Source organism: Rosa rugosa, chromosome 7 (genome assembly GCF_958449725.1).
Source record: "Rosa rugosa chromosome 7, drRosRugo1.1, whole genome shotgun sequence".
Lineage (NCBI taxonomy): Eukaryota > Viridiplantae > Streptophyta > Magnoliopsida > Rosales > Rosaceae > Rosa > Rosa rugosa.
The window spans coordinates 39,772,625-39,844,713 of NC_084826.1; the positions used below are offsets into that span (position 1 = coordinate 39,772,625).

At 41.3% G+C, this 72,089-nt stretch overlaps 2 protein-coding genes and 3 long non-coding RNA genes across 7 annotated transcripts; 4 read left to right on the forward strand and 1 right to left on the reverse strand.

Moving 5' to 3' along the window:
* The first annotated feature begins 2,929 nt into the window (after positions 1–2,929).
* LOC133719761 (uncharacterized) lies at positions 2,930–3,809 on the forward strand. The gene is made up of 3 exons (XR_009851452.1): positions 2,930–3,383; positions 3,505–3,590; positions 3,689–3,809. It is a non-coding gene; the product is annotated as an uncharacterized LOC133719761 (long non-coding RNA).
* A 3,634-nt stretch (positions 3,810–7,443) lies between these two features.
* LOC133723425 (uncharacterized) lies at positions 7,444–8,305 on the reverse strand. Its single transcript, XR_009853000.1, has 2 exons — positions 7,715–8,305; positions 7,444–7,637 (listed from the first exon to the last, which is right to left on the reverse strand). It is a non-coding gene; the product is annotated as an uncharacterized LOC133723425 (long non-coding RNA).
* Positions 8,306–28,860: 20,555 nt separating this feature from the next.
* On the forward strand, positions 28,861–30,790 carry LOC133723293 (uncharacterized). Its single transcript, XM_062150106.1, has 2 exons — positions 28,861–29,647; positions 29,808–30,790. Exons 1-2 carry the CDS (start codon positions 28,861–28,863, stop codon positions 30,788–30,790), a joined length of 1,770 nt encoding a protein of 589 aa, XP_062006090.1.
* Positions 30,791–36,814: 6,024 nt separating this feature from the next.
* Positions 36,815–41,692, forward strand: LOC133723496 (adenylyl-sulfate kinase 3). 3 transcript variants are annotated; one of them, XM_062150342.1, is made up of 7 exons: positions 36,815–36,949; positions 37,151–37,275; positions 38,952–39,101; positions 39,995–40,125; positions 40,234–40,318; positions 41,030–41,076; positions 41,210–41,692. In XM_062150342.1, exons 2-7 carry the CDS (start codon positions 37,152–37,154, stop codon positions 41,309–41,311), a joined length of 639 nt encoding a protein of 212 aa, XP_062006326.1. In that variant the 5' UTR covers positions 36,815–36,949; position 37,151; the 3' UTR covers positions 41,312–41,692. The 3 variants fall into 3 exon arrangements, with proteins under 3 accessions (XP_062006326.1, XP_062006327.1, XP_062006328.1); XM_062150343.1 differs by having other exon boundaries at positions 36,821–36,949; positions 37,130–37,275; XM_062150344.1 differs by lacking the exon at positions 36,815–36,949 and having other exon boundaries at positions 37,130–37,275; positions 40,007–40,125.
* Positions 41,693–42,590: 898 nt separating this feature from the next.
* On the forward strand, positions 42,591–44,269 carry LOC133719754 (uncharacterized). Its single transcript, XR_009851450.1, has 3 exons — positions 42,591–42,963; positions 43,697–43,776; positions 43,951–44,269. It is a non-coding gene; the product is annotated as an uncharacterized LOC133719754 (long non-coding RNA).
* Positions 44,270–72,089: the final 27,820 nt, after the last annotated feature.

Genomic DNA, 72,089 nt, shown 5'->3' on the forward strand with positions numbered 1-72,089 from the left:
CCTTCAACCGTAGGATCACTACACGTGTCCCACGTGTCCCTCCACGCCTCTAGACCGTCAGCCGATGGGACGAGAATTTATTGCACAACCACTCTTTAAGCCCCACGTGGCTGACATGCACGAACAACCCTACCGGGTACCAGAGGCCCAAGGCTACAAAAACCCCATCGGGTACGAGACACCAAGCTCTCAATCCCACTGGGATGCAAGGCTCACTCACCTCATCAGGTACATGAGGCCCCGAGCCTATCTACTCCACTAGGTATACGAGATTCAGCCCAACCCTACCGGGTACCTGAGGCCCAAGGCCACAAAAACCCTATCGGGCACGAGATTCAAGTTCTCTTCCCTACTTTCTGAACAACCCGCTCAAGACATCTCTTGCACGCACACTTGGGGGACTCCCTACAGGCACACTAGTGCCAAACCTTGTGCCAAAACCTATCAAGTCCCCACCCAAGAAATATCTTGAACGGAAACTTGGGGGACTTGTACATACTAGAGAATACTTCACTAGGTTTGGCACTATCAACTGGGCCCGTAGGGATACCCAGATACCATGCCATGGGCCGGGTTCACAACCCACCATGATGGGGCCCATGAGGGATGTCACCCCGGACACCCGAGGCCCGGGACCTAGCCAGCACAACCCATCTAATTACACGACAGAAGGCTGATATAACTAGAGGGACAACCTGCGTCCCACATCGAGAGGAGGGGAACTCCTTCCCAAGCTTGGGTATAAAAGGATCAGCACAACAACCTTTTGAGAATAATAACTCCTTTATCTACTATTATGTGGTGACCCGAGAGGGGGGTCCCACAGCGCCGCGACTCCGAGCCAATGAGAAATCGACATGTCACGAATGACATCCCGATAACTCATCAACCCGAAATCACAAGGCCTTTTGGGTTTGGACTGTTGGTTCACAAAACACTTTCTTGGACAAATCATTCTAGCAACCTAACAACATATTTTCAAAAGCGGAATTTTAAAGTGGGCTAAAGGATTTGGGCTTACAATAGGAGCCCAATTTGGAAAATAACAAATCACCAAGTAAATACAAGTATGAGAGACGCGCTTCAGGGTTACGGGTCTCTCGAAATTTTGGTAAACGATTAGGAAATAGATAAAAACTAAATAAACAAGCTACTTCAAAATCCGATTAAGGACCAAAACCTTCTTTTGATAAAACTAAAGAGAAATGCGCCAAGCCGTGCCATGTGCCTCCCCTGTACGCTTCCCGACCACATGCTCGAAACCTGCACACTATAGTAAGGGTGAGCTTTCGTCCTCGCATGCCCAATAGAGGCCGACCCAACCATGCTAGGTTTGAAAGATAATATACTTGAAAGTATTTACTACATAATATTGTGCACATTTATCGAAAAATACTTTAAGAAAAGTGGCAACCACAAACATTTGTTTTCTTTCATAAAACATATGCAGTATGCTTCACACACTTGGAGCTCCGAGATACTTACATGCCGGCTAATATAAATCAAATCGGTGACCGACCTGGTTCGTCCTGAATTCGAGAACCGGCCAACTACTCTGTAGTACTTCCGACTACAAGTAGCGAAAGTGTCCATTTCCTGGCCCTGAGTCTCCTATGACTGGTTCACTGTCTGTACTCACACTTCCTCGACAAACATAGGAGCACAACCCCCTCCGGAGGTTCACGGTTATCGACACCGTGGGATCCCTAGGAATCAACGCGTCTAGGTCCCATTCACTTTCAGGTCACAAGTACACACATACAAGGGTACAGTATCTCAACATGCAAGTCTAGCCTCGGTTTTCGCAATTAGCAATTATCAGTTCTGAAAACACATGTATCACGAGGCATCGACTAATGAACAACCAAAAACGTTCTTTCAGGCAACATACTATCTTAGTATAGCATTCCACATATACTGAAAAGCCTCTAACAAGGAAGGGACAGCTCACCCTACCTGGATATGGCGTACTCGCCCAAACTTAGCTTTGTTTCCGACTTTCGATACTTCATCCAATTCCAAATGCACACGCACGAGTCCTTTATAATAAAATTAAATCAATGAGTTCATTGACGTCATTATAACTCAACTAACCGAGCAACCAAAACATTTACTTAATTTCCTTATAGTCCATCGGATTATCCTTTAATCGAACAATCACTACACCAAAAACTGCATCACACAACGGTGATCACACAACGGAGAACAAATCCTCTGTTGTCTGTTGACGAGAATTGAATCATACAACACCTTTAATGAATCTTCGTTGTATAAAGATGCTCAAATTATAAAACTTCTAGTTAGGAGGTGATGGCACAACAGAAAGAGAGATTATCTGTTGTCTGAATGAAAGAAAAAGATCGGCATATTTCCCTCCTACCATTGAGTCAAATTTGGCTCCAAATTGTACCCTAGATGCTATTAAATTGGACAACAGTTTAGTTACTTCCGTTGTAGGAGTATACCTGGAAATCATCATACAATGGTTTTTAATGTCCTGTTGTGCAAGTGAGTACCAAAATTTAGAGATGGCTCCAAAATGACATTCATTCCCCCCAAAACGAGAAAATTTGGCTTCAATCGTTTGTTATGCTTGCAAGTTCCAACAACAGAATGAACTATTTCTGTTGTGTGAATGAGCAATGACTAGCCTAAGCGCGAAACCTAACATTTTGATTGCAGAGGCGGGAAATTTCCATCTTTTATTCCCTCAGCTATGTAACAAATCAGACAACGTAAACATATCTATACGTTGTCTGTCTGACTTAAAAAAAAAAAAAAAAAAAAGTTAATGCCTATTGCCTCAGCCAACTCGATCGAGGGCACACTTAAACAAACTTAATGCCTTGGCCATTTTTCATGTCTGAGAGAGAAACCCTGAGTTTTTCTTCACTTCGAGCAAAATCTGAAGCTTTTCTTCACTATCTTCTCAAAACACTTAGCCATCACAAATCACCATCCTTCAAATTCTGGATTTAGGTTCTATTCGATTGGGGTTCGATTTGGGTTCTACTCGATTAGGGTTCGATTAAGGGGTTTTTCATTCTGCTAATGGGGGATTTGGGTTCTGACCAATCGAGTTGGGTTCTCCCCCGAAACCTATCCCTCTACTCCCTCCCCTCCCGCTCGCGCGCTCTCTCTAGGAGGTGCAGAGATTTCTTTGTGGCTCATCTCGGAGGTGCATCCTGGCGTTGACTCGTCGGAGGAAGGCGAAGAAGATGGTGGCTACGGTGAGTCCACCCCGGTGGTCAGAGATCGGTGACGGAGGAGAGAGATTCCTCCAGATCCACTTTTTCTCTCCTCCCACTCTCTCTCGTCTGTGCTTCTCTCTTCAACTAGTCCCTCAACCTTTAATTCTGATCAAAATCAAATCTTTACAACTGGTTAGTGCTTGTCTTCTTCTAAAAGCTATCAGCTTCTTCTGGGTTCTTCAAAATTTTGAGTCTTTTTTATGTTCTTGTTGGTTCTTGGTTTCTGATCCTTCGAGTGTTAATGATTCTGTAGAGCTGTGACGAGAGAGGAAGAGGAGAGAGATGGCGGAAGAGAAGCCTGAAGTGCTTGACGCGGTGCTGAAGGAAACAGTTGATTTGGTATATAGATCTGAGAAAATTTCAAAGCTTTTTGCTTGGTTTTTGGTTTGCTGTGTGGTTTTGGTTTAAATGGGTGTTTATGAACTTTGTGGTTGTAGGAAAACATACCCATTGAGGAGGTGCTTGAGAATCTGAGATGTAGCAAAGAGGGTCTCAGCAGTGAGGCTGCTGAGGAAAGATTAGCCATTTTTGGGCATAACAAGCTTGAGGAAAAGCAGGTTACTCTCCTCATATTCACAGCCCCTTTCTTTGTTCTTCACAAACTGTGTTTTCTTCTTCATGTTCTCACAATTGTGTTGCTATTTTTTTACACTGCTTGCATTTTATGAATATTGTTTTTGAGCACAAGGTTCTTAGAATTGCAATTAGTAAATGCATTGTCATTTATGCAACTCATTTGGAGTTCGACTTTAATTTAAATAGAGTAAGGATCTTTGTCATTCAATTTGAGGACAGTTGTAACTTGTATTATTAGTTTCTTATTTCCCCAATTTTCTTGTTTCTTCTCGTGCAACTTGTAAGTTGGGACTTTGGTCCTTGTAGTCTTTTGTTGATGGTTGGTTAGTCCATTTTAGATGCATGTTAATGCTTAATATTAATTAATTTTTTTGTGTTGGCATGTGATTTTGATATAGATCAGCTATTGCTTCCAATGATGAAGTGAAATCATAGGAAAGGTACTTAAGTTCACTATTATTCAATTTTTCTTTTCTTTTCTAGTTCTGTTTGAGAGTGTTTACTTATGCTTGATTAAGTAATTAGTTGTTATCAGTTGATCACTATATATCTATCTCTATGTGGATCCCAAGTTTTTCACCTCATGAACTCTTTATTGCTATACTTCTTGTTCAGCGCTGATGGAATGATGTTTGGAGCACTTAGTACTTGCCCACTCTGTTCCAGTCATCTTCACTATTCTGGAGCCATGTACAGGTGCCATGGGTTCCTGACTGCATGGAGCAAGTGTTCTTACTCTACTCATGAACCTGAACGTCGTAAAGGGAAGTGGAAAATCCCAGAAGATACAGATAATCAATTTCTGCAAAAGGTATTTAGCTACTACTTGTGTCATGTAGCTTATTTAGGGATAATCAATTTCTGCAGTATTCGTATTTACCTACACGAATACTGCCGCCGCCATCATCTAACAATCCTGGAGGTCAAGCTTTCAATGGCCAATCTCAGTCTGGTGCAAGCTTGGCGGATTTGAAAGTTTCTTTTCGTGGATTACCAAAAGAATCCATGGCATGATCTTCTTCCCTTTCTTTATGTCTATTTATTTCTTAGTACCTGTGGGAGTTATCATTTAACTGCAGTTTCAGTTTTCTGTATTTATTTCCTCAGTTAGCAGAGTTGATGAAGATGCTCTTCAACGTTGAAACATACAGGTAATTGAATTTTGTTTAAACTGTTTGCTATCCCCTCCCTCCTTCCCCCTCCAATCGTTTATATACATGTTATATATACATCTGTGTGTGTATGTGTGTGTGAATATGAGACTAAGCCTTAAGTTTTGCAGAGCTGCCATGATGGAATTTGAGATAAATATGTCAGAGATGCCACTTGGAAAACTGAGTAAAAGCAATATCCAAAAGGGTAAGCACTAAAAACATAACCTTTAATTTGCTGCACAGCTCAATATATTAAACTGTCTGTTTCAGATTTAATCTGCATAATAAATCTTTACAGCTTTCTTCCGGTATTCTATTTTCTCTATTCAGGGTTTGAACGGAAATACAGAATCTCTTAAAGAGTGATGGTGCCTCTTCCATAAAAGATAGCTTGATTGTAGATGCAAGCAATCGATTTTTCACAGTGATCCCTTCCATACATCCACATATTATTAGGGATGAGGATGACTTTAAGTCAAAGGTACATGAGCTCTGTGTGCTTACCACTTTTCATGTTTTCTCATATTCTCAAGCCAGTGGCCTTGATGCCTTTACTTAAATTGTATGAGTATTAGTTTTGCTGTACTTTATTGAGGTTTTGCTGTTGGTTGATGTCTCCCCCGATAAGCACTTAGGTTTCAACTGATTTCCAAAAGTTTGCATAATTACATGCAAGGCATAAGAGGTTAATACGGCTTACGTTTTATAGTTGGTGATTACTTATAGATATCTATGCACAAACTTTGTAATTGCTATTTTTGATGGAGATTCTCATAGTCCTGGTGATAATGGTTATTTAGACATGATTAGTCTGGATTAAAGCGATGGTGCTTCAACTATGTACAGTCATGTATAGGTAGAAGTGGCCAATTGCAAACTTTTTTGTTATTTCAGCTCTAATAAGTGTCTGAGGAAGAATTTCCCAGGTAAATGTGTCTTTGGATTTAAGCAAGTAATGCAAGTCGCATGCTCCATCTTATTGGAGCTTTCAGCACCCTACTTCCTACTTGCAGAATATGATAAATCATTAGTAGAGTATTGGCACTTCTGATAAGCATCATACTTTTTTCTTTGTTGCAAGTGATTGCGCTCTTGCATTTAATTTATACCTATGGCATCATACTTTTAATTACTGCTAGAACGTCACTCTCTGTTTCTTTCTTGCTTGTATATTATAAATTGTTTAATTCTAAAATGCTTGTATATTATGTACATAGTAAGGCATTATCCCTTTTGTTTTCATTGCATTTGTTAATTGTGCCAGGAACTAAATGGTGGAATGTTGCATAAAGAGTCTTTCCGAGATCGAGCGTGGAGTACAAAGCAATGCAGCAAGCCATATTTTCTTTCATCATGTAAAACTTAACCAGGAAACTTAAATCCTTTTTAGTCTATGAGATGTATGAATGCTTTAGCAATGTTCCTTAAATTCAATATTTGATGAATTGATGTATCACAATGATTTTGGTACAAATGTTGATCATTTGATGGTTTGCATTCAATTTGTATTCCAATTGTTCACTATTAATTTATATCCATTCAAAATTTGGGTATGCACACAACGCAATTATATATATCACACAATGGATTTCAATAAGTTACGTCGTCTAGTTTTAAGCTCATACAACAGAAAATACTAGAACACAGTTGTCTTACTTTAAATCACACAACAGCTAAACTACAAAACCGTTGTATGAAAATCTCAACCCACAACGGCAAAAAAGCAAATTCTGTTGTGTGAATTGCTGCGCATGGATGAGTCCGACATCTGTCGAGTTCTGGGACAACGGTGTTAAGGAATATACGTCGACTGACTTTATATTGTACAACGGTGAATTCACCGTCGTCTGATTTTTCATCAGACAACATCGAGATAGACGACGGTGAGTCTTCAAATCAGACGACGTTTTTTCACCGTCGTGTGATGCAATTTTTGGTGTAGTGAATGATCTAGAACTTGTGTTTGTAGAGATCTTCCTTTAATAGATAAATTCTATTACCCATTCCCAAATAATCCAAATGACTAATATAGCATTTGAATCATTCGAGATATGGCGATTATACTTGGCACTTTCACCTTCATTTCTTTACCCTTTTCACTTTAAGAAAACGAATGGCAATTTCCATTCCCGAACATTCTACTAAATAAATTTCTCTAAACTTTCGGGACATGGAGAAATTGACAAAGCTATGATCGAAATTAAATTTTGGTCAACTCATTAGACCTTTCTATTTTCTTGGTATACCTTAGCTTCCTTAATTTCCATTTTTATCGTCAAACTCTTTACTAAACGAATTTCTTATTAAGTTCGGCCCAATGATCATTAGCCAATATAACTTCATTTCGGATACCAATTTCTTATGAACTTGAGCAATTTACATTTTCCTTAACAATAACCAACTCACTTCTTTTCTTACAACCGTGGTATCCGGAATGATAGTTAACAAACTACTCTTAATCATCATAAATTCAACAACATATCAATATCCCCATTTTAACACTTTTCCATTCACGAGACTACAAACAACATTCTGCTGATTTTTAACAACCTCACCAAGTAACAAATCCAAGTATCCAAACCTTACCATTCTTCTTTACCAGATTTGGAAGTTAATTCCAATCACTGCAATTCACCATCAACAGTCATGTAAACACCTAACAAATATCAGATCATTAGTAACCAACCCTTAATCACTTTCGTATTCCAAACAGAACCTGTGCATAGTCCTTACCTCTTCCCGTTTCAATTGAAACTGACCCAACATTCTTCTCCTTCCCCAAAACTTCCAGGAACGCAGAAATCCATAACCTCACACAATCCGGAATTCAAACGATAGAGTTAGGGTTCTCTGTCCAAATCAAACTAGAGGTTTCAATTATGGAGAGGTGTGACGAAATCTAGCTCACCAGATGGAAGAGTAAGCCGGTGACGCTCACAGCGTGTCTGGGTAGCTCACGTGCCAGCGGCGGCGCGTGAGGCGCGTGTGGAGGCTCTGGCCGAAACCGGAGGTCCTGAGTTTGGGGTTTTGGGAGGTCGTGAAGCGATGATTGTATCCATTCCGGTATTGTAGCTCGATTCGAAATGGAAATTAGAGATCGGAGACAGGCAGTGGCGGGGGCTTTGACGTGAGGCGTGTTCGGTGGTCTTCCGGCGTCAGACAATGCAAAAGCTTCGGGGCTTTGAGTGAGTGGCTTGTTCCGAATCGATTTGTGATGGCAGTGAGGGGAGAAAGTGGTTGGAAGTTGCATTTCCGACTAGGCATGGCTGTGGGAACGGTGGTGGTTGCATGCGGTGGCTGGAGGCGGTGCATGCCGATGATTCCAACTGGGTTTTGGTCAGGTTTAGGTGCAGCGTCGATTAGTGGTGGCGATGTGGTGAGAGGGTGGCCGGAGCTGGAGTCTTTGGGGGCAGCAGAGGGAAGAAGGAGAGAGAGGGAACGCAGCTGAGAAGAGAGGGAGAGTGAGTTCTAGGGTTTTCCAATGCCAATTGTTCTATTTATAGTTATGTCCGTGAAATGACAAATCTACCCCTGCGACGAATTCGACCAATAATCGAGTCAGATTTTGAGCTCGCTTCTTTATTCGTTTAGTCGACTTCGTCGTATGCCCAAAAATCGAATTACTAAAAACTCAATTTTCTTAAGACTCAATATTCAGAACTTTGTTACAACCCAACTCGTCTCCTTCTCAAATTTGCTTCGACAATCTCTATCTCCATAAGCTCTGGTAATCCTCTAGGCCCAAATGGAAGAACATTGGCCCAAACGAAAATTATAGAGCCCAAATTGTGATCACGACACCGAAATAATTTCCGAAATCAATTCCTTCACTTAAATCACCTTACGAAAACCTTATTGGCAAAATATTACCTTAAAAAATTAAACAAAAATTTTCGGGGGCTCACATATTACTCAATTAACTTATATATATTAATATCTTACTCAGGCATCGGAGAGGTGTAAACCGTCCGGTACGATTTATCCCTCTAACGCTGTGTTCTTGATACAGGATTTAGGAGTTGGATCAGTACCCCAGGTGGTATAGCATTTTGTGTGAGGTACCCGGAGAAAGCCACCAGAAACATCTCCTTAATCTAAACTCCTTCAATCCTCCACAGTATCCATCCAAACTTCACCAAACTCCATAAATATGCACTACAACAATTTTCGAATTTAATAAGCTAAGAAAACGAAGTCAGACGCAGCCCTACGCGCCTCCACGCGTCATCAACAGTGGCGGCGCGTGGGGTTCACGCGCCACCTGCCACCACCTCCGATAGCCACCAAATTTTGGCAGCAACACCTACTCATCAAGCCCAACACTTATCTCAACTACAACAAAGTCCAATTTTACCTTGAAGTGCTCGAAATCGGCCGATGAAAATTTTCCAGAAAATTCAAAACCCTAGAATCGGGTTTTTGATTGATTCTCCCTCTACACTGCAAATTGATGCATGAAACTTGAGGGGAAATACAATTGGCCTGAAGCGCTCCTAATGGACTTGGTTTGGTGGCCGGAGATGGCCGGAATCGGAAGAATCGCCGGAAAATCTCCAACTGCTACTGTGGGGGTTTTTGCTTCGATTTGGGGTTTTCTGGCCAAATTGCCGCAACCCACGATCACTAGCGTGTAGAGGAGGAAGAGGCGCTCCTAGGATGGCCGGTTGCACACCGGTTGGTGGCTGGACGACGGCGAATCGAACGGAAAAAGATGAAGACCGAAAGGGAAAGGGAGAGAGCTCGGGGGAGAGGAGAGAGAAAGGTGGGTTTCCGGATTTGGAAACCTACCACAGTAAAAATTCAATATTTATACCCAATTTACCATAAGCAGTAACTTCCTCATTTCACTCATAACGTTCGTATACGAACTCCGATTTTTACGTACCACATATGCACGCGCTCGGTTTAACGTCCTCTACAACTTTCATGAAGAACATTTTCTCAAATCTTGACCCGAACAAAAAATCAACTTTTACGGCCACTAAAAGTATCGAAACAAAGTAAAAAGTGATAGTAGTTGTCGTTTACCGTCCAGATGACTAGTAAACAGGTAAATTAAGATATGGGACGTTACACTAGATTACATTCATTCACACATAGGTATGTGTCATTGAACATAGCTGTCAATACTCCCTTTGACGCTACCATGAGCTAGCTGCCATATGTATGTGTAAAACATACCCTACCTGACTACAACGTCGTCGGCCATTATCATTGCAATTTAAATCATGCATAAGACAATTCTGAGGGCATGCTTGATGCTTCTTAAACTTATTTGCTATTTATGTTTTTGCTATACACAACTAAGCCATATACACATTACAAACATGTAATTATCTAAGTATGTGTGCCCAAATAACTTGTTAGCATGACATCGATTAATTGCTTGCAAATGTTGTTTTGATCAATACCACTACTAAACTCTACTTTATTGTGAGTTTTGGTCATTGATAAGAATCTGAGAAGGCATGATTACGTAACTTGTGACCAATTTCATTATCTGCTAGCATTCCAGTAACAGGGTATTCACTGATGCTTTGACGCAAATGCATGTCATGTATACTAGCATCTGATGCTTATCAAAATTCAAGCCTTTATACTTACACATGCTTATAATGTCTGTGTGTGCATGTCACCTAATACCATGCATATATGTGAAGCAAAAATATCACAATAATCACCACCATGACATTCTCAAATATGTGTACATTAAATCTTCATTGCACATATTTAATCAATTTAATTATATGGACAAAAGTGCTAATCATTTACCTTATCTTATGTTGACGAGACACAAGCACCGTTTAAATCAACGAAATCATTAGCCTTCTACTATGGTGCTTCGCCGATGCAATGGAGCGTCATGCTTGGACAACTCCAACATTATTTGGTACTTGTATTAATTCCAATTCCAACATACTCCAAATCGGCATAAGATAAGTAACTATATCTCAATACTCGCTCTTGCAATTAGAGCTATTGTCATGCCTTAACATGCTTTTACTACTTTTAAGCATGCCCATAATACATCACACTTGATATGCATTTGCGTGCTTCTATGACGTTTAAGCATGCTTTACACTATCTATCAATTTTAGTAGTACGCCTACTATGCCTATTGCCATGCCTTAACATGTCTCCATGACCCTTAAGCATGTATACAAAAATGTAAAAATGTTATTAGCAACTTTACTATAAGTACATGTTATACACATGCCATGCTTCAATCAATTTAATGTGACACTCACTTAAGAAAACTATGTCATGCTTACTTGTTGTTCATACAATTAGCACACTTTACATGTACTATATATGTAAACATATTGGCTAGCCTTCGGGCACCATATTTTGCCAAACTCACCCCACGGAAAAAAGACCTGTACGGGTCTAGACTCCACGAGTCTGTGGTCCACGACCAGCCGCCAAGCAGTAAGGCAACTCCTCATAATGTTAATGACCGCTACGCGGCATTACAGTCAAGCATTTCTCCTCCGAAAAAGAGTAAAGGGACCAGTTAATGCAGCTCATGGCAGCCATTGATCCGGTAGCTAACCCCCGACGCTTGGGTATCAAAGATTAGATTCGCTACCTAATGCCCACTGCTTCAACACAACTCCCCTCATTAAACAATTTTCCGACCATACGGAGGTCTACAGCCAGGAGTGGGGGACTCCTTCGACGACCTAGTAGGGGCCCACCCGAAAGGGCATAAAACGTTCGCACCTACAAAATTCTAGATGGACGACGCACTTGCACTAATTATGCTCGATATACGGCACAAAGCCACGCTTTGGTATCAACCCCGCAAGAAAACTCTCCTTGACTGGGGACTTCGGGGACTTGTACATACAGCGTAGCATAATTAGCAAACGGTTACGCTCATGACTCATGGCATCACCTTTGAGCTACCCGTTCATGCCTCATGGCATCCCCGAGCTTTCACGCTCTTGCCTTCCCGGCAACCTCGAGCTTCATGCTCACGCCTTCCCTGCACCTCCGAGCTTCACGCTCATTCTCGTCACCCCCGAGCTTCACGCTCATGCCTTCTCGTCACCCCCGAGCTTCACGCTCATGCCTTCCCGGCACCCCCGAGCTTCACGCTCACGCCTTTCCGGCACCCCCGAGCTTCACGCTCACGCCTTCCCGGCACCCCCGAGCTTCACGCTCACGCCTTCCCTGCAACCTCGAGCTTCACGCTCTTGCCTTCCCTGCAACCCCAAGCTTCACGGTCACGCCTTCCCGGCACCCCCGAGCTTCACGCTCACGCCTTCCCTGCAACCTCGAGCTTCACGCTCTTGTCTTCCCTGCAACCCCAAGCTTCACTGTCACGCCTTCCCGGCACCCCCGAGCTTTCACGCTCTTACCTACCCGACAACCCCGAGCTTCACGCTGATGCCTTCCCGGCATCTCCGAGCTTCACACTCACGCCTTCCTGGCACCCCCGAGCTTTCACGCTCACACCTCCCCGGCACTCTCGAGCTTCACGCTCACGCCTCCCCGGCACTCTCGAGCTTCACGCTCACCCCTTCCTGGCACCTCCGAGCTTTCACGCTCTTGCCTTCCCGGCAACCTCGAGCTTTATGCTCATGCCTTCCCGGCATTCCTGAGCTTTACACTCATGTCTCCTTTACATAATACACATTAATGGAACATTGAATTCTTCTACCATTTGTCATTTGCAACAATCGAATTCTTTTCACGTTCCACTAATACAAGCGAAAACCAATCTAACACAAACGTTTGCATATTCATTGTTCATGAGTCACAAACTCTTGCCTTCAAGCGCACTCATGCAACCAAGGTTCTAAAAAACGCTAGGCGCTAGTCGGGCGGTAGTCCGGGGCCTAGGAGGGGACTAGGCGGTTTTCTTTTTTTTTATTAATTTTATTTTTATAACACATATAATTATATAAATAAATAAGTGTTAATTAATGTGTGTGTTTTTTTTTCCTTTAAAAACATTTCTTTTTTCTTTTGGTCTTAATTATCTCCACTCTCTCTCCCCACCGAATCAGTCTTTCTTTTGGTTTAAACTTTAAAGCAAACGTCAGATACTTCTTCAATTAGTGTTGAAACCAGCATGATCTTCATCCAATTAGTGTTGACCTTATTTGCAAAGCATATTTAAACTATTTACTATTTAGATAAACATAAGAAGAAATAAAGAAAAACCAAACCACTTTAGCCTGGGCTCTTCGCTTCCGATGAGTCTCTCTCTGTCTCTCTCTCTCATTGGTTGATTGACGGAACCACCATCGTCCGATCAAGACAGTATCTTTCTTCTTCATTGCTTCTTCAATTTTATTTTCTGAGTTTTGGCCAACCATGACGTTGCCTGAGAGAGTGAGAAAATCTGAAACTAAGAGTCTGAGATTCCCATACGAAGTCAAAGCCGAAGTCTGAAAAAAAAAAAAAAAAAAAAAAAAGGCAAAGCGCCCAACGTCCAACGCCCAGCGCCTAAAGCCCGCCTACTGCCGCCTAATACCACCTAGGCGGCCGCCGAGAAGCCAAACGCCCAGAAGGATCGCCTAGCCTCTAATCGGAACGGTGAAGCCACGCCCAGCGCCTAGGCCGATTTTTAGAACATTGCATGCAATTAACACCTCACGGGCGTAACCTCGTCAACTCGACCTCGTTCGTTTTCTTATGCAATTCATATGCTCATTCTTAGTATACTCACACAACAATGTGCATTCTTGAGCTCATAACTGATCGTACTCGGCGCCATTCACATATACATCATCGTGTATCATACGCCTCATACATTCATACATGCTAACGCATATCGATGCAACTCTCATACGTTGCGCAATACAACAAGCATTCTACAGCGCGTGCTTCTATCTTTGTTTTGCAGGTTAAAGAGTCCCTTCTTGCTTAAGGAGTTCAGGGACTTGTAAGGTCTAGGCGTCGTCCGGACGTCACTCATGCTTGATGACATCATGTTTATAACTCCCCAACCAAGAAGCCCCTCTTACTTGGGGACTTCGGGGACTTGTAGATACCTCCACTAGTATGGAGAAATAACTATGTCACCAAGCATATGTAACACCCTCTTAGGGGGGCCCACAAGTCATGGTAGGACCCAACCGCGACATGCATCCCGTAGCCCAACGTCCAAGCTACCCCGTGGTAGTCGGAAGCGGCCAAGAGCTCACTGGGAAGCCATTTTCCCTTCCTCTCCAATATGCCTTCACAACAAGCTTTCTAGACTAGAAAGGGACTTTGTGTCCCACATTGAAAACCATGTAAAGGAAGGAGCCTCCCTTCCCTATAAAAGGACACTCCTTTCTACTTATTCCACATCCCATTACATCTCTTGTAATCAACTTGGGCCGCAAGGCCGAATACACATAGTTAAACTTTCAAGTGGATGTAGTCTCCCCCAAAGTGGGAGATGAACCATTATACTTCTTGTGTGTCTCTCTCTCACTCTCTCTCTTTCTCTAACGTTAAGTAGACCCCTTGGTCACTCACGTTAACACCGACAAGGGGGAAACTAGCGGATCGCGCCTTGGCGACCGTCAAGAGAAGGGCAAGGAAAGGGTGATCGCCACACGGCTTGGGGAACATCCTCAAAAAGACAAAACGGTGGTGATAGGGAAGCCTGGGGCTGGCGGGAGTTCCGTCGAAGAAAAATTGGTGCCGAACCTCCCGCTGGAGGGGGCCACTGTTGCACTTGGCTTTGCCAAGGACGGTGGGTTGGAGAAGAAACGGTGGTAAAATGACCCAATGGAGGGTTCGGATCCCACTGATGGAGTTCCACTTGGCATTCGCCAGCAAGCGCGAAAAGATGCACCACCTGTGACGGTTGCCCCCAGCAGACAGACTCCTCCTACTAGCTTGGACTCCTTTGTAGAGTTTGCTCATTTCCTGTCCGGCAATGAACAAGAGCTTCTGTTCTACCTGTGCGAGCGCCTCCAGTTTGGCAGCTTGGATAGAAAGTTGCATCATACCCCTATGCAGCAATCTTCATTCTACTCTGCCTTTGGGCACTTGGCAGAGGGTTTGAATGAGATGTTTTTGGCGGCTTCAAAGCCATCCCCTGCTAAGGTTCGACTCCAAAGTGAGGTTAAGGCTCTTCATCACGATCTGGCGGAGGAGAAGAAGAAGCACAATGACACCGATCGCCGGCTGGCGAAGGCAGAGGTGGATCTGATGGACGCGAGGAGCAAGTTGGATGTCGCTGTTACCCAGGACTTAGAGCATAAGACCAAGGTGTCCGAGCTGAATTGAGAGGTCGCTTGCTTGAAGGAGTAGTTGGCGGGAAGGCAAAGCACATTGAAATCATGGAGCGCGAGGCTACTGCTAAAGGTGATGAAATCAAGAGGTTGCAGACCAATGGTGTTCAGCAGGTGGAAGCGGAGAAGAAAAGGGTTAGTGCTACCACCGTGGATGCCTTCAAGCATTCCTAAGAGTTCAAGGACTTGCTGAAGGAAGCCGTAAGGAGGGTGGCGCGGAGAACTTTGGCTGGCTGGAGTCCTAGGGCGTCATTAACTGGGATAAGGCTGCCCGGCTAATGGCATCCTCCAATGCTCCTGAAGGTCCACAAGGTCAGGGTGGCGATGGGCAAAGTGTGGATCTGCATGGCACCTGCTCCGTCAGCGACTAGTTCGCGCAGAGTGTTAGGGACGAGCCGCAGCAAACGCCGATGGTGACTGCCTCTGAAGCCTCGCGGCTTCAATTCGTTGCTGCCAATACTCACACTGATAGGACTATGTACACGCCAAGTCCCAACATCCACGGCCAGCGGTTAGATGAGACAAGCCATTCTGTAGCGTAGGCAGTGTTGAGGCTGCCGATGCTGACTTTCCTTTGTAATTTTATTGCTTTTTATTGTAGCGGCTAGGTGATTCCAGACCTTGTAATTTGTCTTGAACAATTTTAGTTGGGAGGTCCCAACCTAGTTTCAATTTATGTTAAGTTGTTTTCATGGAAACGTACTTGGTGAATTTTGCTAAGTGTTGGGTTGCCGCTAATAATTTCTTGTTAGAATATTTTTCGCTAAAACGTTAGAGCTCTTGTGTTAGCTTTTTGCACTTCAATGAAACATTAAAGGAGTTAAGATTGTTCTGATTGCACGATGTGGCGGATGTAGTCCGTTGGACTGTGCTGGCGTTGCCAGTTGTTGGGAGGTTAGGCGATGGGACATGCTGGAGGTTAGATTGATACTGGGCTAGAGAGATCGACTAAATGTTACTCGGGTTGGTAGCATGGTCGTAAACGTCCGAACAGACATAACTTCTTCCTTGCCTATGTCGTGTGTGGTGGTACGCTGGTAGGGAAGAAAGGGCAAAGCTGGTTTTTGCTAATAGGCTGGAGCAATCAGTATGGGGTCTGGGCTTGGATTCAGGTATTAGGCCCAAACTGGGTTGCTATTTGTTTGGGTATTTTTGTTGCTTTTTTAGCTTTAAATTTTGTTTTGTTTTCAATAAACTCATACCTCTATTTGATTGGGTTGATGTGGCTTTATACCGGTCTGTGCACTCTTTGTGTCGTGTCTACCCTAGGTAGGTGGCGAGTTCATCGCTTTGTCAAATGGTCGCAACCTCCTAGTAGTAAGATGAAACAAAGTGCTACCGGTAAGTTTTTTCGGTGGCAACATAGTGTGAAAGCTGATAGTATTATTTACTTATGGCTCCGCGTGAGCAGTATATTTTCAGTATGTCATCACAGTTGTAAAGCGAATAGAGTAGCCAGTAAATCACTCTTCACTGATTGGTGTTTGGTATAATACATAAGTCTAGCTGAGACTCCTGTTATTATCTCAAGATGTTCTCTTGATGCTTATTGTAATTTGGGGTTTAAGCATATTGTCCCTCCATGTATTCTGCGGTTTCATTAATGGTCAAGGCTTAAGCCTCCCCACCCCCCCCCCCCCCCCCCAAAAAAAAAAAATCTTATATGACATATCCAATTAAAAAAATGTTTAAAGAAAATCTCTCATTTAATTATACCAATGAAATAACTAAAATATATTATATTTTCCTATTAAAATCATAATCTGATTTACTTCTATTTTTTTATTTTTTCTTTCAGTTTCAATATCCATCTATTTCAATCAATGTCAAAATATTAGTAAGTTAAAAAACGGTGAGCAATGAAGAAGAGAATATATATATATATATATATATATTGTTTTTTTTAGTCTTTACTTTCGGTATTCACAAAAGGTATTGCAAGATTTTAATGAAGTGTTATAGTTTTGTGGACTGAATAGCGAATTAACAATGAGGGAACAAAATGACAAAAAAAAAGTAATAAATTCAGATTTTGGTGGAGAAGATGAAGATTAATGTTATCCGATGAAAATTCAAGTAGCCTTTGTAATCCTCTTACGAGGCTTTGTACCAAAACCCTAAGCGCTATGGCGACCTTAAGGCTGACTTCACGGATTCAGTGAGATTGATCTCGTCCGGCTGTGGTTGACATCTAGAATGGCCTTTGGTCCCTCCGACGTTGTGACCGGCTGCTGGACAAAAGTTTTGATGCTATTGCTCATGGATGGTTTTTCTTGGGATTGTTGTTTGCTCGGAGTATGGCAAGATGGTTTTGGCGGCTGATTTCGGTGTGAGGTCTTTAAGACGTTGTGATTGGGTAGACTTTGGTTTTCTTTCTTGGAATGTTGGTGACATGGGTTGTGGAGGTGCTGCATTGATGGCGGCATGGGTCTGTGATTTTGGTTTTGTGGCGAAGGGGGTTGAGGCAATGCGGGTCGTGGTGGCATAGAGTGTGGTTCCATAGTCATAGAGGCGTGGTTAGGCAGCGCTAAAGTTGATGTTACGTCCGACTACAATGTGGAGGAGATGGAGACTGGGCTTGGGTCAAGCCAAGTTTGTTGGGTTTTGAGTTGACTTTCTTGGGGGTGGTACTCTATTAGGGTCGGGTGCTTGCTTTTGGCCTATAGTATGTTAGTAGCTTAGTTTATTTTCAATAAATCCCTAATCTGAGGGAGCTATGCACTTTTTTTTGTGTTTCTAGCGAATCTTCTAGAATAGTATCAAAGGAGGATCCAAGTTGTAATCTACGCATTTGATGTCTAATAAGTGAACTATGTCTATGTACCACTGTGGATACTATCACAACTTCTTGATCGGTCTGTAGATGACAACGAAAGTGTGTAATGTTCTGACTGGTGATGAATGAAATTGCAACCCGATTTGGGATATTCAAAAAAAAAAAAAAAAAAGTCCATTTGTATTTAATTAATTAGTTATGTATTTGATTTTCCTTACATATTTGAATTTTAGAAAATTAGTGTACTTATTAGTTATTTTGCACTTGGATAATATAATCTTTCAATAATTCAGATATTTCGTAGGGTGAACGAAAAAAATGATAGGGGTGGCAATAGGCACACCTTACGAAAATCTTATATTTTCAATAAAATTTAAACCATTGCTTGTATATTTCTTGTGAGTTATAAATTCTCGTTGATTATTTGTAAAATTATTATTGTAGAGATTAAAATATGTTTGAGTTTATTTCTTAAAGAACTATAAGGCTATAAGCAATTATCAAATTTAGAAAAACTTTTTTAAAAATGAAGCACTTGTCAATGCTTCTCAAAAATAGTTGAAAAGTGGTTCCATAACTCACATAGACGCATTCTATTTTGACTAACCTTTTTATAATCAAATTTTTTTATTAGTTCAAAAGTGTTTTTGGGTTCGAAAATCACCCTCAAAATTCAAATCTTATTGACATTTTAAAGATAAACTAGATATGAGAGGAGTGATCATTGATCAAGTTGAATGTTGATGATGTGCTCAATTTGGGACAAGGAGTTTGTGGAACGGGTGTTGTGTGTTGGGATGAACATGGTGATTGTATTGGCGTGCTTGTTGTCCCGGGTATTGGCTCTGTAAGTCCATTGACCTGTGAGTTTTTAGCTCTTGTCAATGGCTTGCACTTTTGCATTCAAGCAAGCTTTACACATTTGGAAGTTGAAGGTGATGCCCAAAATGTCTTCTCGGCCTTAAATTCTAACCAAGATGACCTCAGCTCGGATGGAGTTCTCGTTGATGAAGCAAATGTACTTTTGAGTCATTTTCAGTCTTGTAGTTAAGGTTATATCCCTAGAGAGTGTAATAAGGTTACTTATTTTGTGGCAAGAGCCGCGCTTTCCTTACGTTTCCCTATTTATTGATGGAGGATATCGCCAGATTGGCTTTACTCAATCTTAGTTAGCGAGTCAAGTATTTGACTGTGTGTAAATGGAGTATGGTATTCTTCTCAACCGACTTGTGGGGGTTTAATGAGGCCACTATATACTCCTTGATGTAGTCTTTCCTTGATAATGAATGAATCTTTCTTTCGATTAAAAAAAAAAGAAAAAAAGATGAACTGGATATAAGATTGTAAAAGGCAAAAATGACATTAGACTCGTAAGAAATTATAATATAATTTCATACCACCTCGTATATCTTTGTTCGGACTAATATAATCGATGCATATAAAAGTACTTGTTGTTAATTAGTTTCCTTAATTTAATACTCTTCCCGGGATCCACGTCAAGACTAGTGGTGTAGGAAGTGGCGCTTGGCGTCCAGTCGGGACGAGTTTTCTCTAGCGAAGGAAGGCGACACATTGGCTAGGATTGAGGTTATTACAGGTCTGGGTGCCCAGCTGTGGACTTGGGCCTCTATCTGTTTGGATTACTGACGATAGGCCTTTACTTGGGCCTTGTTTTCTGTTTGGATTCGCATCTGTGATCCAGGAGATTGTTTATGGGCTCATTTTCCGGCTGCACTTTGGAATTGGAATTTTAGCTACTTAGGTAGAAGATTGCTCTCTACACGATGTATTATTTTGCGTGGAGTAAGCAAGGTCGGTCATACTACGGCCAGTTACCTTGATAGAAGGTTACCCTCTATTTGACGCATATCATTGCATGGAAGTATGGTTGACCATACTATTGGTACTGTTTTACATAGCCCGAGTTTTGCCTGGTGCTTCATCAAATGCTTTATAGCATCCCTTAATATTCTTGTTAGGTTTTATTTCCGATGCCTTGCTGCATCTAGTATTGTTTTTGTTATCTTTCATTTTGGTGTAGTTTCTACATCTATAAGTTGTAATTTTTCTTCTTATTATTAATAAAGTGGTTAAATATTACTCTCCAAAAAAAAAAATGATAACAAAAAGTAGGCAAATGAATCATCAAGTACTTTTTTTTTTTTCCTTTTCTTTGACTCTCATACGAGAGGCTTGGCCGGCGTCGTTCAATTGGTTGGGCTATGGTGGTGTTTTTACAATTAAGACGGCGGGGATTTCTTCCTTCCTCACCTCTAGTTGGCTTGAGGGCAGTGGTGGTAGAGGCTTACTTCAACTGTTTTTAGACTCTAGGTTTCTACCTACTTATCCTCTCCGATGTCGATTTGGCTACAGGACGAGGTGGGATGCTTCTGGTGACGGCTTGAAAGCTATGTTTCCATCAATGGTGTTGGATAAGCGGCCTGGGATGCAAATCTTAGATCGTAATAATGGAAAGTTTGGATGTGCCCTTATTGATCGGAAAGTGTTATTTTTGAAATTTTTGAGTATTTTTATTCGTTGTTGTAAATCGAATTCGGTGGGTATACTTGTTGGATTGAAGAGAAAATTAAGGAAGGGTAAAAGAGGATTTGGGGATAGTTAAATCGTTGAGAATCTTGGATTTCGAGTAATAAGAAGTTTAAATTGGAAAAGCCGAGTTTAGGGGAAATGATGAGTAAATTGAGTTGTTATTATTTCGAGAAAGTAATTGTCGATTTAAATTGTTCCCCTATTATTATTTATACGCTGCCATTTTATACAGGACGTAGTGAGCCTATGAGTGAGGAGGATACCGGCAGGCAGCAGGCATAGCTGTGAGGCTAATCTGTGAGTGGACTTTTATTTTAATTAAATATTGCATGCAGTATTGAGTTTTGATTATGAAATTATTTCAAGATTTAAACTATTTGACTAAAATTGTTTTCCAAAGAAAAGAGTTTTAAAAACGTGACTTGATAAGGAGGCCATCATCATCGCATGCATGCATTACTTGATCAGCAGTACCCTCCAGGTAATAGTCTGGTTAGCAGTACCTTTCGATGCGTCATCTGATCGGCAGTCCCCTCTAGATGGCATGAGATAGTTAGTCGACAGTACTCTCTAACCACAGCCTCCTAAATTCCGGTCGGCAGTACCTTCCGATGCGTCATCTGATCGGCAATACCCTCTAGATGACATGAGATGACTAGTTGACAGTACCCTCTAGTCATCGAATGTTTTACACTAAAAGATTGATTTTAAAAAGGCGGATTTGGAATGATTCTTCAATCATGCTACATGCTGGATTTAAAGAGGAAGAAAATGGGAAAGCATTCAATCATTTTATTTTCCTTTAGTAAATTACTTTATTTTTGTCCACTCACTCTAACGGTTTTCAATGCTTTTCCCTGGGCCCTTCGGTTTTTTCAACTGCCCAAATTTCAGATTGCCGAGGCCGTGCGTTCAGAAATTTGAGGCTTAGGATCCATCACTTTCGTTTTGACTGTAGGTTACCACTTAACCTACTTATGTAACGTATCGGCTTAATTTCGTAGCATTGCTCTGATAGCCAAAACTGAAGCTGGAAGAATGTTTGGCGAAATGGTGTTAGCTCAGTGGTTAGAGCACCCACTACTTAAGATCCAGGTCATGGGTTCGATTCACCATGGAGGTAGGAGTGAAATCCTTTGATCCTCTTTAAATTAATAAAAATAAAAATAAAAATAAAAACTGGAAAAATGTTTAATACTTGAGAATTTAGATGTTATGGGTGTGCTAAGATGAATTACTATCCGGAATGTAAAATATATCTGGAATGTAAATATTTGGAATGTATATTTGGTGTTGAGATGTTAGTTTAAGCTTCATGTCCAGGTTTTGCTAAATTTGGGTAGTCCACTTTTAGCGAAAGTTCTACCGAATTTTTGGTAAAACTTTACCGAAGGTGAGCCCCGCAGGCTCGGTTCGAGTTTCAGGGTGAAATCCGGTTCGGGGTTTAAGGTGAAATCCAGTTCGGGTTCTGTTACTCATCGAGATGATTGTAGTACAGTGGTTGGGAGTTTGGACCATGATGTTGGGACTAATGTTATTGGCGAAGGCTGCAATGGGGTGGTCACTGACTCACTGGCGTGTGGAGGAGTTGTGGGATTTCTCAATCCAAGATCAAGCATGATGGTGTGGTTGGCCTAGATCGGGTTTGCGGATAGGGTTTGGCTCTTGGGCTTAGGCTCTTGGTAGCTCGATCTTGGGCTTAGAACTTTGCACTTGGGCCTTTTCTCTCTATGCTTTATTTCAGGCAGCTAAGCCTATAGACAATCCCGTTGTTACTCTATTTGCGTAGGATGGATCTTTAGGATTACAAAGAAATTAGGACTATAATTTGAATTGGTCAGTTTTTACTTTTTTAGCTTTAGTATTGTTATGTTACTTTATTACTTGGAGTTTTATCTCATAATGATGTTATGTTAGGGTACCATAGAGTCTCCTAGGCAATGATTCAATTGTGATGTAACCCTTTTAGAGTGAATCATTATATAATGTTACCTATATTTGGTTTTATAATGGATCGACACCTACTTAAAAAAAAAAAAAAAAAAAAAGTTAACTTCCTTTATTCTATCTTATGGATATAAACCACCACACCACTTGAAAATGCCATGTTTTTTAGGTCCATGTCATTTCCGTGAAATAAAAACTTAACTGCAACAAAATTGCTTTTTTCGTCAAAATAAATAATATCCAAAAAAATAAATAATTCGAACAATGCAGGTCCAAATCTGCACAGAGCGTAACTCTCTTCATTTACATTTTTATTAAAAAAGAATAACCCGAAAAATATCATTAGAACAAACAATATGGCCTCAAGCAAAAAAAAAAAAAAACAGTGGCTTTTTTAAGAAGTGCTTTTACTAGTGCAAAGAATGACCAAACAGAGCCTTGGTCAAATTCGAAATAGCATGGATCTCAGATAGATCTTGAATTCATGAAACAACAAAACAAAGCATCATATTCGGTGATATGTAAGAGAGAGAAAAAGAGAGAGAGAGAGAGATTACAAGGATGATTTGAATGAATCAAGGCGAGGGTGGTCGTCGGAGGAGGCGACGGAGTTGATGGAATGGAAAGCAGAAGATGAGGTGCAGAACTTGGTCGCTACTCAATCTCTCAGGATTGCAAGCTACGTATTGACACAGATATGCCGACACGTTTGCTACTCTTACCACTACATAACTGTTCAACACCATCTCTCTCCTCTCCTCTCCTCCCTTCTCTTTTTTCTTTGTTTGGTGATTTGGGGATGATTGTTCATTTTTAGTAGTTTACTTCACGGTAAAGCTGGGTTTCGCTTTCATTTTTTAAATACCGCTCGTGTCCTCTTGCTTTTTTTTTCTTTTAATATAATAATAATAATATTATTATTTAAAAAAAAAAAAAAAAAACACCATATTAAAAGCCACAGCCTCACACAGATTTAAATCAACAGCAAAATTAAGTTAATTAGCTATATTGAGTTGTTTTTTGATAAGAAAAAAACTTAAATTAGATATAGAATGACTCTAGATGTCTCATTAGGAATTGAATTGGTCTCAAGTCCCAACATGACCATTTAAATGATAATGGCCTAACTTAGTAACTGCATCTACTACAAAGTTGGCTTCTCTCAGAACATGTTAAAAGAAATGGAACAATAGTCCTGAAACTAAACAATTGACAGAAGATTCTTTATTCAACACCATAATCAATTGAACTAACATTCTATTCCAGAACAACTAAACCATATTGATAAACATCCTATATTCCTATCTATCTATCTATCTAACTCAACAATCAATAGACAAGCCTACAGTGGGCCGTCAAGAGACACGCTTGCATATGTTGAATGGGTGAGAGAGGATAGGAGATTTGCCAACATCTTGGTGTAGATTTATGCAGCACCAACTGGGCATGCCTTTCCACAACTCAAGTTGCGGTATAAGCCTTCACTGATTCAGGCAAGCTCAATTCACATCGTCTTCTTATTGTTACTTGGACCTTTTGAAATGTTTTTGTGAAATGTGAAGTGAGGTAGCTAATGGCTTCTTGTTTCTCTCCAGTTAGAAGGAGGTATTAGTCATCTTCCTTTGCTAGACCCTTCAATGCGAGCTACACCTCTAGCACCATCAGAGTGGAGGAAAAGATTGGAGGCAGTGAACAACTCAAAATTGTTGGAATTGTATCAATGAATTGAAAATTTGCGTCTACAATATATAAATAATTACAGCAATAATTTATACAATAGTATATGGATTACAATACACAACATGTATATAAGATAAAGGAATTGTAATTGCAAGAGAACTGACTTGTGATTCGATAGAGGCTTGCAGATTGGCAATGTCCTTTAGACAGAATTTCACCCCTACTCAGTGCTTGTAGTTCGTTAGGCTTCTGTCCACCAGGATACAACTATCGATAATCCAAGAGCCTAGCACCAGACCTTGAATTCTAGCGAACGTACTAAGTGTTTTTCTCTCTGAAGGAAAGGAAGGAAAAATAAATCTGTATTTTGGAGAGGAAGACTTGTTGGGTTTATATAATGTTTGAGACACCACTTCAGTTTAAATTGAAGAGGTAAGTTGCCTTTCAATAACCTCTTTAGTTCAAATTCAAAAGGTAAGTTGATCAGACTTGTGCTTTTGAATTCAACCATCAAAAACTGAGTTCTATTCCACCACCGTTTGGAAGTCTCCTTGAGCTAAATCCAAGTGAGAAGCAATCTCATTGAGGAAGATTCAAGTGAGGTGAAATCTCCTCTAGACAGATCTTGGAGAGGTAATATCCCATTGAGACAGATCCAGGTGAGGAAGATAATCTTGGAGAGGTAATATCCCCTTGAGATGGATCCGAGTGAGGAAGAAAATCCTTGACGGATCCCTTTGAGACAAATCTAATCCTCCTCAATAGAAACTGATTTCTATTCAAACTCTAACAGTCCCCCACATTTGAATAGAAAGATGAATATAAGGAACTATGACAGAATTGTACTAATGATGAAACATTTCGAGAGAAATTTGGAATTGATACGCATCAGGAGAGGTGTCTTTTGGACTTGAACCTACCTTAGTGAATACTTATCGGACGTACTTGGTGATGCAGTGGATATAAAATCTTGAACTGTTCACCGTTGTAGTAGGCCAAGACAACAAGCATCACACGTATCACTTCCGACACTTTTCAGTTCATACGTTTGTGTTCATTTTGGTCCTGAACAAATCTCGGATTCATGAGAGCTTTAGAGAACTTAGCCATGTAATTCTCATAAATGCGACCCCACATTTACTCTCGTATAGGTGACACCTAATTTATGAATATCCTGCTATATTCCTCTTGAAATGTAAGAGATTAGTGTCATTAAGAATATTGAATTCAACCTTTCACTTCGTCACAGGTAACACACTTCTCCATCTTAGGAATGAGTTTTGTTGTGTGTTCAAAGTTTTGAATCTCACTCAACTAGTTTGCCTATTGAACCTAGACCATGGGATCTCCAATCAACTAGGTTAGGTTTCCGCCAAGTTTGATTCATTGAATTGGCTTTAAACTCATTCCCCTCGATCATCAACTATCTCTCTAGTCAAACCTTTATAATTGGATCCATACGGTTGACAAAGGAATCAAATTCCACTTGAGAGTAGTTGCTATACCCCTTCGATGTAGATGCCAAAGCATACCAACACCTTTTGATTTTATTACAGCTTCTAGACATTATAGAGAACCCCCACATTTGAGAAGTAAACTTACTCATATAGGTTTTGCAACGCAATTAGATAGTGTAATGTATTCCCACAATTCTCCTCATTTGGGAGTTACTATCTGATTATCTGTGGAATAAATTTTCTATCTTTCTTTATGCACTTCTCCAACTTTTGGTTTATCCTTAGTGATTTTGAGGCAATATTCCTCAAACATCTCTCTTACCTTTGAACTTTCAAGGTTCTTACAGCGAGAGTCTCACTTAAATTTGTAAAATGCTTCTCACTTATAAATGATCATAAAGATCTTGAAATCTTTCAAAGATCATATAATTAGTTCTTCAATTTCAAGTGATTTTATGAGTTCCGTGGACTCCCATAACATCAAAATTGGCTCTTCCATTTAAGACACCAAAGACACCACTTCTCGTCGTTTCACTAGAGATCAATTTTATTGATCTTCAATTCTTCATGGAATTTTGACCATGAGGAATATGGTTAATCATCATTGCAGCAAGACCATACCAGAATACCAGAAAAATTAAAAGAGTGCAACACTGTAGACCTTTGTGCCTTCATACATATGCTTAACTATAAAGGCATACAAAACTCTACTCGAATTTACTGCATCATTCATGCTAGATTGATTATAGCATGATAATAAGTGCACGAGAGAAAATATGACAGTTACTTTTAACAGTCCCTTTTGTTTCAAATATATTTTAATATACAGAAACTTATCAATCTTACTTGAAGCATGCATCTGGAATGCATCAAACAAGTTGATATGATTGTATCAAGCAATATACAATCATCTCCCCACCATCTGTTGTAAAGACTTAAGCGTAGTGCTTCTTTAATCTCTCCTCTCAATGTAATATATCATGCATTATTGAAATATATATTATTGTGGTTCTTGAGGCAGAGAAACTTGTCCATTAAATTGGAAGGACATATACAACACGTCAATTGAAATCTTTAGACAGAATTCATGGATCAAGTATCAGTGAATGGTGTGACAACTCATGTTGAGAAACCAGAAAAATTCAAGGGCGTGGACTTTAAACGCTGGCAACAAAAAATGTTGTTTTATCTGACAACATTGAACCTTGCTCATGTCGTAAAGGAAGAAGTTCCAAAGGCAGAAGGAGATGACGTGACTGCAGAACAATTGAATGCAATTGATGCCTGGAAACATTGTGAGTTTCTCTGCAGGAACTATATTCTCAATGGTCTGGATGATACTTTGTATGATGTATATAGGTCATAAACCACTGCAAAGGAACTCTGGAATTCTTTGGAGAAAAAATACAAAGTTGATGACGCAGGTTCAAAGAAGTTCATTATTGGAAAATTTTTGAACTATAAGATGGTGGATAGCAAGACGGTTGTTAGCCAAGTTGATGAACTCCAAGTGATTATTCATGAACTTCATGCTGAAGGTATGGTGATTAATGAAAGCTTTCAAGTTGGTTCTGTTATAGAAAAACTACCACCTTCTTGGAAGGATTTCAAAGTGCATTTGAAGCACAAGAAGAGTGAAATGACCATGGAGGATCTGGTTTTGAAACTACGAGTTCAAGAATACCACCTGAAAAGTGAGAAGCAACCCGATGGATCTGTCTAAAGATTGTTGGAATTGTATCAATGAATTGAAAATTTGCGTCTACAATATATAAATAATTACAGCAATAATTTATACAATAGTATATGGATTACAATACACAACATGTATATAAGATAAAGGAATTGTAATTGCAAGAGAACTGACTTGTGATTCGATAGAGGCTTGCAGATTGGCAATGTCCTTTAGACAGAATTTCACCCCTACTCAGTGCTTGTAGTTCGTTAGGCTTCTGTCCACCAGGATACAACTATGTTAGTATAGGTTTGATGTATGTTGGCATTCCTAATACAAAAGCTAGAATCATAGGTCTACTAGAGTTATCAAGTGTAATCTGGAAGAGATATACGGTCATACAATGCTCCAGCTGACTCTTTGAAGCACTCCAGGTAAGAGCATATGCATTTGCATTTCATAAAGGTCAATCTACATGCATATGGGATTGCAATCTGTTCTGCAATCCCTGTCAGGTCAGGTTTCATTAAGGTCAATCTACATGATGGGATTGCAATCTGTTCTGCAATCCCTTTCAAGTCAGGTCGTTGGATGTTATTTATTCTTTTTCACGTTTTGTGCGTATACATTAGTTGGGTCGTAAAAGGATATTTCTCTATATGATTTGATCTGTTAAGTCTTATCGTCTTTATTAAGAATAGAATCATGTTTATTTGTTGAATATCTTTTTATGATTTGTTCCTTCCATACTAGGAGTCAATTAGGTTTTGGAGTCTTTATTGTCCAAGGTTTTAGGGGGAGTCTGAGATATATATTCAACGTGTATGGTCATTCATTTGGTGACTTTGAGCCGAATAAGAATTGGTGCATCTATTGAGTCAAGATTTTTCATTTTGTTTTGTGAGAAACTGTGTGCTTCAGATTCGAGTCTATGAACTACTTGTTCCATGCTTAAGTAGATCATTGAGTCAAACACATCCATCATTCATTACATTCTTCACATCAAAGTGCTCTCGAGGTCAGTTGGAGTTGTTGATGTGCAAAGAAGATTGAAGGTCGAGGTCAGTGCCTATCAATCCTACCAGTGAGAGCAGTTCATCAGTGGAGAAGATTTACGAAGATGTGATCATACAGCCTTCTAGAATGTGTCTAGTAAGTATAGCCGAGGTCAGTGCTATTGGTTGTTTGTAAGAGAACTCGTATCTTTCCATTAAGTGAATTGGTTTTCACTAGGGCTTTAGAGAGTTAAGGCCCCGCAGTTGTTTTCCTCATTTTGAGGTTTTTACTGCGCAAACAATTCTGGTGTCTCTTGATCGCTGTGTGATTGTGTTTACCTTTCTTTTATGCACTTTATCTATACTGCTATATTCAGGGATTCATACCTGTGTTTATCCTTTAACGTTTCTTGCTGGAGTTTTTTGAATTAAGGAAAAGTTGTGGTTTCTATAGGGAAAGCCTATTTACCCCCCTCTAGGCTTTTTAGTTTCATCCCAATATTTTCAATTGGCATCAGAGCGGGTTACTAAGGTTTCTTAGTAAGATTCGTGGGAGGGATGGAACGAGATCGAGCCTTGGGTTCAATCAACAGTCCACCTTGGTTTGATGGGGAAGATTATTCCCAATGGAAAATTATGATGAGAGCATTTTTGTACTCTCAAGATGAAAATATGTGGAAGATTGTTGAGACAGGGTGGGTTCATCCAACCAAACCTGAAAATTCTAAGGCTACTGAGTCTTCGGGGGCCAAAATGATTCCTAAACCAAAGGAAGAGTGGAGTACGGAAGAGGTCCGTGATTGTAATCATGATTTTAAGGCTAGGAATAGTTTATTCACTGCCTTATCAAAAAAGGAAAGGGTTAGGATTAGTCATTGTGAGACTGCTAAGAAAGCTTGGGATCTTCTCCAGGTTACTTATGAGGGCAATAAGAGAGTTAGAGCACAAAAGCTTCAGAGGTTGGTCCTAGAATTTGAGAACATGACAATGGGGAATGATGAGTCAGTTGATGACTTTCATGCTAGACTTATCAATGTGACAAGTCAGTGTCATAGCTTAGGTGACCCATTTGAAGAACATCGTATTGTTAAGAAGTTCCTTAGATCTCTTCCACCTAGCTTTCAGTCCAACCAAACAGCCATTGAGGAAGCTCAGGATATTGACACATATTCTCTAGATGAACTTGTAGGCAATCTCAAAACGTTTGAGATGAGAATTAAACCAGAAAAAAAGGAGAAAAATATAGCGTTTAACTCTGTCAAAAAGGAAGAAGATGCTAGCACTGAAGATTTGGATTACTTGACAAAACAGTTCAAGAAATTCTTTAAGTCTAGGAACTCCTCTGGTCAAGGGTCAAAATTAAAGTGTTTCTGAGTCTAATTCAAAACAAGGTCAAGCTTCTGACAACTCCTATGGGAGGAACTCCAAAAATAGTAAATATCTCCAAAAGAAAAACTTTAGTGAAAAACCTAAATGTTTTGAGTGTGGTGGGATTGGTCATTTAGCGATTGATTGTGGAAACAAAAGGTACAACTCACGTGTGGGTAAAGCCTTAAGGTCCACTTGGAGTGATAGTGAGTTTGATACTCACTCTGAAAATGAAGAAGAGAACATTGCACTTACCTCAACTCTTCATAATGAATCATCTGATGAATCAGACGATGAGGAGCATTCAGATGAAGTGATGAATGGTAAGTACAAGGAGCTTTATGAAGCCTCTAGACAAATCCTTAAGAAAAATGAAAAATTGAGTGAAGAGATTGTTTTGATTAAGAGAGAGAAAACGGAGGTTGAAGAGAGATTGGAGTCTTGTGTAAAAAAATGGGAGGTTGAAAGGTCTGACTTCGTTAGTCAGATCAAGGTTTTAGAAGAAAATTTGAATGCTCAGGCCACTCTTGCTGGCTCACTTGCTTCTGAAAAATTAAACCTTGAGCTTGAGTTGAAAGAGTCTCAGCAAAAGTTTTCTAAATTCTCAATTGGGTCAGACAAAGTGTCTAGAATGATTGGGATGGGAAAATCTGAAGGTGACAAAAAAGGCATAGGTTTTAGTTCTGGTGAGAGCTCTAAATCTTTGAAATTTGTGAAGAGTTCAGGTTTCCTTCAACCTGAAAATGTCAATGATAGAAGAGGCAGAGAGTTCAGTTCTAGTGAGCATGATAGACGTTCAGATTTAGCAAAGAATTATGTTTTTCCTCAACTTGGATATCATTCTTTGTCTAGAAAGTTCACCCCTATTTGTCACCATTGTGGAACTCCAGGTCACATCAGACCTAAGTGTAACTATCTTCGGAGAAATGCACAAAGGGTCTGGACTCCTAGAAAGAGTAATCAAAACCTCTCTCTGCAGACAAAGTTGAAAGAACACTTGAGAGAAATTGGCAGGATTGCTCACTTGGTTTCAATCCCAGCGTCCTGTATGCCTCAGATGAAACAAATTTGGAAAAGAAAAGAATCTCATCACCCTACGTTTTCTCGTACAGGTGATTGAACTTCCCTCTGTGTTTTTGCATAGGTAACATGATCGATTTTTTTTTTTTTTGTGTCCATGTAGTGTAGATGCATAAGTAAGTGATTTGTTGTTTATTTATTTATTTATTTTAGGATTGCATATAGGACTTCAATCCTGAACAGGACTACATCATGTCTTTTAAGTTTTGTTTTTCTTAAAGAGTCTTTTCTAGCTAGCATGAGTTGTATGCATTCTATTTTTGAAAAAAAAAAAAAAAGAAAAAAAAAAGTGTTGTTCATTAGTTCATCTTGCATTCATTTTTACTTTTTCTTGCATATTGCATTCGCATAGGGGGAGCTTGGTTCAAAGAAGTTTTAATGTTTCAATGGTGTATAATCCGCTGCACAATCTTGTTTCGTTATCCTTGTTTGATGGTCACTTGCTTGATGAAATTGGTTGCCATGATGTATTTTGTTGCTAACTAATTAGTTTTGTGTATCTTGGCTATGCTAATCTATACCATACTATGCTTCATGGGTGTTTTGTTTGTGAGTGTTGAAGTGATGCAGGTCCAACAAATGATAAATGACACTCAACTTGTAGATTAATCAGTCTCATGACCTTGTGAAGAAATCGATGATGAACAAGAGTTATAGAAATCAAGATCAAGAATGCCAGATAAGGGGACATGAAGAGGTCATAGATTACATGGTTATGAACAATTGGAGCAATGAGATATTTTGGAGGAAGCAAATGGTCAAAATTTATATGGTCATCCTCCAGGGAAGTAAACTATCTTATCATCTTGTGTGATAATCTGAGTCTCATTGATATAATGATGTCTCTAAGAATCCAGTTCAACATTCTTGCACAAAGCACATTGATATGAGAAAACATTTTATTTGTGACATGATTGAGAGAAATTTTCTGGAACTTGTGTTCGTGCCTTCTGAACATCAATTGATTGACCTTAGACAATGCTCGTGTTGAGTCACCTAGAAATGCTATTGGAGTGTCTTCTCAGGACTGATAGTCTGATACTCTCCCTCAATAGGTTCATCTGCATTTATAACTTCTGCATGTTCATTGTGTGCCTTCATTTAGATTAGACAAAAAAAAAAAAAAAATTAGTTTCAGTAGAATGCAATTGTCTCTACTAGGATTGCATGTGAGATTTCAATCCTGAAGTGCTTGGTGGAAAATTGATCTTAGATTGAGATCGTTGATTCTTGCTCTCCTTTTCGATCATGGGTCCAAGTTGCAGGGCACTATATGTTCTTCTTTCTACCTCAGGTTTTAGTCAAAGATTATGGCTGGTTCACTCTCCCACACTTTGCTATTCACTTGCACACTTAAGTCTTTTGTGGGGGTAACATCTTGTTCTAAGTGATCTGGGATTAGTCCTTCACCCACGGCGCATTTTTTGTTGTTAGTAATTCTATGCTCCTGTAATAATATATATATATATATATATATATATATATATATATATATATATATATATATATATATATACTCATTGCAATATGGAGCTTGGCCAGGCTATTTCTAAAGTAAACAGGCCTCGGTCGTGACGAACGATATGAGGATTGGGCAGAAACAGGAATGGCTTGGTCTCCCGGTGGTTTATCTTGTTGCTCTTAATCGACTCGAGTTGATGTGTCCTTTGGAGTGTCCTTGTTACACTTAGTGCCCTAAAACCAACTGGTTTGGGAGCCACTGACATAAGGCTCGCTACATGAGTCGCAGCACAAAAAAAAAAAAAAAATGGTGTGGAAGGCTTCAAAAGAAAATATATGAGCCCACACGGTGATATAAGGAGGACTTGAGAAACGAAAAGTAGTGTTTGTCGGTGAACTCTAATTCTGGTTGATCCTAGGTTAAGTTGAAGCCCCATATTGACTTCTGATCACTTTACCACAAAGTTAAGAGGTGCTTTAGCCCCAGTTTGTGTCTAAATGCTTGTTGTTCAAGATTACTGTGTAGTGTTCCTTATGCTTGGCCCATTGTTGTCTTTGAGAAGTCATCAAATCACTTTCTCTAAATGCTATGCTTTTTCTTCCCTCTCACTTCTGCGACTAAAATTCTCACCTCATTGTGTGTTATCATGATCATGATCAATTTTTTTTTATTATTCATTATGTCCAGATGAATCGATTAAGGGGGAGTATGAGTACTACTTGTTACTTTTCACGTTTCTGGGTGATTCAAAATGAGTGTTGGATGAATGTTGATTGCATCTATATATGAATTGGGAGTTTTGGTATGGTTTCATGCCTCTTAATCAACATGTTCATGTTTCCTATGGCATCCTTCTCTCATGCGATAGTATTACATACGGTTCTTGTGGTTTATAGCTCAGAGTTTCCCATATGACCTCCACCTTGTTATTTTTTTTACCATCCATTGTTCATAGTCTTTCGCTGCATGAGGTGATGGTCATTCTATCATGTTGGTGCCCTTTGTCATTCCTAGACAAAAAGGGGGAGAAGTTGGGCTAATTTTATATGTTACATGCTTTTCACTGGTTTGTTTGTTAAAAGTGTTTCAGGAAGGATATATCATGCTTATGGAATAAGGAAGAATATCATGCCTTTGGAATTTGCTGTAACGATTGAGGGGGAGTATGACTCGTATAGGGTTGTTTTGTATAGGAATGCCAAAGGGGGAGATTGTTAGTATAGGTTTGATGTATGTTGGCATTCCTAATACAAAAGCTAGAATCATAGGTCTACTAGAGTTATCAAGTGTAATCTGGAAGAGATATACGGTCATACAATGCTCCAGCTGACTCTTTGAAGCACTCCAGGTAAGAGCATATGCATTTGCATTTCATAAAGGTCAATCTACATGCATATGGGATTGCAATCTGTTCTGCAATCCCTGTCAGGTCAGGTTTCATTAAGGTCAATCTACATGATGGGATTGCAATCTGTTCTGCAATCCCTTTCAAGTCAGGTCGTTGGATGTTATTTATTCTTTTTCACGTTTTGTGCGTATACATTAGTTGGGTCGTAAAAGGATATTTCTCTATATGATTTGATCTGTTAAGTCTTATCGTCTTTATTAAGAATAGAATCATGTTTATTTGTTGAATATCTTTTTATGATTTGTTCCTTCCATACTAGGAGTCAATTAGGTTTTGGAGTCTTTATTGTCCAAGGTTTTAGGGGGAGTCTGAGATATATATTCAACGTGTATGGTCATTCATTTGGTGACTTTGAGCCGAATAAGAATTGGTGCATCTATTGAGTCAAGATTTTTCATTTTGTTTTGTGAGAAACTGTGTGCTTCAGATTCGAGTCTATGAACTACTTGTTCCATGCTTAAGTAGATCATTGAGTCAAACACATCCATCATTCATTACATTCTTCACATCAAAGTGCTCTCGAGGTCAGTTGGAGTTGTTGATGTGCAAAGAAGATTGAAGGTCGAGGTCAGTGCCTATCAATCCTACCAGTGAGAGCAGTTCATCAGTGGAGAAGATTTACGAAGATGTGATCATACAGCCTTCTAGAATGTGTCTAGTAAGTATAGCCGAGGTCAGTGCTATTGGTTGTTTGTAAGAGAACTCGTATCTTTCCATTAAGTGAATTGGTTTTCACTAGGGCTTTAGAGAGTTAAGGCCCCGCAGTTGTTTTCCTCATTTTGAGGTTTTTACTGCGCAAACAATTCTGGTGTCTCTTGATCGCTGTGTGATTGTGTTTACCTTTCTTTTATGCACTTTATCTATACTGCTATATTCAGGGATTCATACCTGTGTTTATCCTTTAACGTTTCTTGCTGGAGTTTTTTGAATTAAGGAAAAGTTGTGGTTTCTATAGGGAAAGCCTATTTACCCCCCTCTAGGCTTTTTAGTTTCATCCCAATATTTTCAAACTATCGATAATCCAAGAGCCTAGCACCAGACCTTGAATTCTAGCGAACGTACTAAGTGTTTTTCTCTCTGAAGGAAAGGAAGGAAAAATAAATCTGTATTTTGGAGAGGAAGACTTGTTGGGTTTATTTAATGTTTGAGACACCACTTCAGTTTAAATTGAAGAGGTAAGTTGCCTTTCAATAACCTCTTTAGTTCAAATTCAAAAGGTAAGTTGATCAGACTTGTGCTTTTGAATTCAACCATCAAAAACTGAGTTCTATTCCACCACCGTTTGGAAGTCTCCTTGAGCTAAATCCAAGTGAGAAGAAATCTCATTGAGGAAGATTCAAGTGAGGTGAAATCTCCTCTAGACAGATCTTGGAGAGGTAATATCCCATTGAGACAGATCCAGGTGAGGAAGATAATCTTGGAGAGGTAATATCCCCTTGAGATGGATCCGAGTGAGGAAGAAAATCCTTGACGGATCCCTTTGAGACAAATCTAATCCTCCTCAATAGAAACTGATTTCTATTCAAACTCTAACAAAAATCCTAAAGCAAACTATATTCTATTGGATGTGAGAAACGGTATTTTATTCCCTTTCCGTTCAAATCAAAAATTTCTGGCTGGAAATTTTGTTCCATGTTGTATTGATAATGGATTATGGAACAGTGGTTCATGATTAACTAAGTTTCAGGTTTGGCTTTCATCTCCAATACTTTCTGTTTGAAACCTACAAAAATCAAAACCAAGAGTCCAAGATCTTTCTTTATAATGATACAGGCTGTCCAAGACTCATTTGACTCTTAAATGGCTCCGGCGACAGGTTTGGGAAGCAGAGTAGCCACGTCACGCAAAGAGCGATAGTAAGAGGGTTTCTGAGGAAGCCAGTTGAGGCGGCAGTGGTGGTCGAGGTTGACTACGGTGCCGGACGCCGTCGCTGACGAGATCGAGGGTAAGACTTCAAATAAGAGGGATGAGAGAGAGAGATGATGTAGTTTATTAATTAGATTGAGGGTAAAATTGTTATTATATGTTTAAATTAGATATGTGGGAATAAAATAACCTTAGTGAAGTAAATAATTTTGTGCATTAAGTCCAAAACTCCAAAATAAAAAAAGACCTGGTTATATTAACAGCCGTAAGAAAGGTAGAATTAGAGCAACTCCAACAGCTTCCCTATAATTTCTGTATAATAAGGAAGCAAAAGTCAAAAAGATGCTTTAGCATCTTTTTCTTCTCCAACTCCAACAGATTCCCTATTTAACAGCAATCTCTAAAATCTCCACATTCTTCTTTAAAATTTTAGAGATTGCTGTAAATATAGGGAATTTGGTTTTCTCTTTTCTCACTTTCCCTAAAATATGGATAGTTATAGGGAATCTGTTAGAGCAAAAAATATTTATTTTTCCCTAAAGTAGAGAAAAATCAAAATATGGAGAAACTGTTGGAGTTGCTCTTAGAGCAAGTCCACTGGTTGTTTTTTGACTGGGCATAGTCAAGAAAAACCTGACTACATGACCTTGAGATGAATTTTGCAGATTCCACCGGTTGTTTTTTGACTGGGCAAAAGCCACTCTTTCTTGACTACAGCCAAGAAATAAGTCAATTCCATGACTTATTCCATGACCGATCAAAGCCCATATAGAGACAAGAAAACCAACTAAACGTGGCTGACATCATGAGGGAGACAGAAGTGGTCGACGCGCCAAAGCAGGGAGTGGAGCATTCAGACTTCGACGCGTGGCGCAGCCATGGACAGAAAGCAGAGCGCGCTAGAGGTGGGGACGGCATGCCACTTGGCACTAACCCGTTGGTGGATTTTGAATAATGGGCCTAACGGTCAAGCAATCCTTGCCCTTCATTTCAATCAAACTTTCAATCCTACGGCTGCCAACAAGCAATGTATATATATATATATATTTGTGAACAGTGTTGACCGGGCAAGAAAAACAACGGGTGCAAACCCATGTCCAGTGGCAGTGAATAGTAGCTTGACTGGTCGAATTCTTGACTTATCGACTTTGACATTTCTTGACTACGGGTGCACTTGCTATTAGAGGAAAGTTTTGTAATAGAAGAATGTGACGATTCCTGTCACTCAAAAAAAAAAAATAAATAAATAAATTTGACGATTCCATGTCAGCAAAGGACAAAAAGGGTTGGTAAATGGTAATGGACTAGTGGTAGCAATGGAAGGTAGAGGAGGATGCGTCCAGATTCATTGACAGCCCCAAAAAGAAGCAAAAGACCCCCTTGAAAGCAGGGAACATCAATAAATGGAAAAACTTCTTATTCTTCGTCGCCTCCATCCCTCCCGGCCTCGAATTAAGTGTCAGGTAACTGACCTGGGTTTTCGTTTTCTTTTGAGTTTTGATGGGTCGTGCTTAGAATGTGGGTTTATCATGATCACTATGTTGTGCTACATTTTCAATTTCTTCATATATTCCTTTGCATCGATCGCATTCTGGTCTCTGCCACTCATCATGTTTCCTTTATTTACGAGTACATTTTTTCAGTGGTTTTATATTTTTCATCAGAATGTCTACTATCAGCAACTCAACAAATATATTTTGGCAAGAATGTCCTGTTGGGAAAGCTGAAAGGCAGAAACTACTCAACCAAAAGGGCTGTGTTGTATGGATTACAGGTCTCAGCGGATCAGGTTATTGTTATTATTATTATCATTTTATAAACTGACTTCCATAGTTGCATATTCCTTCTTTTTGTTATGGAACCATGTTTCAACTAATTGCACTTACACACGAGAACCATTTGATGTTCATTCTGTTATTGAGTTTTGTTTTTTTTTTTCTGGGAAAGCGATCCCCAGTTCTCCGGAATATGTGGATTAAGCCTTTATGGTTAAATAGGGAGAAGGAGTTATGATTCTTACTTATGGTGAATTACTAGTACAGATGAGACAGTACAGCAATGAAGTTACGAAGAAATAACTTTTACTTGTTCGAATAACAATAGAGGTTCTTATTAAAAAAAAAAAAAAGAATAACAATTGAGGTGAAGCAGGGTCAGGAACAATGAATCTCTACGATAAAGGGATTCATTTTGCAAGTTCGTTATTATGGGTAGTTCCTGCGAAGGATCGCACCAATTTCTTCTGTTGTGCACTACACACACACACACACACACATATTTTTACGAACTCTGGCTGATGAAGAATACAAGCAGAATATTTTAAGTCAAGATTTGGAAAGTAGTTCAAATATATCTAGGGTTTTTATTATTAGGATTCTTATAATTATTAGGATTATTTCTTTAGGATTCTTCAAGGATATCCCTAGTTATTCTAGAGTTATCTTAGCCTCCCTATATATAGAGGGCCTTTGTAGTCTTTTATTGGCAGATTGAGATTAATAAAATTGAAAGCTGTTGCTTCTCTCCAGGTTTGTGTGATGCAACCTAACCTTAGGTGTGATGCCTAGAAACCCTACTGGTGTGATGCTAGTAGTTTTATCCCTTTTCTTCTTAAGTTTCTTATTCTAAAACCCTTTTCTTTCTAACAATCGAGACTGCTGCAAATAAACCCTGGTATTGCAGTTCTTTTGCTACTTGTCCTGCATCACTGGCCTTTCACACTTTCAGTGTTTAGGTAAATCCTCACTATATAGCTACAAGCCTACAAGCCATCACCATGTTTATAGGGTCATTAGTACATGAGTCATTGGAAGATCCTAACTGACAGAGTGGAGAATTCCGATAAAGATAATGAGACATCAGACATTTTATCATGTGATATAAAGAAACTTGAGGACATGGATGTCAGTTTCCAAGGTAATAGATCTGTAATCCAGGTGTGGATCTTAAATGGTTTTGATTAAAACAAAAATATCTAAATTTCTTTTGGTCTTAAAATTTTATTTATATATCTGTCCTCCCCCTCCTTTCATCATTTTTCTCTCCTAAATGAAACGGAAAACAAATACACATTTGGGAATGGGCTCTAGAGGAAATAAGACAAGAGAAACCTTAACAAAAGACCATCCTACATTTTAGTCATCGGATAATGTGTACTAGTCCAACCAAATTTAGTGAGACAAGCTAGTCTGGAGCTGAATAACTTCGGTTGGCTTCTAACTGGGTTTTACTAGTACAGTTGCAATTCCAGTCTACAGCCTGTTTACAGTATCACAATTCAAAGTCCAGCTGGTGGCCACTTAATCCAGTGACTATATTGATTGCATACTGAAGCATGTATAACTTCTATGAGTGGGCTTTTGGCAAGTCCTACATGGTTCATGGTTTAAACATATGCTTTATTCCAGCCACTTTTGTAGTCTTTCTAATTACTGTATGCCTTCTTGAACTCGTTATTGGAATCAGGGAAAAGTACACTGGCGTGCTCACTAAGTAGAGAACTGCACTCGAGGGGAAAGCTGTCATATATCCTTGATGGTGATAACCTTCGACATGGTATCAACAAGGATCTTGGTTTCAAACCAGAAGACCGGACTGAAAATATTCGCAGAGTTGGTAAGTGTCTAAGGAAACATGGATTAACTTCAGTTAAGATAATTTTAAGGCTTGTACTGGCAGCAGATGTTGGCCACTCTTAGCATGTCGATTTACCTAATTTCCATTCTATGCATGAGGAGGAGGAGGGGGGGGGGGGGGGTTGTTGGGTTGAAACCTATTCCTGCATGCCTAGTTTAATTGGAATTTCAGCTTCTGATGTTGTGTATGTATTATTAGAGGGAGTTTTATGACTCACCCAAATGATGCAAGTTGGATCTTCTTGTTTAATGGCTTTGCTTTTATTGTGTTGAATATATTTGACAGTTTCTTGATGAACCAAAAATTTCATCACCATGAGCATGGATTAGATTTTCAAAGCTTTGTTTTATTTATTTATTTTCTGTGGATCTACAAAAATTTCATCACCATGTTGTTTACTGGGAAATGTGAGGAACTTTTTGCATTTCCAATTAATATAAATCTAAAATAAAATTATCAGTTAAATGTGATGTCTAACAAAAGGTGGTTGTCTAAGAATCTAGAGAGTAGTGAATTCTGTAAAGAAAGCAGAAGTTTCTCAAAAATCTGGGTCATGTAGCAAGTTTGAGTGCATCATACTAATACTAGTTGGTTACTGCTCAAGTATGACAAAATGTAATTAACTGATACAAAGATCAAGATGCATGATCTTACAACTGCAACAATGCGTTCTAATGGGGAAGAATACGAACATGAAAGGATTCTGCAGAACTAAGATGTATTATATGGCCAGTAGCCTAAGACTTAAAAAATTTTATTTCAGAGTGGGGAGATTGTGTTAGCATGGAAGTCATCAGAGATAGAAGCAGAACTTTGTTCAACTTCATCGTTACAGGAGTTCTCCTTGACTGTGTTATGTTTAAGCTGTTAAGGTTTTATTGTAGGGGAGATCGCAAAACTGTTTGCGGATGCAGGATTGATCTGTATTGCTAGTCTGATATCTCCTTATAGGAAAGATCGTGATGCTTGCCGTGCAATGCTACCAGATGCAAATTTTATTGAGGCAAGATGCAAGACTCCTTTTTATGGCTTTTATTGTTATAATCTGGTAAATTTTTTCTACTTATTCTATTTAGTGAAGATGGATTTCATTTTACCTGCATGATGACAGGTTTTCATGAACATGCCCCTAGAGTTATGTGAGTCAAGGGATGCAAAAGGTCTTTACAAGCTTGCACGTGCGGGAAAGATTAGAGGTGTGTTTTTGAAACATATTTCAACTCCTACATTTCCACATTGGCAATGGACCAACTGTTCCTCCGTCTCTTCAGAACAGAAAGAGATTTAAATTGAAAAAAAAAAAGAATTATAAAGAAGCCAGAATATAGATTGGATAAGAGGGGCCACACTAATCACCTGCCAAACGGGGTTAAATATGAAAAAAGAAGAAGAAAGAAATCCATCTTGGCAGACTTACAGGACTATAATCTTTGCCATCATTATTGCTTTCATGTGTTATGCATTCTAAGTACAAAAGGAAATTTAGTCCCTGTCTTGTTTGATTAAGAAAAAAAAAATTTGTATTACAATCGTCACCCTTCATTTTTAATTTTTTTTTTTAATAACATGTAGGACCTGTTATTTCTGAAGATAGTTTAGCTCATTGCATATATTATATGAACTTGCAGCAAGCCTAAAAATCTTGTTTTCTTAAAGTTGCAGCCTACTTGTAGGAATAATTAGTAAGCATTAACCAAAAATATTCATGCGTTGTTCATGGTTCTGGGTCCAAATCATAGACTTGTAATTTCAAACTTGTATTTTGAAAGAAAAAAAAAATTATGTCTTTGTTTAACAAATAGTCTTCCTGTTAGCAAACCCTAAATACCAATCCACTCTAATTGCATTCCATATCTTCTTTCTCTCCCTCCGCCAGCTAGTTTTCAAATAAATTGTTCTAATTGCAGGTTTTACCGGAATTGATGATCCATATGAACAACCACTGAACTGTGAGGTATGTATATGTTGATGTATAAAAAGAAAATGTCATTCACATGTGGATATTCTATCAGCCTATCAGACATTTGGTTGATTAAGAGACATGATAAAATTGATAGCTCGCTGACGAATGCCCCTTATGTTGTCAGATAGAAATACAGCAAAATAATGGAGTTTGTCCCCTGCCTGCAGCCCTGGCAGGCCAGGTAGTGACATACTTGGAGGAGAAAGGCTTTCTTCAAGTTGAGTGATTCACCGTTCTTCAACGGCCTTTGATCTCTGTTAAAAGCAATTCTTTCGAATACAGGGTATCCTTCAAAACATAATTGGTTGGATTGACCCTGCTTCAGGGCCACCTGACTTCTTTCAGTGGGCTAGTAGGGGTACTAATTCCTAGGAGTGAGTATGCATTGTCATTAATGTCTTTTCTTTACAACGATCCATAGGGTCAGAGATTCCAAGTTCCACAGTTTAGAATTACACATTATTTTCTTTAGAAGGTAACTCTTGTAGTTTATGATGAAGTCATGAAACAGCAGCAAAGGTCTGATGGAGAATTTTCTTATGATCTGTTTATCAGCAACTTTTGTACCTAAATTCGAAATTAATTTAATATACTGTTCCTTTACCAAGTAGTTTCTGATTGTGGTTGATGACCAATTCTTCAATGTATTTAGTTGCAGCTTTAATGTTGAACTTCAGCAGAAACAAGGAAACGTTTCACCTAATGCGCGTGATATTGTATTACTTGATACTTTGGGTGGCTATTTGAACTAGAGATGGGTGTTGGCATGTTGCAGCCAGTTTATTAAACTTAACCAACACGGTTAAGTGGAACAAGATTTTGTATACTTTCGTGTCGTAGTAGAAGAGGGCAAGACGCCTTATCAAAAATTGTTACTTCCACAATCAAAAATGTAAATAGCTTCCAGCATATATCATGTTTACACCTCTCCCAAACAACTTTGTATTATGTAACTATATCAAAATGTCAGTCTTCAATGAAAGAGTGCGGGATTACATTCAACTTTTACAACACTTGCAAATTCTGCATTAAGTTCAGATTTTGGTGGGTTTGGAGCTATGAAAATGACAGAAAACAAGCTGTTGATTTCACAGCCTCCTAGATCAACTTGGCCATAATCTCATTCCTCTTTCCCTTCAGATCAGTGCTCTCTCTCATAATCTCCAACTCAGCAATATGCAGCTCGTTCCACTTATTCTTCAGCTCAGCATCAATCAACTCTAGACACTGCTTCACAATAGTCTCCGACAACCCTAGCTCTTTAAAATACTTATCAAACCCAATAGCTGTTGACTTGTGAGTTATGACTTGTAGAAGAAGTTTACTTGGAGGAGAAGTAAACTTGTAGGAGAAGGAAACTTGTACTTGTAGGAGAAGCAAACTTGGAGGACAAGTATACTTGGAGAACAAGATGACTTGTGTTATACATGTAGTGGTGTAGGGCTTGTATATAACCCCATATACACCATTGAATGAATATCAATCAAAAATATTTCACTCACAAATATTTCATTCTTTCCAATTCATAGTTTGACTTGGTATCAGTGCAAAGATCCGAGAGGACTTTATTTCTTTATTTTTTCTTCATTGTTCTTTCCTCACACTCCGGGGTTAGATCTCTGTTCCTTCCTCTAATCTATAGGTTTGGATTGTTTTCTGTCTTTCAGAAGGTTTCTTGCGGCTTCCTGACTAGTCGATCAATCTCTCTCGATCAGTCGACGCACCTTCTGTCTCAATTCCGCTGCATAATCAAGTGTTTCGTTATGGCATTCTATCAATTGTTATGCAACTACTGCAAGAACTTTGGACATACCAACGCAACATGTTACAAATTGGTTGGCTACCCACCTGGCTACTTTAACAATTCGAAATCTGATGGTAAGATTTATGCATTGGTTGTTCACAGAAATCGGGGTAAGGTTTGTGTTAGAGAGAATATCAATAAAACTTTGCATAAGTTGATCATTGCTACCCGTCACCACAATATCATCAACATAGAGTAGGAAATAAATTGTGTGAACCCCTTGACGATAAATGAACAAGGAGGAATCTGCAATACTTTGAACGAAGCCAATAGATAAAAGAAAAGTACGCATTCGATGAAACCAGGCACGGGGAGCTTGCTTAAGTCCGTAAAGGGCTTTGTTGAGCTTGCAGACATGGGAAGGCCGGGCCGGATCAATGAAACCTGGAGGTTGAACCATATAGACAGTTTCGTTGAGAATGCCATGAAGAAAAGCATTCTTCACATCCAATTGACGTAGGGACCAGCCGCGAGACACAGCAAGTGTAAGCACAGTACGAATAGTTTCAGGTTTAATCACAGGGCTAAATGTTTCATCGTAATCAATACCTTGCTGCTGTTACACAAAGAGAATAACTAGCAATTACAGCAAATCAGAAAACTGATATGCATTTACAACAAATATACAGCTAATCAAAACTAATGCTAGATTGTAGCTACTGCATAAACTGATGCATAATCATAGGAACTATTTAATGGAGGAGATTCTGGGTATGATTGGATGAGAAGATTGATTCTCTCTAACAGTTTGTGTTGCTTTACAAATTTCTAACTTTATTGATGGAAATACTTGGATAATTGATTCAGGTGCCTCAGATCATATGACTTATGATAAATCTCGTTTTTCCTATTTGTCACCCCCGCCTGTAATGTTATAAATGCTAATGGTGAGTCTTTTCCTGTAATGGGAATTGGTAGAATTCGAGTCACTCCTGCTTTAGAACTCCATAATATTTTATATGTTCCAGCTTTATCTCATCACTTAATATCTGTACCACAATTAAATGCTCATTATAATTAAGTGCTCAGTAACATTCTTCGCTCTGTATGCCATTTTTCAGGATCCTTCTCACTAGGGAAACAATTGGTCGTGGATATATATGTGAGGGGGAAACTGTTCCATCTTGATTGCATGTATGGCGGAGAGAAGCCAACAAAGACACCCCGAACTACTTTGACAACAAGTTCTGATCTAATTAGTGAGGTATGGTTGTGGCATCGCCTTCTTGGGCATCCTTATTTGTTCATTGGGATAAATGAGTCTGCTTTACGTTGGTGAAACTTGTGCTCTTGCTAAGAGTCATCATGCTAGTTATCCTTCAAGTGTTTCCAATAAAAGTGCTACGAACTTATTCATTTTGATGTGTGGGGACCTTTCAAAGAGTCCACCCCTACTGGCATGCGTTACTTTGTATTGTTCATAGATGATTGCACTAAAATGGCCTTTTTCCTGCTTTTCAAGCTTTTAAGAATATCATTCAAATCCAGTATAATGGCCATATCAAAGTTTTTTGTTCTAATTTTTTTTTTGGGGGGGGGGGGGGGGGGGGTGGAGTATATGAGTCATAAGTTTCAGGATTATCTTCGGACACATGGTATTATTCATCAAACTACTTGTCCTCAAACCCCTGAGCAAAATAGAGTGTCAGAGTGAAAGAATTGCCAACTATTAGATGTCGCTCGAGCACTATTGTTTGGTGCTCATATGCCCATGTATTTATGGGGTGAAGCAGTCTGAAGTGCTCTCAAGTGTGTGTTTGTGGGTTATGGATCTCATCAAAAGGGCTACAAGTGCTTTCATCCACCTACCCGGAAGTTCTATGTCACGATGGATGTGACATTCTATGAGGACATGTGCTATTTTTCCCCCACCAACACTTCTCTTCAAGGGGAGAATCATTTTTTTGACGAGATGTTTGTTGGTGGAGCATTGAAGAAGAATCAAGAGGTTGAAGAAGTGTGTACTAAGGACCAGGATTCAACTGGTCAAAATATCCAAATCAACCAGGCGATTACAGACCTAGAGGAACACAAAAGCTTAACTGATCAGTCGAACCTATCCTTCGACCAGTCAAATCCAGAGGAGCATAGTATTGACCAATCGAATACTATGGCTGAAGAACACATAACCTTTTTTGACTAATCAAAAAATCAAGCCGAAGAACCTTTGACAGTGACTCCCCCTCCTCAATTATCCCTCATAGACCAAGATTTTCCAAGTTCTAAAGATCATCTAGAGGTATGTTCTGAACCCATTTCTGAGTCTAATAATAATGTTGGAGCCACTCTTGTTAAGTTCGGCCCAACCAGATATACCTTACCTAAACGATCAACTTGTGGTCAACCTACTAAGAAATATGAGCCCACTCTTCATGCTAAATCTAAATATCCAGTTGCAAACTTTGAGTCAACTCATAGATTGTCAAAGTCATATAAATATTTTGTGCATCAAATATCCTCTGTATATGTGCCTAATAAAGTGCAGGAGGCTATGAGATATCCGAAGTGGGCCAAGGCAATGGAGGAGAAATGGAGGCATTAGAGAAGAATCACACTTGGGAACTTGTACCACTTCTTGTGGAAAAAAGATTGTTGGGCGTAGATGGATTTTTACTATGAAACATAATGCAGATGGCACAGTAAGCAGGTACAAGGCGAGGTTGGTGGCTAAGGGGTTCACTCAGACATATGGGATTGACTATGATGAGACTTTTGCTCTAGTAGCCAAGATAAATACTGTTTGGATGTTAATGTCACTGCCAGCTAATCTAAAATGGTCACTCCATCGGTTCGATGTCAAAAATGCGTTCCTTCATGGGGAATTAATTGAAGAAGTGTACATGAATCTTCCTCCTGGTTATGCACTAGATACACCTGGTGATGTTGTGTGCAAATTGAAGAAGTCCCTTTATGGACTTAAACAATCACCTCAAGCGTGGTTTGGCAGATTCACTCAGTGCATGAGACGTTTTGGATACAAGTAGAGCAATTTAGACCACACCTTGTTCCAAAAGCACCACAAGGGGAAGGTAACTATTTATATATGTGGATGATATGGTTATAACAGGGGATGACTTGGTAGAAATTGGAAGTCTTCAGAAGAAGTTGGCATCTGAGTTTGAGATAAAGAATTTGGAAGACTTGAAGTACTTCTTGGGGATTGAGGTAGCCGGGGGGAGAGATATGGCATCTTTGTATGTCAGCAAAAGTATGTGTCGGATCTCTTGGCAGGGACATGCATGTTGGATTGTTGTCCGATTGACACTCCAATCGAGCAAAATCACAAACTAGCAGAGTATCTTGATCAAGTTCCAACTGACAAACCAAGATACCAGAGGTTAGTGAGACGTCTGATTTATTTTGTCACACACTAGACTTGATGTTGCTTATGCAATTAGTGTTGTGAGTCAGTTTATGCACAATCCAAGTGAACGACACATGGAGGCTGTGGTAAGAATCTTGAGGTACTTAAAGTCAGCAGTAGGAAAAGGTTTAATGTTTTCTAAACGTCAACACAAGGAAAAGGTTTAATTTTTTTCTAAACATTAGCACCTCAATGTTAGTGGGTATATGGATGCAGATTGGGCTGGTTCTATCAGAGACAGGAAGTCTACATCTGGGTACTTCACCTTTGTAGGAGGAAACCTTGTTATCTGGAGAAGTAAGAAGCAAAAGGTTGTTGCAAGGTCAAGTGCTGAGCTGAATACAGAGGTATGGCACATGGAGTATGTGAGCTCTTGTGGTTACGTAACCTACTTCGAGACTTGGGATTTAAGCCTAAGTTTGCCATGCAATTATATTATGATAACAAGGCTGCAATTGGAATGTCTCAAAATCTAGTACAACATGATCATACTCAGCATGTGGAAGTTGATCGGCATTTCATTAAAGAGAAGTTGGATGCAAAGTTAATCTCATTTCCTTTTGTTCCAACCGAGGAGAAATTAGCGGATATACTTACCAAATCTATATCCAGCAAGTTGTTCCATGACTCACTAGGCAAGTTGGGTCTTCATGACGTTTATGCCCCAACTTGAGGGGGAGTGTTGACTTGTGAGTCATGACTTGTAGAAGAAGTATACTTGGAGGACAAGTATACTTGGAGAACAAGATGACTTGTGTTATACATGTAGTAGTAGTGTAGGCCAATATACACCACTGAATGAATATCAATAAAAAATATTTCACTCACAAATATTTCTTCCTTTTCAATTCATAGTTTAACTATAGCCTCACTCAACATACTCTCTGATGCATATGGCTTTTTTGAAGGCTCAGGGGATGCCAGCAACTCGGCTATCAAAGAAGCCACAGTCTTGTTATTACCCTTCTAATTACCACCTCCCCACACCTTCTTCGACAACTCGTAAGCCTTCAAGTCATGAGACTTAGTCGGATTGTACTCCTCCTTCTTCATATTGTTCTCAAACTTTTTCCTCATGTTTTGAATCTTATCTTTCAATTAGTTCTTAGTAACATCCACACTTGATTCTAGAAATGTTTAAGGTTGAGAATGAGGAATGAGAGAGAGATGATTAATAGGGCCATGAAGGCTCAGAAGAAGGAGGAAGAGATGAGAGTGAGGAGAGAGACGAGGAAGAAGAAGCACGACGAGTCGTTGAGGGAGGCTCGCCAAAATTACTTGCAGATGGCCAATGTTGAAGATTGAGGTAGAAGGATTATGAAGACAAGTTGAAGATTGAGAAGTGCGGTGGCCTGAATCTTGAGCTTGACGTAGGACGAAGGAGGATTAAGAAGAGTGAGAAGTTGTTGGATCGATTTGGTTTTAGGCTTTGGAGATATGAAAGAGCGGCAAAGTGAAGCAGAAGAGAGAGAAAATACAAAGAAGAAAGAAAAAAAAATTAGACATTAGATTAAATTCTAATAAAAGGAAAAAGAAATTAGATTAAATTAGAAATGTCAATTCTGCCCTTTTTAGGGTTCAAAATCTGAAAAGTGGACCCTCATGTCGGGGCCAACTCAACTTGTGACGTCATCTTTGGAGCCAATTTTATAATTTGGACGCGGGTGACGAAAATTAAAAGTGCAGGGATGATCGTGATTAGAAAAAAAATATGGACCAAACTGATGTTTGCCCCAAAGTTGGAGGGGCCAAACTGAATTTAGTCCTATAAAGAATATGCATGGTAGAGAAAGAAAACATAATTTGATCCGACAATGTTCAATGGGCATTGTGTCCACTATGAAAAGTAGCCAAGTACTCTTTAGGTTTCAAGTGTCGCTTATTCGTTTGGTCCATATTCTTATATTTCATGAATAAGCATATACTATAGGTCAATTTGTCGATTTGACCAATTGTGGATCGGTTATAATGTGATATATCCATGGGTAATACCTAATTCACATATCTTTACTACGATAGAAAGCAATGATTCAATAATAAGAATTGAAACAAGGTTAAATGATAACTTGTGATTAAGGAAAATTATTTATAAGTCGAGCTGACTTTAAAGCAAGTTCACCTGTTGGGTCATTGGGTAAGAACACTGTTCACTGCTTTTTGATGTTTGTTTCCACGCGTTATGTTTGGCTTATTAGATCAGGACATTGTTCATTCTATATTTGATTAATTTATTTATTGTAAATTAGAAATATATGATATAAATAAATAGTAATGATGAAGATTCAAAAAACTTACCAAGTAATATTAACGTAGAGTAAAAAGAAAGCAAAATCACTGTATTTTGGTTTATGCATTATAAATTAATGGATTAAATACTTGTTACTCCTCATACTTTTCCCTGAAAAATAGTTTGGTCCCTCGCCTTTTAAATTAAACTGAATAGTCCTTATTCTCTCAAATTTTCATATAACAAGTCCAAAATGATCCGAAATGACTATTATGCCCCTAATTTTCTATTTTTATTTTTTCTCTATTTTTTTAATTTTTCTCCCCTTTTTTTTTTATATTTTCTCTCTCCCTCCCTCTCTCCTGGCCGCAGTCTCTCCCCTTTTAATTTTTCTGTATATTTTTTTTTTTGCTTCTCTCTCTCTCTCTCTCTCTCTCTCTCTCTCTCTCTCTCTCTCTCTCTCTCTCTCTCTCTCTCTCTCTCTCTCTCTCTCTCTCTCTCTCTCTCTCTCTCTTCAGATTGGGGATCTCGGCCATGGCCTCCATGACAAGGCCCCCTCCACCCCTCATGGAAGCTCCGCCGCCACAATTCCATCTCCACCTCCTTCGTGGTCCCTACTAAGCTCAGCCACCTCTCCTTCTCCTCATCCTCCACCACTCCCACCAATAAGCCCTGCCACAACTGCGGCTTCCCAACCTAAAATGGTGCCGTGACGCCACACCATCGGTCCTCGGAGCTCGATCTGGAGCTTATGTCCCTCAAAAGATCGAGTCCTACTCCTCGGTCCTCGGAGCTTGATCTGGGTTTGCTGTTGGATCGAAGAGCTGATCCGACGGGTAGATCGCGACAACCATGAAATAATAGGTTCAGAATCCATACAGCTGCCTATGCAGCTATTGTCCTCCGACATCGAATCTATCTTTTTCTTCTCTTTTCTGGGTTGCAAGTTTCCTTCTCTCTCTTCAGAACTTGTAATTTGCATGATTGATTTTTTCTGCTTTGCCTTACCAGGAACTTCAGTAGGAAGTAGCAAGAGCTTGAACCGCTCATGTTGAAGATCAACCCATTCTTCTTCATGATCATCGTATCTAATATGGTGAAGTTTTTTCTCCTTGTCTGTTGGATCGAAGAGCTTGAACTAGAGCTGGAAGATTGGAGGCAGTGGTCATCGGAATCGGGGGGGGGGGGGGGGGGGGGGAGGGGGTGTGGAGAGAGCGTCATGCCTTAATCGGCGATGGGGTGGTTGGGCTTTGGTCGGGTTTGTGTTGTGGTTCAATTGATGGTGACAGTGATGAGAGTCAATGGTGGTCGAAATTGATTCTTTCCGGTGATTGCAGAGGGAAGAGAAGAATAATAGAGATCGGGGAATAATAGAGATCGGGGAGAGAGAGAGAGGGTGATTGCAGAGGGAAGAGAAGAAGAGAGAGAGAGAATAAAAAAAGGGAGAAAAATTAAAAAAATAGAGAAAAAATAAAAATAATAATAAAAAGAGAAAATTAGGGGCATAATAGTCATTTCGGATCATTTTGGACTTGTTATATGAAAATTTGAGAGAATAAGGACTATTCAGTTTAATTTAAAAGGCGAGGGACCAAACTGTTTTTCAGGGAAAAGTATGAGGAGTAACGAGTATTTAATCCTAAATTAATTCATTATTTTTTTTTATAGATTTTTCCATCTAAGTCATTTTTGTTATATAAAAGTTGGATGTAGTCCACGCATCTTTTCTTATTAATTGCTGTCCATTTGCTTTTTTTATTAGTCCATTTTACTTTTTTTTTTTTTGAGAAAATAGATAACTTCGTTACTTATCCATGGCCAGAAGGCACGTACATCAGATGTTGTCTCATACCAAAAAAACTAAATGGCACAAGCCGCCAAGCAAAAGACAGATGACCCTCACTGTTAACACATACGCTCACTTATTGAGCCTAAACAACAAGAAATCAAGTCCTCACTACTAACCCCTCTTTGAAAAGTAAACCTAGTCGCCTAGATACCTTAATTGATGTACAACTAGAGTAAACTAAGAAGAAAGTAATAGAAGACCCAATTTCAAGTGGTAGGCAAGAGACCAGGAAAGCCTAAGGCTTTCCTTTGCACTTATCTCTAGGGCTAGAAATTGAACCTCCAATTGCAGTTACTGGGACGTTGGCTCTTGTTCTTACTTCAGGCGGTCTACCCGTCTTCTTCTTCAGAGTGACAAGAGGCACATCATTGTCATCCTTGATCAAAGGTTTGTCATGTAGAAAAGATTAGGAGGACCTGCACACAGGACCACCGCTAATCTTTCCCAGATCCGGGGCGCTACCATCCGCTGCGAGAGCAAGAGGAGCAGCAAAGATTGCTATGACGGCATCTATGGAGGCCATGGAGAGGAGGAAGTGATATCAAGAGGCTAGAGGCTAGGGAAGGAGGTTAGGGTGCCGTAGAAGACTAGGTTGAGAGAAATACTCTCCTAGGGTTTTGTGCTACTCGGGAAAATTAGTCCATTTTACCTTTAGAACTAGATAAGCATAAATCCAAATTCACTAATTGAATCACAATTTTAGCTCAATTTTAAATTTAAATTTCAAAATCTATAATTCATCGATGAATAATTTTCAGACATGTAAGACTAAATGCATTCCTATGAAATCAATACATATGTAGGTATAGAAATATCGAATACTTATATACCTAAATTATAGAATGAAAAACATCAATACAAAAATTCAAACATTATTGCTTCAATTGTATCTATATACAGTAGGTATTTTAAGTTGTATAGTAGAGATTTGACCTACCTAGACAAAAGAAGCACGAAAAAAAAAACATAGAGTATATTACCAATCTAATCAAAAGGTATAAATATATATGTACATATAGAACCTATACCTAATTAAAAGATAAAAAGTATGAAAGAGAAAGTGGGAGATAATGAAAGAACCTTAAATATAGAGATATAGAGAAACTTGAATATTTTTAAACTCGTGAAATCTTACCTATAAATAAGGCATGTAAATGTGAAATAAAAATGTCTAATAAAATTTTAGGACAAATGTTACATATAACACCATAATCAAGTCTATATGTAAGGTAAACAAAAATTTCTTACCAAGTTTATAATAAAGGTAGTTGCGAATTGAAGAAGTCATGTTAGTAAGACCTAAAAACGAACTTAGAAGGGCACACAAAAAATACAGCTATGAGACAAAAAGAAATAAACAAAGAAATAAGAAGTATGTCTGGAAAGAAGATATGCATGGAAGAAGGTGAAGAAAAAGAGATGATTCTGTAGAAAAAGAAAAGAAGAATCAGACAATACGTAATAGGCAAGATCAAGGAAGAATAATGTCTTAAGATATATAGATTCCTCTTTTGAATTCAATCAAGAAACTAATAATGTAAATTAAAGTCAACATATTAAATTTGCTAATTTTACTTTAACAAGATTGGATTAATTTAGGATTACAATTAATATATTAATTTTTACTATTTATTCAACAAAATATATTAAATAAGGGTATGTTAGGAATGAAAAATTTAGGTGTTGATTTAGCAAGATTGAAAAACAAATAAATCTAATGTGGCAGCTGAGTCATATATAGGACCGTGATTAACAACAAATTTCTTCCGGACTATATCCAATACGGGGTGTGAGTTTTGGACTTAGATCAAATTAACTCTTTTTTTTTTTCTTAAAATGTTATGCATGATCTATAAAATTAGAAGAAAAACACAAAACTAATTTGGCTTTATAGATAATTTAAGTATGGAGAAAGTGAATTATCATATTCGAGCAGTTGTCAAGGAAATGTGCATGTATCATGGTGACTGGGGTTCGAACCCTCACACTAGCATTTTGGAAGAAGATTACTGGCATCTCAGTTGAAATCCAACAGTTGGGATTGCAGGTCACCTAAACGGGCTGTGCCGAATGCGTCTTCACTCCAGCGACTTGGCTGACGTCACCCACGACTAGGTTTTGGCCATTTTGGATCATAATTCACACACACACACACACATATATATATATATATATATATATATCTGTGCTATAGAACATGGAAATTACTTGTTCTAAAAGTCCAATTTAGTGTTGACTAATCTAATTTCTATGTTTTGTAGAAAATCTTGACAAGAGAAAGAAAAAAAGTGAAATTTCGGCGAATTTTCCATGCATCACCACTTTTGGCGGCACAAGTACTTCGTGAAGCAATCCCAGAAAAACAGAAGTTTAAATGGAGCAAGGAAGGAATTAATCATAAATTACAGATGCTAAGGATGTAGTTTGATCATTCCTTTAGAAGTCCACGGAAATCGTTGTGCAAAGCAGAAAACTGCGTTTCATAATCAGCTTATCGGGAACAATTTTGGAGAGCTTTTCTTGCAACCTTCCAAGTAAACTCTTGCAGAAAGGGCTGGCATTCCTTTAAGACATGATGTTGTAATACAACATAAGCCCAAGAGCTGCTCAGAAAAATCATCAAGGCAGCAGGAATTAATGCTCAAATTAGGCTTCCCGAGAAGGCAGAAACTGTCAGCTTTTCATGATGTTTTTTGGGAGATCTTTTTCGGTAACTTACTTGGAGTTTTTCTCGAAGGTTGTTGGTGATTCTAGAAGACATGATGTCATAGAGTATGTAGGAGTCGAGTACCATCCAGAAACATGGCAACCTAGTCGTGAGTACCATCCAGAAACATGGCAACCTAGTCGAAGAAGGAAGCTTCAGAAGTAGAAAACGAAGCCTAGTCAGATAAGGGTAACTTGGTCGAGAAGCCTTTTTGGACCGCTTTGCTGTGCATTTTTGAAGGATTATGATGCTGCAATTATCAAGGAGAGTCCTAGAAGAATCCTACTGTAGTACCCCAGAAATTCGTTATTATTTTCCGAGGATTTTTCAGAATCTAATTAGTGGTTATTGGATGGTTTCATGGCTCGTGGATGGAACGGAAGTGTTTCGGGAGAATAATTATTCAGGAAGCGTCATTTTAAGCGGGGGGGGGGGAGGCGCGAAGGTTGACTTTTTATACGTTGGGTTTCTCAGAAAATATTCTTCACCAAAGTCGTAGAGCGCGTCATTACGAGTTCGTGGACATATGAAATGCGGAAATCAGAGTTCGTATGAAGAAGTTATGGCCATTGGTAAAAGTTTCCATTTTGGTTAAATAGGAACATTTCAGGAAAAATATCAAAAAAAATCAAAATTTCTGTTTTTGGAAAGTTTTTCTCTCTCCTCTCTCCCGAGCCGCAGTCGGGGACTGATTTTCGTCCGGCGATTTCTCCTTCCTCCGGCCACCATAGGACACAATTCCAAGTGGGTTTTGCTCGCCTCAATCCCCTTTAGAGGTTTGTGGAAGAAATTCACCAAGATTTGAGCTGTGGAAGGAGAATCATCGACGAGAAGAGACCGCGTTGGGGGCCAAAATCGTCTCATCGGTTCTCCCTCCTCCGGCCACCATTGCGGTGTTTCTTGAGGGGTTTTGTCACCCAAAGGTTGGGGAAGGATTCTCCCAAGGTACCTTGCAACGATTTTACTTGTGGAGGACAAATCGAAGCTTTGAAGACTTAGGGTTTCAATCGGCCCCGAGTTGTTCTAAGATAATATTCGATGAATTGGCTTATAATTTGACTTTGATGTAGTTGGGAAAGTTGTAATTCGAGTTCAGATGAAGATATTTTGTTTAGGAAGTTTGGCCAAATTCTGACTTTGGGCCAGCGGCGCCGCCGCCACTATGGTGGTGTTTTCCGGTGGTTTTCGGCTACCTCAGGGATAGTTTCTATTCCTGCTTTTGATCTACTCGTCGATACAAGCATTTCGATATATAATACCTTAGGGTTTTTATGATTTCGAACCGTTCGGGTTTCGATCCGTGAGGATCCAACTATCCGATCGACTTGTGGTTTTGTCACATCAATTGTAAAAAGCATTCAGGAAAATTTGGGTGGTCTCAGTTGAGGTTTCGCCTCGATTGGCGTTACTTTCAGGGTTGTGGTTTGATTAGGGGATTCGAACTTTAATCATTTGGTGATTCGTATACTGATTGAGACGATTGGTGATTAGGTGCTTCTCAAGGTGATTTGGATGAGTTGTTGGTGTGAGTTCTGTATAGAAGACGCAGCGGGATTCTAAGGTGAGTAATCTCACAATGTTCATTTACGAACGGGTTTACCTTATTGTGTTGAGAGTTATTTAGTTAACTGCAAACTATAGTTGGTATTAGTAGCATTCTTGAGTGAATGTCTACGTATATATATATATATTTACGTGGAATATATATATGGGTTCGCGGATTTGTTATGATAAAACAATAATTGTGGGTGCATTCATTTTATTGTTTTGTGTTGTGGCTTTTCGTGAAACAATATTTTGTGAAAGGGTTGTTTTCTATTGTTTTGAAAAGTGTTGTGTAATGTGGAACATCTTTAGTTCACGGGTGGCTTATTTAAATGTGGGTCTTGTACCGGGAGTAATTGATAGAGATCAATTACGGGGAATCTTTTATTTTAGATTCGTGTAACATTTTGGGTCCATTGTGACTTGCTTAATGTTTTGGTCTTTGTACCGAGAAGTCACAGAGTGTGATCGGGATTGTGTAACATTTTGGGTCCAGTGCGACTTCTTTAAATGTTTTGGTATTTATACCGTGGATCCAAAGACTTAAGAGTTGAGGATCGTGGATCACGAAATGTGATTGAGGGTGGGAAATCGGGACTTCACGCCTTGGCCGGGTGAGTCGATACAATCCGTTAGAGCTCTAGTCTGTCCGCCGTGGTATCTCATGGGGGTAACAACGAGGTTACTTGTGACTCATGAGTACGAGTTTTTAAAAGAGAGTCTTGAGTATATTATTTCTTTTATTGTCCATGATGGACGTGAGTTGTTTCCTTAATTGGAACGTGTGGGTTTATCCCGTGATTTGTGTGAGTTGTTTCCTTGATTGGAACATGTGGGTTTATCCCGTGATTTGTGTGAGTTGTTTCCTTGATTGGAACGTGTGAGTTTATCCCGTGATTTCATGTGGGTTTATCCCGTGATTTGTGTGAGTTGTTTCCTTAATTGGAACATGTATGTTTTTCCCGTGACCTGTGTGAGTTGTTTGGGGTTTTGTTTTGAGTTACTCATACAAGCTTTCATAAGCTTACCGGGTTTGTTGTGTGGCAATCTGGTGCACTATTCAATGGTGTAGGGGTTAATCCTGTAGGTCAGGGTAATCGTGGCTGAAACTGAGGTAGCGTGCTAGCAGCTTTACGGTAGGAAGCCAATTTTGTGGCTTTACTGTTATTAAGTGTTCCGCTTGTAGTAAGCTCTGAGGAGTATTTACTTATTATTTTGTTGTGGCAATTTAATTCGTAACTCGTGTAATATATAACTCTGTGGATCGAGTATATATTGACGTTGTGGGTTTAGGGCATCAGTATGTACTTGGTTTAAAAAAAAAAGTTTTCCAGGTATTTTGTATTGATGGCTGAATCATCACTCATGTATAATTATGGGATTATATATATTGATTTTTAAGTGTGTTTAAAAATCGGGGCGTGACACCTACAAGATTATGGTAAGATTAAACCATGATATTATATTTTGAATAATAGGCATCCCTATGCACACCTTCTCTCCCATGTTTGTCACCTTGACTTTGGTGACCCAAAACCACTCTAACACTCTTCATTTTCATGTTTCCCATGCACAATAAAGAGAGCTAGATGCTCTTCTCTTCTCCTTAGTTATATTTTTCTACTCTACTCTCTTTAATAGCTCATCATTACTTTCCTATTTTTACTCCATCTCTTCCATATCATTTTTCCTTGTTTTTGGGATCTATTACTACTCTCATACTCCACCTCCATGCTTCTTACAATTCTTGAGCTGCTCCCTTTTGCTTCCATTCACCATTTTCACACCTCTATCTCCATCTATTTAAGCATCTCTTTTCACAAGGAAGAGGAGAACACCCATACCACCCCATTACATTTTCTTTCTCTCTATCTCCACCACACAACCTCCATCTCCACCTCCCAAAATCCAAATCCATAATACCCATACTCCATTTACTACTCCATCTCCTCCATCATCATCACCACAACTACCACCTTCCACCACCAAAACTCTATCACCACCACCATAAACTCTCACATTAACACTCAAAATTAGCCAAAGGAGCATAATCTCTTCATCACTATTCCATTCATCGCCACCATCAACAAGTTCATAATCCATTCATTCCACCATCAAAGACAATCTAAGGAGCAATCAAGGAGGACAAAGAGGAGCTAGCCATTAATTTGTCAAGCTTCAACTAGTTCATTCTTTCCTTTAACTCTTTAATTTACCTTGATATATATAATAGATTTGATGCTAATTTGTATGATTATGAGTGAGCAGTTACTTTGTTGGGGCTAGGGTTGAAAGCCCTAGCCAATCTTGTTTGGATTGATGCTATAATATGATGTGATGCAATTTTCTTTAACATGCCTACATGCTAGTTCAAGAGTTGAATACATATGCTTAGCCTTTACCACTTTGAGTATGTGTATTTCCCATGTCATGATATAATGTTTAGAGCTTGGTAACCTTTGAATGTTAAAGCATGAAAGCACACTTGGTGTGCATGTAGGGGTTGTGAATTACAATCACTTAGAGATAAGCTTGGTTGGTTTGCATGATTTCTTCATCTCCAAATTTTATGCACTTAAGGTAATGCGCTAGATACCTAACCGGATTGAAATGCATGACTTAAGTAGTTAAGTACTACACCCGAGAGAGGTTGCTTGATATCAAAAAAGTAGCATGTCCTTTGTTATACCCGAGAGGGGATGCAAGGAGAGAAATTGGTTGATTAATTTATCTTCATTCATATTGAAATGCTTCAATACTTGCAAGGGAGGTTAGTGGTAGACAATCTAAATCCTAACTTTCATCCTTTTAATCACTAGTTTAGTTTAGAGTAATTTAGTTTATATTTGAGCCTCTAGTTGTTTTCAATTTAAAACAAAAATCAAATCACTACTCCATCTTGCACATAATCACCATAAGCCCAGATTTCCTTGTGATTCTAGGCTTGTGATTGTATATTTGCATATTATAGCTCTCCTTAGGTTCACACCCTAGCTAGTGAAAGGAATCCAATCCTCGTGGGTTCGACAACCTTTCTTAAATCCCTATACTATTACTTGTACCCCTTATACTTGGGGGTGGCTATTTGACTAACAGGCCACGCTGATATCCTACCTCTTTTGGTCACTCTTTGGGTCAATTTCCTGACCTAGCTACTGACTTGGGGACTTGGGTTAACTCCATTTTAGGCTTCTTACCGGAGCTTCTTCCACCCACTTAAGTGAGCCACCACCTGGATTAGTAATAGGAGCATGTATTACGCTCGCTCGCGGATGTTAGCTTTCACAAAAGAAAGATCAACTCGATAACTGGTTTACTGCAAGAACGTGACATGCATGAGCGATTCAACTCCTTTTATCATTCAATGACCCATTTTTGCTTTTTCTTTGCCCTCCTCTAAAACAACTTCATAATCTGGGTTTTGAATAACATTTTAAATTCAAACTCCGATCGAACAACGAAATTGTTATACAACTATGGGAAAATCCAGTCTTGTTAGCATCTTTTAACCCGACAATTCGATCGATCGAACCTTTAATTCAAATATCTAGTATTTGTATCAACATCCATATGGGTATGGTCTATAATTTGATAAGCAATTCATTAATATATAGCAATGAATTGCATTTACCTCACCTTAATTACCTCTTTATTTCTCTGATTATCAATTATTATCAATATTCTTTAGTTATCAACTGTATTGATTTGTATTGAGTATATTGATTACTTTCATTATAATTGCTCATCTTTAGGATCTAAAATAGTCATCAGTCATGTATATATAAGTTGATCCATATCAATGTAAATATATGAAAAATAGTTTCCCAAATCTCTTTTATGGTATCAGAGGCCTCTATGTAACGACATCCTCTCTTTTTTCCTCTTTTGTTTTCTCCCTCCCAATCACCTGGCCACTCCCAACAACAACAACACTACCACCACCACCACCTCAAATTTCCTCACCATTAAACTTGATCGAACTAAATACTCTCTATGGTTAGCTCAAATAACTCCCCTACTCAAGAGTTGCAGCCTCATATGTTTTGTTGATGCACAAAGCCTTGTCCTCCGGCCTTTCTCCATAATGACGCTGGTGAGTTAACTGAGACGGTCAACCCAACATATGAAGAATGGATGGCTACTGACCAAATGATCCTCGGATGGATCAATGGCTCTCTCACACCCTCTGTTATTGCCACCACCTTACACTCCATCGCCTCACACACCACCTGGACGTTATTAGCACAGCGCTATGCTTCTCCACACCACAATTGAATTCTCCAACTTCACGGAAATTGACTCCATACAACTCGTGGTGATTTGTCCATTTCTGATTATTTGGACAAAATTAATCAAATTGCTGGTACTCTTGGCTTATCTGGCCATCCTATTGATGATTTTGATTTAATCTCCATTATTATGAATAATGTTGGACCCCTATATGAGAATACTATAAGCTCTGCTCAGGCCCTTGAAACGCCCATTACATATGATGCTCTTGAGGCATTACTATTGAATGCTGAAAGTCTCTTGAAGAATTAGGCTCTTGTTGGCTTGGAATCCACTACCATTATCCTCCTCACTCACAAACACCTTGTTGGTTCAACTTGTGGCCATGGCTCATACCCTGGACCTCCCTGAGGCTAAAGGCTAAAACCGCCCCAATACTTCTGGCCGTGGTTCTTTCTCTAGCCCTTCTGACTATGGGCGTGGTTCTGGCACTCGGTCTCCATCTCGTGGAGGCTCCATTCTTTGTTTGGCACCATCTCATCTACCTTCTTCCTCCTATGACTCTCGTGGCCTATGCCAAATCTGCCAACGCAATGGTCATACTGCAATTGGTTGCTTCTATAGGCTCAACATGGCCTATGAAGGTCGGGTTCCCAGCTCTTGTTTGTCTGTCGTGGTTACTACTGTGACTTCTCTCCATGATCCATCTACTTGGCTTTTTGACACCGGTTCCAACACCCACATCATCAATGATTCTCATGCCCTGACAAATCCTCAAGAATACCATGGTTTTGACACAGTCGGTGGCGTTGTCTCCGGTCAAGGTTTGCACATCTCAAAAATTGGCAACACTTCTTTACCTTCCTCCCACTCTCTTATTACTCTTTATGATGTTCTCTATTGCCCAAATGCTTCTGCCAATATCTTGTCTGTCCGAAAATTGCTTTATGATAACTATTGTTATATTCTGATGTTTCCTAATGCCTTTTATGTGAAGCATCTGAGCTCAGGGAAAACGCTTTTGGATGGTCAAAGTAATAATTGATTTTATCCCGTCAATAATGGTTCATCATCATCCAATAAATCGAGTCTTTTTACTACTTTTTTAGAAGAATGGGTTGCTGCCGATGTATGGCACTCTCGCTTAGGGCATCCATCACCACAAATCCTTCATCGTCTTGCGTCTAGGATTTCATTGTTAGAAAAGCACCCTTTAGGCAAGTCCACTAAATTGCCTTTAAATTGTCTGAGTCTGTTTCTCCTTTTTCCTTTGAATTAATTCATAGTGATGTATGTACCTGTCCTTCTCTTTCTAATCAAGGTTTTAAATATTATGTTGTGTTTGTGGATGACTTTTCGCGATATACTTGGCTATTTCCCATGAAAAACAAATATGAGGTTTATACTATCTTTGTGGCATTTTCCACTTGCATTGAAAATCAATTCTCCACAAAATTAAAAAATATCCAAAGCGACGGTGGGGGTGAATATACTAGTCATGCATTTAAAAAAATTTTGCTTCAAAAAGGCATTCATCATAGACTTTCGTGCTTCCATCACCCTGAGAAAAATGGTTTAGTGGAACGTAAGCATCACCATCTTGTCAAGACAACATTAACTTTCCTTGCCCATTCCTATGTACCTAAATCTTATTGGGTTGAAGCAATTAATTAACACCCGCTCTCTATCTAATAAATCATTTACCAACACGAGTTTTAAACTTCTCTTCTCCTTATGAAAAATTACTTCATTGCACTCCTAATAATTCTTCTCTTCGCACTTTTGGTTGTGCTTGCTTTCCTTTCCTCCGTCCTTATAATAAAAATAAGTTGGATTTTCACTCCACAAAATGTGTTTTCCTTGGTTACTCATTAAATCACAAAGGATATCGCTGTCTAGATTTATCTAGTGGTCGAATTTACCTACCAGCCCAACCTCTACTAACATGACCCAAACCAGATTTCACTCTGAAACCTGAAATTGGCCATGTGGGGCCCACTTTAGAAAGTATTCTACCAAAAATTTGGAGGAACTTCTCCTAAAAGTGGACTACCCAAAACCTGTAAAATCATTCTAACACTCCCTCACATGAACATATCGATCCTTAACTCCTGGAGCCTACCTGTTCCCCACAATTCACAACCAACTTTCCAACAGATAACGTAAAACAACACTAAAACTCAAATCATATATATCAATAAACTTTCTACTAATACAACTGAAAGCTAGTCATCAGAGCAATCTAGAAAAATGAACTGGAAATAAATACATGTAGGTAGGTTAACATGTACCCTACAAGGAAGATGAAACCGGTGGTCACTATGCCTCAACTCCTACGCAAGGTCGACCTCAACTACTCTGCAGACTGGGCACAAGAAACTGAAAAGCCTAGGGAAAAGCATTTGAAAAACCATTAGAGTGAGTGGACGAAAACTAAGTAATTGTAAATAAAGTAAAATGAATATTTACTGCTTTCCCATATTTATTCTCTTAAAACCCAAGCATGCAGTAAGGATTCGAGAAAATACTTTTAAATACTACTAAAATGAGCAACTCAAAAATAATGCAAGACTCTTGAAAATACTCTTAATCCTCCTCTTTACTGAAATCTCAAACATGTATTGTAAAACATCTCGAAAACCGTCTCAAATCATGCTGTAAATCTCATCTCGTAAAATAACTTCAAATCATCATTGAAATCATCTCATAAAACTCTTGAAAATCTCATAATCTCAATAAATACTCAAATATCAAAATAGGCAATGACTAGAGCGAACTGCCGACTAGTCATCTCATGCCACCTAGAGGGGACTACCGACCAGGGACGCATCGGAAGGTACTGCTAACCGGATGACGAGGTGATAGCTAGAGGGTACTGTCAACTAACTGTACATACATGTATATTTGCAAGCATAATTAGCTATAATGGGCCACGCTCATTGTGCCGCTAAAGGTACTAATTCCAACCAAAGGAATGACATACAAGTACACCGCCAGGCGGGCTACAACCTCAGCGTCGGATCACCCCCAGATCACCGCCGACGCGCCGCGCCAAAATGGCATCAGTAGCTCCCAGAGCTGGGAACTAAAGCACTTCAGTCCCACATCGAAAACAACGAGAAGAACCTCCTCTTCCTCACCTATAAAAGGTTCTCTCCTCTCTCCTCATTAATTACGCATTCAATATTTACCTACTGCTACTTTGTCAACATAAATACATTGACTAACTTAGGCATCGGAGAGTTGAAGACCGCCCAGCGCGGTATCCCTCTGACGCCCTTTGTATTTTACTTGACAGGTAGCGGAAGCTTTGAGAGCACCACAAGTATCGATCCGCCCACCGGATCGCACCACAAGCACCCAAAGGTTCAGCTACCGCCTGACTTTTAGACATTAACATTGGCGCCGTCTGTGGGAATCCTTGAACAAAAGGTCATCCCACCACAATCACCATGACTAACGGTAGCGGGGGAAACGCTGAAGAGCAGGCAGACCATTCCGCCATCCCCCAACCCTCCGACCCAGTGGTAGGCGTTAACCGCGCACTATTCACAACCCCAGCCAACCCCGGCTTTGAGGCAAATCCAAGCAGCAGCCGCCCGTCTCATCACTATGTACGAGCTAGCACTGGCGGATCTTCATAAGGCAAACAGAGAACGTGAGGAGGAGCGCAAGGAAAAGGCTGAGGCCCAAAGACAGTTGGCTACGCTGATGTCACGTTTTGATGAACTGAAGAGGACGCTGGAAGCTACCGCCAATCCAGCGCAAAGCGAACAGTCACATAGCACTAGATGTAGTCGACCCGGCACTGGTACGTTGGTACCAGGGCCAGTCATACAGATGCAGGTACCGCTGGACCCACCTGAGTTATTGGGGATGGGACCACCGCCCATCCCCCAACTAATGTTAGAGCAGGAGGCGGAATCACTCCCGCACACCAACCGCTCAGAAGCTAGGGCGAGGACTGAAGGCAATCCGCCTACGCCGAGGCGCAGGCAGGTCCAGCGGAATATTCAGGCTGATTCCGCCGGCGATGCAACCGCTCAGATATTGGAAAGGATGCACCAACTGGAGCAGAGGTAGAGTCGGGCGCCCCAGCGCCAACTCAGAATCCACTTTTCGCTTCCAGACCTGGGCCCTTCACTGCTGCGATTCTGCAAGCTATCAGACCAGCGTATGCAAAAACCCCAAAGATGTCGCATTACGGCGAATGTCTGATCCCTTCGTCCACATGGACACCTTCAAGAAAGTTACCAACAACAAGGGATTTGACGATGCCACCTGTGCCACTTGTTCAGCGAAACATTGGACGGGGAAGCAATGAGCTGGTTTTTCGAGTGTCCGCCAGGGTCCATTGACTCATTCCATGCACTATCACATGCCTTCCTCTCTCGGTTCATCCTATTGTCCGCCGGACATCACAACACAAGTCAGCTGTTCTGCGTCAAGCAAGGGGCGGACGAATCACTGAAGGCCTTCGTCACAAGGTGGCGGACGGCAGCATCTCAGTGCCATGACCTAGACAAAACAATGGCATTGGCGGCCTTCAAGCAGGGACTCCTCAAAGGGCCATTCCTCTATCACCTCAACTACAATCATCCTAATGCGGCATATGACCACGTCATGAGTGAGGCGGTCATCCACGCCCAGGCGGAATTCCTCACATATGGAGAAACCCCACCGCCACCACCAACAACTCCAACAAAGTCAACACAGCCATCCTCCAGTCATCAGGAAACTGCTAACAAGACCCCTTCAGCACCACCAACTGACAAGAAGAGGGAGTGGCAGCAGGGCCACCACCAGAACAAGCGGCAGAGGGACCAGCATTACAACAAGGGCAACCGCCCAACCCATGGGGATAACCGCAACAAGCAGGCGGAGTCCTCGCAGCGGTATGCAGTGTTCACGGTCCTCATGGCCTCGTATGAAGACATCTACAATCAATGCAAGGATCAGATCCCACCGCCACCCCCTCCAAAGTACCCAAAAACGGGCAAACCCAGGAACACCGGCAAGTGGTGCAAATACCACGAGGACAGCGGCCACAATACCAACAGCTGCAATGCTCTCAAAACGGCCATTGAGACCTTGTACCGTGACGGCAAGTTGGAGCAGTTCAAGGTGCGCCAACCGCCACCTGTGATCGCCAATATTGAGACTTTGGGCCGTATCAACACCATTGACGGCGGTGCCCCAATCACTAGCATGTCCCACAGGGCAAGGAAGCGCTATGCACGCGCTAATCACCCAAAGGAAGTCTGCAACATCCGCTACGAAAGATCCGCCAAACTCCCAAGATCAGGTTGGGAACCTATTACCTTCTCAGAGGAAGAGGAGCGCGGCGTGCATTTACCCCATGACGACCCATTCTTGGTCGACGCCATTCTTGGCAGATTTTCTGTGGGGAGAATCTTGGTGGATAGTGGGTCCGCTGTCAATGTCATCTTCAGCGGTTGCTACGATCATCTCAAGCGGAACAAGAAACTACTCCAGGATCACGAGCCACTGCTCAGCTTCTCCGGCGACGTCACACAACCACTGGGGTCGGACTACATGAGGCTCATTATTGGCACTAGTCTATGTATGGCGGAGGTACATACGGAATTCATAATTGTCCATTGTTTCAGTTCGTACAACGCCATCATTGGACGACCAGCGCTTAACAAGCTCAAGTGCATCATTGCCGGATACATGCTTCTCATGAAATTCCCCACACCTAACGGCACAGGCTGTGTGAGAGGAAGTCAACAGTTGTCTCGGGAGTGCTATTCAACGACTATAGCGCGCTCAGCGCGCCGCCATGAGATTCTGACGGTGGGTAATCAGGCACCGCCGCCAAACATCTTTGAGGATCCTAGGGATGAGGAGAAGAAGTATGTCAAGAAATAGCCGGTCAACCCGGAGACGTCGTTGAAAGTTGTCTGCATCTCGGACGAACACCCCGAGCGGACAGTCCGCATAGGCGCCCAGCTAGACCTAGAGGTGGCGGCAGAGCTCACTCAATTCCTGCGTGATAACGCCGCCGTCTTTGCATGGTCCTACGCGGACATGCCAGGTATCTCTCCTGAAATTATCACTCATAAGCTGACCATCAAACCCTCCTTTTATCCCATCAAGCAGAAGCGGAGGGCCTTTGATGAGGAAAAGTACCAGGCAATAGGAGAGGAGGTCGCCAAGCTCCAGGGCATTGGATTCATCCGCCAAGTCGTCTATCCCCAGTGGATCTCCAATTTGGTAATGGTCAAGAAGCCCAGCGGCAAGTGGCGGATGTGTGTCGACTTCAAAAATCGCAACAAGGCATGCCCAAAGGATAGTTTCCCGCTACCTCGTATCGATCAGCTAGTCGATGCAACCGCCGGACATGTGCTCCTCAGCATGATGGACGCTTTCTCCGGATATAATCAGATCAAGATGCACCCCGGCGACCAGGAATGCACCACCTTCACCACCGACAAAGGCCTCTACTGCTACAATGTCATGCCTTTCGGTCTGAAGAACGCCGGTGCAACTTATCAGCGGTTGATGAACGCCATGTTCGCTGAGCATCTGGGAAAAATCATCGAGGTCTACGTGGACGACATGCTAGTTAAAAGCATAAAGGCCAGCGGACATGTGGCAAACCTCAAGATCATAGTAACCATTCTCCTAGCCTATGGTATGCGCCTCAACCCAGAAAAATGTTTCTTTGGAGTCACCACCAGCAAATTTCTGGGTTACATCGTCAGCGAGTGAGGCATCGAGGCTAACCCGGACAAGGTACATGCCATCCTTGACCTGGCAGACCCCGAGTATAAGGTGGACGTCCAATGCCTCCAGGGCAAGTTAACCGCCCTTTCTCGATTCATCTCCAGACTCACTGATAGGTGTGCCCCATTCTTCAAACTCCTCAAAACGACTCACAAGAAAGTCATCAACTGGAACCCAGAGTGTCAGGCGGCGTTCCAGGGCCTGAAGGAATACCTAGCGGCAGTTCCTCTCCTTTCTGTCCCTGTGCAAGGAGAGACACTGTTCATCTACCTAGCGGTCTCGGTATCGGCGGTAAGCTGCGCCATTGTCCGGCGGGAGGGCCAAGACGAGCTCCCAGTGTTCTACGCCGGCAGAGGCATGAACGGAGCAGAAACAAGGTATCCTCCCTTGGAGCAACTAGCCCTCGCACTCATCGTTGCCGCCAGGCGCCTCCGCCAATACTTTCAGGCTCACACTATCCATGTGTTAACCAATCAACCGCTGAGGCAAGTGATGTAGAACCTTGAACACTCGGGGTGCCTCAGCAAGTGGGCCGTTGAGCTCAGTGAGTTCGATATCGATTACAAGCCAAGAACCGCCGTCAAGGGCCTGGCAGTGGCAGACTTCATAGCTAAACTCACCGAGCGTCAGCCAGAACCTGGTACCGAGACAGAGCCCGGAACAGAAATGGTAACCGCTGAGGAAGCGACTCCCCCACACTCGGATTGGAACCTGCATGTGGACGGCTCCGCTAGCGCCAAGGCCAGCGGCGCAGGAGTCATCTTAACAGGACACGGGGGACTGAACGCGGAGTACGCGTTGAAATTCAACTTCAAAGCTTCAAACAACATGGCGGAGTACGAAGCACTCATCGCCGGCTTGGTCCTCGCCATTGACTCAGGGGCTGACAGCGTCAACATCTTCAGTGACTCTCAATTAGTCGTTAACCAGGTCAACGACAGCTTCCAAGCCAAGGACCAGCAGTTAGCGGCATATTTGGGGTACGTCAAGACGCTGCTCAAAAAATTCAAATTTCACACCATCACACAAATCCCCATGGAAAAGAACGCCAAGGCTGATTCCCTGGCAAGACTGGCAACCGCCCAGCCACATCAGAGTCCAGCGGACACAAGAGTGGAGTGCCTTGACAGGCCAAGTATCACAAAGACCCTGGCGGAGATCTTCAGCATTGAGGTCAGTCCCAGCTGGATGGACGAGATCATTGCATACAAGCGCAGCGACACATTGCCGGAGGATAAGGTCCAGGCGAGACAGCTCAAACAGAGAGCAACCCGCTATAACATCTAGAATGGCAAGCTTTACCGCCAGGGATTCACCCATCCCAACCTCCGCTGTCTAACCCCGGAAGAGGGAAAGGTTGTTCTAGGAGAGATCCACGGCGGAGAATGTGGAAACCACTTTGGCGCCAGATCCTTAGCCAACCGCACAATGCGACAGGGCTACTTCTGGCCCACACTTGGTGATGACGCCTGGCGGATTTCGAGGTCTTGCCACAAATGCCAACAGTTTGCAGATCTCCCACATGCACCGGCAGAACCGCTGTCAATTATCATCGGCCCATGGATTCACTCCACGTGGGGCCTCGATTTGATGGGAAAGTTCCAAACCGCCAAGGGCCAGTTCAAGTACATCATTGTTGCCATCGACTACAACAGCAAGTGGATAGAGGCGGAGCCACTGACGGCAATAACTACCGCCAAGGTAATTCACTTCCACTAGAAGAACATCTACTGCCGCTATGGTGTCCCACATACAATCATTACAGACAACGGCACGCAGTTCAACAACAAAGAACTCATCTCTTTTACCGCCAACCTCGGCACCAAACTGAGTTTTGCATCTGTCGCCCCTCCCCAAACCAACGGCCAGGTCGAAGCAGCAAACAAGATAATCAAGAAGTTGCTAAAAAAAAAGCTCGACGACGCCAAAGGTTTGTGGGCGAAGAAACTTCCAAAAGTTCTATGGGCCATCCGGACAACTCCAACCTCCGCCACCGGCGAAACACCCTTCTGTATGATGTTCGGAACAGAGGCTGTCCTACCTATTGAGGTCACTCAGCCTACCGCTAGGGTCGAAGGCTACTGCCCAGAGACCAACGGCGACGACATCAACCTGGACAGGGACCTCCTAGAAGAAAAACGACAAAAGGCCCACTTGCACAACTTACAAAACAAGCAGCGGGTATCGTGTTTCTACAACGCCAGAGTCAAGGCTCGGAACCTCCAACTGGGGGACTGGGTAATGAAGGAAGTCATTCCACCGCCAACAAAACTCCGCCCAACTTGGGAAAGTCCATACAAAATTGTGGAAGTCGTTAGCCCAGGCACCTTCTACTTAATGGGCAAGGATGGCGTCACGTCGACCCACCCTTGGAATACCGAACACCTTCGGTATTAGTACAAATAGTCATCTGCTACCCAGGAGCATCTTGACTTAGCTAAATTTTTGTTCAATATTTAGCTAAGGGAAGCTACCCAACGGGTACTACCCCACTTTTGTACACACTGATCAATCAGCTATCAATGAAACGAGGAATTATTCAAACCATTGTTCCCAAGTCCAGCACCGAGGGCAACTGGCAACGCCAGCAATCGTCAGCGGACCACGTCCGCTACGTGGTGCACTTGGACCAATCTTAATTCCTTTAATGTTTCATTAATTGACAAAAGAAAACTCTAAGTCAAAGTACTAGCGGTACAAACACATCATAACAAACGCAAATTCAAAACTTCATTCCATTGCAAAATACTTGTTACAAATTGTTATGCTTCAGCATGCGGCGGCGCAATGGCGCGGCTCGTTTGATCAGACCCTCGGGCTGTGGGACTTGGAGTTTCTATAGTGCCGTCCGCCCGGGTGTGCGCCGCCAGGAAGCCAGCACGTGACACCTCCGACTGGGTAGGAGGAGAAGTATGCTGGGACCCTTCCGCTGGGCGTGCGCCACTTTCTCCACTGCCTGAGCGGGCACCTCCCGCTGGGGCAGTCACGACATTCTTCTCCGGCGGGGCACTCTTCGCCGGTGGCACATCGGGCTGGGACGCTTTTGCGAAGTCGATGGCGCCCTTCCGCTGCAGCAGCTCTACGTTCGCCAAGGCCCCAGCCTTCGCCGACTAGGTCAGAGCTTTTTTGTACTCCGCCGACTGTTTGAATACTTCAACAGCGGTGGCCGCGGCAGTATCCCCTTCAACCCTCAGGCGGGCAACCTGACCCTCTAGCCGCTTCACCTCCGTTATTCTGGCGGCGGACTCCCGCTGCACGATAATGAGCTTCTTATCCTTAGCGGCTATCCGCTCCTATAGCAGGACGATGTCCTGCTCCAACTTGGAGACGCGGTCATTCCTCTCCAAGTCCCGCTCGATGGCCACCGTCAGCTTGCCGCGGGCGTCCATGAAGTCACACTCCGCCTTTGCCAGACGACGCTCCACCTCCGCCAGCTTCTCCCTCGCCTCCGCCAGCTCCCTCTGGAGACTTTGGATTTCCTCCCTAAGCTCCCCTTCGACCAGAGGCTGCTTCTTTGCCGCCTGGAACATGTCGTGCAGCCCTGCTGATATTTGGCCAAACGCTGAGCTGTAGGGCGACTGGTCAATCGCCGTGGGGCGCGAGATCCCCGCTAGGCCGCCGAACCCTAGCCGTTCGCAGAGATGGAAGAGGAACTCCCGCTCACCATCCGTCATATACTCCGCATACGCGGCAAATGAGTCCAGGTCACTGGCGGCGGGCGCCTCCCCCTCCACCACGGCAGTTTTCGACGAAGCTTGACGGGCCTTCTTCTGCTGACGGACCTCGACTGTCTCCACATCCTCCCCCTCTTCCTCGTCGGGAGAGTCAATCTGCCGGCGCTTCCTCTCCAGCGCCCTTGGGTTCCCGGCAGCGGCCCTCGTCACCCTCGTCGGCGGCTCCTCCCTTGACGCGGCTACAGTCTCCGCCGGCAGCACCGTTCTTTCTTTTTGGGAACCACGCCTGATGGCGGGTACCCTCTCCTTTTGTGAAGCCGCTGTTGCGGCCCCCTTTTTCCCGCCGGCCACAGAGGGCCCCGCCTGGACGGCAGGCAGGCCGTCGTCACCTAGATGGGAGTGGTGCGGCATTGGCAGCACCACAGGAACCTCGGACTAGCTCAGCACCACAGGAACCTCGGACTAGCTCAGCGCCAATGTTTCGGGGTTCACCACAGTCTTCTGCGCCGCTAGCCCCTCGGCGTACATAGTCTCTAGGAAGTTATCTACCTCCGCACGGTCCATTGCTTTTTCAAAGGCGTCGCGACTCGCTTTGTTACCCGGCGGATGTTCTAAAAAAAAAAAAACCAGTCAGCCTGGGCTACTTATTACTAAAAAAACAGTATGGCGGAGATTTCTTACCAACGGAGCGAGTTAGCCGCTGATCGACCAGCAACTCTCAACCGGTCAGAAGTCGGAAGTCCAGCAAGTTACGGTTCCGCCAGCAACCTCTGATCCGTGCTACGTGACACTCTTCTTCGCGCGTTAGGTTATACCGCAGTCCCGCTGCACAAACACAATAGTCGTTAGTAAAAATACAAGTCTGCAAATATAGCGGGAGTGTCACTCCTTGGCGGAATATCGCCTCATGAACGGCAGCAAACCCCTCTGGGAGAATCGACGCCTTCTCATCCGCCGTCGGCGGGCGCAGCTTCACCGAACCCGGCAACCGGAACATCCGCTTCACCCGAGAGACGGCGGCGGCATTCATCCGCCCTCCTGCCTCGTCAACGGCGGTGCCATCCTGGAGGAACCACGCTGACTCAGCGTCCTCCCCCGCTGTTTCTTCTTCCCCAGCGGAGCCGCTGGCAGCCCTGTTGCTTGCCAACCGCTCATCGCGCCTAGCTTTGGCCGCAGCGGCCTCACCCGCCCTAGAGCTCTCTGGACGTGAAGCACGACCCATGACTACTTCCCAAGGTATGGTCTGTAGCGGCTCAACCTCTAGCGGTTCTGGCAGTGAGGTTCCTGCATGGGCAGACGGACTCAACGAGTCAATAAATATTTTGTCTGCCGCGCTGAACGATACGTCAGACCTGGAATCCTCACTGCTCGAAATCTCTATGACGTTAGCCATCCCAAACCCTAAAACCCACACCAGTTAGCACAAACACAGATCTAGCCTATTCTTACATCAGTTATAGCCAAGAACATCAGCAACAGTTTACCCAGAAAACACCAAAACAAGAACAAATAACCCCCAAACACTTAACCCAGATTCAACCATCTAGTAAATCCCGAAATCCCAACCGTGTCAAAAACACCAAAAACCATCCCCAAAACCCACTTTACACACTCCGAACACGCCAAACCAGAACAGAACACCCCAAAATCAACAAACCCAGAAATTGACAGAAGCAAACACACAGAAATTCAATGGAACAGGGATGAGATTCAGAGCACCAACTTCAAAGGTGAAATCTTTGGTATGATTGAAGGCGCTTGTCTTCACAGGTAGAGGCCTCGTCCCCAAGATCCGATGACTCAACAAATTTCGTCCCCCGGAACTCTCTTCGCAAATCGCACAGAGCTTGAAGACGACGACTCAGGTTTCAAGTTTTCACAAAGTGTCAAATCTCGCTAAAGTGCCCCCCCTTTTATGTCAACATCAACACGTTCTAAGCCGTCCGCTCAAAAAACGACATCACCAGCCGTACACGTGTCACAGGTCTCCACTTACTCTCCGGATTAACCGAGGCGTCGCCTCGGTTACGAAATCCATAATTACTAGCATTAATGGTGAGAAAACGGCCAGGCTTAGGAGACAAGCCTCCGCACGCTAACCCTCTACGGGTTGGACACGTGTCAACCACCACCAGACGAAGCGTCTGATGGAAGTAATCACTTGGGATGAATTCACCAACCGTCCGAAGTCTCCGCTGAGCGAAACCCCGCCAGCGGAACTTCTCCCTTGTCATCTTCCAAGTGACGAAGTCTCCGCTGAGCGAAACCCCGCCAGCGGAACTTCTCCCTTGTCATCCCCCAAGTGACGAAGTCTCCGCTGAGCGAAACCCCGCCAGCGGAACTTATCCCTTGCCATCTTCCAAGTGACGAAGTCTCCGCTGAGCGAAACCCCGCCAGCGGAACTGCTCCCTTGTCATCTTCCAAGTGACGAAGTCTCCGCTGAGCGAAACCCCGCCAGCGGAACTCTTCCCTTGTCATCTTCCAAGTGACGAAGTCTCCGCTGAGCGAAACCCCGCCAGCGGAACTCTTCCCTTGTCATCTTCCAAGTGACGAAGTCTCCGCTGAGCGAAACCCCACCAACGGAACTCTTCCCTTGTCATCTTCCAAGTGACGAAGTCAACGCTGAGCGAAACCCCGCCAGCGGAACTTCTCCCTTGTCATCCCCCAAGTGACGAAGTCTCCGCTGAGCGAAACCCCGCCAGCGGAACTGCTCCTTTGTCATCTTCCAAGTGACGAAGTCTCCGCTGAGCGAAACCCCCCCAGCGGAACTTCTCCCTTGCCATCCTGCAAGCGGGGTGTCTTCCGCTACACACCTCTAGAGGAATCCCCTTTTCATCTTACAAGCTGCGTGCTT

Excerpts from the sequence above, each read along its gene's own strand:
- LOC133723293 (XM_062150106.1), top strand. The coding sequence starts at position 28,861 with ATGGAACGAGATCGAGCCTTGGGTTCAATCAACAGTCCACCTTGGTTT. Across the intron at positions 29,648-29,807 it reads TAAGTCTAGGAACTCCTCTG|CGATTGATTGTGGAAACAAA; the intron begins GTCAAGGGTCAA and ends TTGGTCATTTAG.
- LOC133723496 (XM_062150342.1), top strand. The coding sequence starts at position 37,152 with ATGTCTACTATCAGCAACTCAACAAATATATTTTGGCAAGAATGTCCT. Across the intron at positions 39,102-39,994 it reads TGAAAATATTCGCAGAGTTG|GTTTTATTGTAGGGGAGATC; the intron begins GTAAGTGTCTAA and ends TAAGCTGTTAAG. Across the intron at positions 40,126-40,233 it reads CAGATGCAAATTTTATTGAG|GTTTTCATGAACATGCCCCT; the intron begins GCAAGATGCAAG and ends GCATGATGACAG.